At 39.2% G+C, this 72,089-nt stretch overlaps 1 protein-coding gene across 1 annotated transcript; it reads right to left on the reverse strand.

Annotated features, from left to right (window-relative positions):
- Positions 1–2,053: 2,053 nt before the first annotated feature.
- On the reverse strand, positions 2,054–38,126 carry LOC126161405 (group XIIA secretory phospholipase A2). The gene is made up of 4 exons (XM_049917183.1): positions 37,695–38,126; positions 25,986–26,053; positions 9,829–10,000; positions 2,054–2,420 (listed from the first exon to the last, which is right to left on the reverse strand). Exons 1-4 carry the CDS (start codon positions 37,924–37,926, stop codon positions 2,302–2,304), a joined length of 591 nt encoding a protein of 196 aa, XP_049773140.1. The 5' UTR covers positions 37,927–38,126; the 3' UTR covers positions 2,054–2,301.
- Between the last annotated feature and the right edge of the window lie 33,963 nt (positions 38,127–72,089).

Genomic DNA, 72,089 nt, shown 5'->3' on the forward strand with positions numbered 1-72,089 from the left:
AAATGGTTGAATTTGGAGGGTATCGCATACTTCGGTAAAGTAAAGCCTTTAATATGTTCCGTTACAAGGTGTAAACCTGGGATTGTGTACGCATGAAAGACGTACACAAATGTTTCCATATGTTATGGATTAGGAATAGGCATAAAAGGTCAAACAAGTGAGAAAGACACTATATTGATTTTATTGTTAACCACCACTTACACAGTTTGTTCAGTATGAGCACTGGAAACATTGACAAGATAATGCGTCCATAGAACATGATCAACAGTTACTTGCAGCAGTTCCAGAGGAATCTGAGCAACATGTTCCTGTATACTGGCATTAAGATCAGGTAGAGACTGAATATGTCCCCAATAAACACGTTTTTTGTTTTTAGAAATCCCCAAAGTCACAAGTCAGATGGATTCAGATCAGGTGATCTTACAGGCCACACATCTGGAAAACCTCAGGAGATAAAAACGATCGTGGGTGATTGTGTTAAGAAGATCTTTCACTGGGCAAGCGACAGGAGGTGTAGTCCCATCTTGCACGAAAACTGTAATTTCCACATAGTTGTGCTCTTCCAAAGCAGGAATCACATGCTGTACAAGGAGATACCAATAACATGCAGATGTCACAGTACATCTGACACGGCCCCTGGGTGTATTCTCTTCAAAGAAGAATGGGCCAAGAATAGTTGTGTTTGTGAATCTACATCACACAGTCACATATGACGAGTGCAATGGCTCTTTGTGGACAATATGTGGTTTTACAGTACCCTAAAGTCAGCAGTTCTGTCTATTCACTGCACCCTGTAGTGTAAAAATGTGCCTCATCGTTCCATAGAATACTGCCCGGTCACATATCATCAACTTCTATCCGTGCCAGAAACCGAAGAGCAAATACTTGCTGTGGATCATGAGGTTTCAGCTGCTGCCCCACCTGGATCTTGTATGGGTACCAGAGTAAACTAGACCATCAAACTTTCCAAACTATTGACCATGGGATGGAAAATTCTTGTGGCACTGCACGAGTACTAAACTACCCTCAGCACATGCTGCACAATTGGTTACAACAGCAACCTCAATAACTTCCACTGGGATAGGACACCTTCCTCTAGCAGGTGCCGTCCCAAGCTTACCAGCATTTTCAAATTCCATTACCAACTTTTTTAAACCATTTAATTACATTGGGCCTCTCCTCAGACCTTTCAGTCAGTGATATTCTCACCTTGCAGAACAGTAATTGCTGCTGTTCACATAATACATTTTCACTAACAGCACACGGTCTCTCTTCTTGGCAGCCATACTGTTTACTGACAGTATGGCTCAGCAAATGACAGCGTGGATGTTATTCCATCAGCCAGTGTACGGTGCCAGATTTTTACATGGTGGTCAAAACTAGAACTACTTTGTTTGCCAGTGTAAATTGGTTCTGCATTAACACATTAGCATATTTACCAAGTTTTGCTGCCATGTGATAATTACAGTCCAAGCATGACCTCTGTGACTAGCTGTACTTAAATTATGACCAGCCAGTATATCACATCTTGACTTTAAACATTATTTACAAAAGTATAATGCCTGATGCACCAATTCATGTTTATGATGAGGAACTCTGCCAGTGTTAAAATTTAAAAATCAGTTAAAAAGTTAATGAAAGGCTCAGAAACAACTGTTAGATGCTGGTATTTCCAACAAGTTATTTATTAAAATTTCCACCATCAATGAAATATGTTGAACACTTTGCCATTTATAGCCCCCCCCCCCTCTCTCTCTCTCTCTCTCTCTCTCTCTCTCTCTCTCTCTCTCTCTCTCTCTCTCTGTGTGTGTGTGTGTGTGTGTGTGTGTGTGTGTGTGTGTGTGAGAGAGAGAGAGAGAGAGAGAGAGAGAGAGAGGGGGGGGGGGGGGGGGAGATGATGACGGAAAGTGGAGGAGAGGGGTAAAGAAGGAGAGGAGGCTGGAGTGTAGCTGGGAGGAGCAAAGAAAACTATGCACGAAAGTTAAGACTGATATGACAAAAAAGCAATGTTATAATCATAAAATATGATTTTTATTATCAGTAAGAATACTGAAAGAATGACTACAAAGATTCATTCCAATGCTGGAAGAGCATGCAATGTACATAGATGTATTTTAAAATTAAATGAAAAGCTGTCAGTATTTCTTTAAAATGAAGGTGCTACACAGTTACTTATTCAAACTTTCCGATAAAAATAATACATAATTGGCAAGGAACATTCCACTTCACCCCTTCAATTGTAATGCACTTCCAGCAACCCAGCAAGAATATCACAGCTTAGTTTCGCATTTCCAGAGTACTTCAGAATTCAGTTCGCTTGGAAGATGGACAAAAGCATGCACGTTTTTGGCTGTCCAGAAAGGATTTGCACCCAAGTGTAAGTGTGCCTGTGAATAACATCTTTGCTGCTGCCTTACAAGCTGAAAGAAACAGAAATATGAACCATTATACAGTTTTTTTCTTTGTTGTCCAAGTTCTTTCTTTTGTATATAAATTTGATGGTTTCCATAAACAAAGGAAAAATACAAAATCAGTAACAAAAGTTGAGTGTGTTGTTATTCGATTAGTGTAAAACGCGAGACTTCAAAAGCAAAACAAAACAACTCCACCAGGCAACTTGATCCAGTGGCATCCAGGCATTATGGAGTGTAATTAGTCCAAACAATTCAACTTAAGACACAGATGGTTGTGTGATTAAATGTTCATTGTACTGTTGTTAATAATCTGAGCAACCATTTCTAACCAACCAACAATATTTGTGGGATGCTGTGCACAACCATTACTACTCAAATAGAATCACAACCTGATTACAAGTATACAGTGACCTGTGGTTTCAAATTTAATTCTAGAATTAAATACAAAATACAGTACAGCTACAAAAGACTAAAGGAAGCACAAGGATAATTTTTAACATAACAACTTTTTTTTGTTTTTTACAAACTGCTGGTCACCAGATACATAAAAGAAGAAATACACTGAAACTACAATTTAAGTAAAAATTAAGAAAGGAATGCCATTATTGACAAATAAATACTGTCAATTAGTCAGTTAGTTACATGTTTCACCGATTTTTTGAACCATTCTTTTATCAAAATACCGCAGAATGAGTCAGTTTACAGGAATGTGTACATGATTAATGTTAACGTAAGTAAAAATTGGTCAATGGAATAGTATGAATTGTGCAGGACAAATGATTTTAAATTAGATTTAAAACTTGTTTCGCAACCTGTCAGATATTTTCTATTACGGATATATATATATATATATATATATATATATATATATATATATACACACACACACACACACAGGGTGTTTCAAAAATGACCGGTATATTTGAAACGGCAATAAAAACTAAGCGAGCAGCGATAGGAATACACCGTTTGTTGCAATATGCTTGGGACAACAGTACATTTTCAGGCAGACAAACTTTCGAAATTACAGTAGTTACAATTTTCAACAACAGATGGCGCTGCGGTCTGGGAAACTCTATAGTACGATATTTTCCACATTGCATGGGGGCTTATTTAAATAACTATTATGCAAATATTTTTTACTGTCTGTCCGGTTACGCAGTTTCGTAAACGGCTGGCCCTGACTAGTTTTAGTACGCAATCTGACTGCTTAGAACAACAACAAAGAATGAAATGAAAATTTTCTGTTAACACAATTAATTAATTAAGTCCCCAGCAACTATAAAACCTACGAAATCAAAGCACAAGTGTAATTGTTCTGTGTGTGGGAGTGTGACTCAACGTACATCTGGCACGGTTCTTCTTCAACAAGACAAGAATTTTTAAATACCATTTATACTGATGTGATAAAAGAAAATTAGAAATACTATAACTACGCAAGAAAACCAGAATTACACTCTAATACAAGAACACAAGCCAGATGCTTTGTTGACTGAACCTGTAATGATGCATTATTTGAGATACAGAAATAATAAAAAGAAAATAGTGTTTTGTTACCTTCATATATATTGACGAAATGCACTCTGATCATTACAATCTCTCCATTAGAATAACATCTGCTATCTCTCCCATCAAATAGCTGCATAAAACATGGAACAAACACTCACTACTACCACATCTCAACAACTCTCCACTACATCTGAACAAGAACTGCCTACCACAACTTCTCAAGAATCACTGTCAGTGGAGGCGGCGGAACAATACTCTCTGACGCGATCTCTGGCGCTGTGGCTCAGTGTAGCCACCTTTCAACATATCCACCATGCGTTGCAATAATATGGCGTAGTCTCTGAATGAAATTACCCGAAACCTTTGACAACGTGTCTGGCGGAATGGCTTCACATGCAGATGGGATGTACTGCTTCAGCTGTTCAATTGTTTCTGGATTCTGGCGGTACACCTGGACTTTCAAGTGTCCCCACAGAAAGAAGTCACAGGGGTTCATGTCTGGCGAATAGGGAGGCCAATCCACGCCGCCTCCTGTATGTTTCGGATAGCCCAAAGCAATCACACGATCATCGAAATATTCATTCAGGAAATTAAAGACGTCGGCCGTGCGATGTGGCCGGGCACCATCTTGCATAAACCACGAGGTGTTCGCAGTGTCATCTAAGGCAGTTTGTACCGCCACAAATTCATGAAGAATGTCCAGGTAGCGTGATGCAGTAATCGTTTCGGATCTGAAAAATGGGCCAATGATTCCTTTGGAAGAAATGGCGGCCCAGACCAGTACTTTTTGAGGATGCAGGGACGATGGGACTACAACATGGGGCTTTTCGGTTCCCCATATGCGCCAGTTCTGTTTATTGATGAAGCCGTCCAGGTAAAAATAAGCTTCGTCAGTAAACCAAATGCTGCCCACATGCATATCGCCGTTATCAATCCTGTGCAATATATCGTTAGCGAATGTCTCTCGTGCAGCAATGGTAGCGGCGCTAAGGGGTTGCCGCGTTTGAATTTTGTATGGATAGAGGTGTAAACTCTGGCGCATGAGACGATACGTGGACGTTGGCGTCATTTGGACCGCAGCTGCAACACGACGAACGGAAACCCAAGGCCGCTGTTGGATCACCTGCTGCACTAGCTGCGCGTTGCCCTCTGTGGTTGCCGTACGCGGTCACCCTACCTTTCCAGCACGTTCATCCGTCACGTTCCCAGTCCGTTGAAATTTTTCAAAATTTGTATCGCTTTTCGGTCCTTTGGTTACATTAAACCTCTGTTGAAAACTTCGTCTTGTTGCAACAACACTGTGTTCTAGGCGGTGGAGTTCCAACACCAGAAAAATCCTCTGTTCTAAGGTATAAACCATGTTGTCTACAGCACACTTGCACTTTGTGAACAGCACACGCTTACAGCAGAAAGACGACGTACAGAATGGCGCACCCACAGACTGCGTTGTCTTCTATATCTTTCACATCACTTGCAGCGCCATCTGTTGTTGAAAATTGTAACTACTGTAATTTCGAAAGTTTGTCCGCCTGAAAATGTACTGTTGTCCCAAGCATACTGCAACAAACGGTGTATTTCTATCGCTGCTTGTTTAGTTTTTATTGCCGTTTCAAATATACCGGTCATTTTTGAAACACCCTGTATATATACTGCTGCATAATGAACTCCTCTCTGAGCCACTGACAGCTTTAAAGATGGGTAATAAAGGTCATCATTCCCTCTACTGTTGTATATATGCGCATTATTGTTCCCAAATTGTGATGGATTATTAATGATAAATGTCATTAGAGAAAATACATACTGTGGCGGCGCAGTTAAAATGCCTAGCTCCTTGAACACGTACCTACATGATGTCCATGGGTGAATGCCACATATTATTCTTACTGCTCACTTTTGTGCAATCAATACTTTCTTTCTAAGTGAAGGGTTACCCCAGAAAATTATTCCGTACAACATTACTGAGTGAAAATACGCAAAATATGTCAGGAGGTTGATACATTTGTCTCCAAGATGAGCAATTATATGAAGTGCAAAGGTCGCTAGACTTTGATTAAGAAGCTCAGTAACATGCTTCTTCCAGTTCAAGTTTTCATCAGTATGTACACTCAAAAATTTGGAGCATTCTACTCTACTCACTGACTCCTGCACTACATCAATTGTTGGTATGACTATATTTGTTGTATAGAATTGAATATAGGGTTTTTTTTTTTTTTTTTTCAAAATTTAGCAAGAGTCCAGTTTCAAAGAACCACTTAATAATCCTTTGGAAAATATCATTTACTAACTCTCTCCCTAAGAGAAAAAGTAGCAATTTTTCTCATTGAATGTTAAGAGGAAGATCATTTACACATATAAGGAATAGGACTGGGCCCAAAATTTAACCTTGTGGTATTCCCTTTGTGATTTTTGCCTATCACTAGAATTTCCAACCTTTCTGGCATTGTCTGAATTATTCATCATGACCTTTCACATTCTGTCAAGTACGACTCAAACCAGCTACATGTAAAGACATCAATTCCATTAAATTTGAGCTTTTTGAAGAGAGTACCAAGATCTACAAAACAGAAGGTCTTTTAGAGATCACTAAAAATATTAACTGACAATATATTATAATTTAAATCTTATACTATTTGATGAGTAAATATAAATAGCATTCTCAACTGTGCAGCATTTCTGGAATCCAAACTGTGGTATGTTAAGTAAATTGTTTCCATTTAAGTGTGTGACCACTTTTTCAAATATTTTGAAAAAAGAAGTCAGCAAGGAAACTGAATGACATTGGTTTAAGTCTGTCTTGCCACCTTTCTTATGAAGTGGTTTAATAATTGCACATTTTAAGCCACCTGGAAAAATTCCCTGTGCCAGTGGTGCATTGCATATATCACTAAGGACATTACTTATTAAGTGGGAATAAGTTTTCAGCACACTGTTTGAAATTCCATCAATCCCACAAGACCTACAGTTTTTCAGAATATTTATAATCGCTTTAATTTCAGTGAAGGATGTTGGTGCTACTTCCAGTTGCTAAAATTTTTGTCGAATGACATTTTTAATATATTCTCTTGCTTCTTCAACTGAAGCACTTACTCTTATATTTGCTGCTATGTTTAGAAAGTGATTGTTAAAAGTACTTGCAACTTGTGAATCATCATTCACAACATTGTCATTTAGTTTAATTGTCATGGAATCTTGCAGACTAACTGGCTGTCCTGTCTCCCTTTTGACAATGTCCCATGCAATTTTAATCTTATTGTCTGCATTATTCATTTTTGTCAGGACATGCATACTTCTGGACATTTTAATGACCTTCCTTAAAATATTACAGTATTTTTTGTAATATGCAAGTAATATGTGATCTTGACTTATTCTGGTCTTTACATAAATTTCCCTCTTCTCTTACACAAGATTTTAATTCCCTTATTTATCCACAGCTTACTTTTTTTAAGGGCTCTTTTGGGTAATTTTTTAGGAAAGCAACTATCAAATATTGACACAAATGTACTATGGAATAAATTGAATTCGACATTAGCGTCTCTTTCAGTATGTACCTCAACCAATAACACCCCTTTTTGCTTGCTCTTGAAACACTGTATCCCCTTCTCATTAATAAGCCTAACTGCTTTGTATGAACCTCCTCTGGGATGTAAGGTGCCATACTGTTGTTTCCTTTGAATGATGACAGAAATAATAAATGAAATGAAAAACTGAAACAAGTTCTATGAACAAAAAATACTTTGAGATACTATTGAGGTACTTGGAGGAACAAGGTGAGGACAAGTAATTTATATGCAGAAATCTCATACAGCAAGATTACACACCTTCATCCATTACAGGCCACTACACATGGTGGACTTCTTTCCCTACGAGTATCTGATAAGAGAAATTCCTGAAGCCCGACTGGAGTCAGACAGTGACTTAATTGACAAGGTAGTGAGCTTGTAAAATGATGGTGCACAGGCATCAGGCTTGTTAAAAGGAGCCACTTTTAACAATACTGTAACTTCATTTGTTAACTTTCTCAAAGAGTTTATGTGATAGCCCCTTCTCTCAAAACTTTTGTGTATGTCATAAACTCCAGCAGGCACTCTAATTCCTTTATCTACCATCTTTACTTGCCTTTACAGCTAATGCTGTCCTCCTCCTGTATGAACAACAAAGCGCATTACCAGGTACGGTCTGATCGAACCTGGCCATTCTCTGGCCTTTAAAATAACTTACCCAGCCACTTACAGCGTTTTACAGTTTAAGGTGGACTCTGAAACATGGTGCAACTAGGCAGCTTTCACATTTACAAATCACTGCCAAATGTGAAAGGAGCAATAAGGACAGACTGGGGAGTGTATCCCTAACCACCTTGTTTGTAGTCCCTCAACCACTTAGTTTTATCCTCCAAGGACCATTTTTATGATTGACTATAATGGTATGGAACAAATTATTTTACAGTTGTATTATACATTCACATGTAAATATGACAACATTCTGACCATTTACAAGGATTTTTTTTTAATTCCTACCCATCACTATTTAGATAATACACACACAATTTTTTTGAAAAAAGAAATGATGTATTGTCAAATGGAAGTATGTATCTTTACAAATGTTAATGTATAATAATTCATTATGTCAAGATTGCCTAATAACTACAATATTCACAGTACTGGTTTCGGCAGTTTATTGTTCTCTTCAAATGTGATTAATCCACTAACAGCAGCATTACACTTCACAGTGTTCAGGCTGCATAACTTGAGTTTTTATAGGTCATAACGAAGCTGTTGGTGGATTAATCAATCTGAAGATGACCACAAATTGTCAAAACCAGTCATGTGAATATTGTAGTTATTAGGAGATTTAAACACAATAAATTATTATATGAACATAGGCAGAAATTCCTCTACAGAATAGGAGTTGTCACAGAGAATCTTTTTCAATTTGTTTTCAAATTTAACCTAAGATAGGGTGCACAGTGCTTCCACCAAAATTGAGTTGATATAAAATGTGTGACAGAGTTAAAGACAAAGTTTAAGTGGAATAATGAACATAATTTTTTCTTCTGGTGTTGTAACTATGTTCATCGTTGTTCCTTTTGAACTGCAGTGGATTATTGGCAACAAACTTCATGAGGGAATAACTATAGCATGAAGCAGTAGTCAAAATGCTTAACTCATCAAACAGAGATCTACACGATGATTGTGAATGCAGACTAACTGGGCTATCCATTGGTTGGTTATACCATCAATTCCATAAAGCCTTAGTTTACCAGGGGGAGGGAGGGAGGGATATTGTGATTCACACACTCAAATGCCCTAGATATGTCACAGAAAATATCAACTGGTGTATTTTTTTATTTAACGTTTGTAAAATTTTGTTTGTGAATGTATAAATGGAATTCTCAGTTGAGCAACTCTTCTGAGATCAGAACTATGATTCACTAAGATGAAATGGTTGCTCAGATAGGATATTATTCTAGAATATACTGCTTTCTCAAAAATTTTAGGAAATGATGTAAGTAGTGAAACAGGTTGGTAACTATTGACATCTTCATCACTTTTCTTACAGAGTGGCCTAACAATGACATACTTTAATTTCTCTCAAAAAATGCTTTAATTTAGTGATGCATTACATAATTCAGAAAAGACAGTACTTATCAGCACCAAGCTACACTCCCATCCTTTTATATTAAAGAATAATTATTTACACCTATCTTATTAGATAATAGTCTTGTGTACTGGTGTCATTAAGTATTGAGCATTATTCCCCACATTTTATACTCTATACAACATTGGTAAGTGAGGTTTCCAAATACGAATTTTTAGCCCCAATTTGACAGGTGCCCTCTACACTTCTAAGATGTTTATTGATAGCATGTTGACACTCCTTGTATTCCATCTGACTGACCACTACTTACCTTTAACACCTTTGTCTGTTATCAGTTTCTGGTGTTTTTCACAAATCTTGTACAAGCATCTCTTGAATTCCAAGTCACACTTCTCTTTATCTGAGCCACATGTATCATAACAGATATCATGGTCATTGCAACAATTTGTCATATCTCCCACAGGCAGATATTCATTGTCAATCTGGAAAATGTATCAATTTTTTAAAAAGAATACATCAGTAAGGTGATCTTAACTAAGGAGCAGTTAGAAAAAACAAGTATATAACACTGCATTTCATTTGATGTGACTGGAAGAACAGAACTCTAACAACATTATTCACTGTCACTAAATTATGTATTGCAACACAATGTGTGTAAAGTGTTTACCAATGGTGGCTAAATGGGTAAAAATTTCATACGCAAATGACTGATCTTCTACAAGGGGTGTGACTACTGTTGATAGAAACAGTAACAACAGAATATAGCATCCCTAGTGTTAAGTTTTTTCTACTGGGAGGAAAATATAATTGGTTGAAGGAAATTACCGTATTTACTCGAATCTAAGCCACACTTTTTTATGGTTTTTGTAATCCAAAAAACCACCTGCGGCTTACAATCGAGTGCAAAGTACGCGGAAGTTCTGAAAAATGTTGGTAGGTGCTGCCACAACTAACTTCTGCCGTCGAATGTATGTAGCGCTACACAGGCATGCTTTGCAGGCACAAAGATAAATACTGGCGCCAAAACCTCTGCGTCAGTAAATAAATTAAAAAAAAAAAGGTGGAAGACGAGCTTTTCTTCCTCCGCCCCGAGTTTCGACCACTGCATTTTCATACATTATCCATCGAAGTAAGTACAAATTCCGTATTGTTCATCTTCGAATGTTGCAGCGTTTCAATGTACTATGAAAATCCGACTGGCAAGACTGTTAGGGATGTTTGTCAATATGGCCAACTCTACGTTCTGAATTTTTTCCTACCTGTGACAAGAGGTGGTTGCTAATAGGAACTTTTATGAATTGTGAATCACATGCAGTATTCTCTTCACCATAAGAATAATACGAATATAAACATTTTGCCACGTATTCTTTCGTGTTTGCTGCTATCTCATTTAAATTCTGTCTGCCTAATAAACTACGAAACTAGAGTGAGACAACAGCAAACGCGGAAGAATATAAATATCATGTCATGTTTATATTCGTATTATTCTTATGTGTAATAGTGATACAGTCAGAAATGAAGCACGGCAATTGACTAGATTTTTAAATCTAGGATGACTCTAATTTCTGTGCAGAATGTAATGTACTAAAGAGGCGTCTGCAAAGATTTTCAAACGGAGAAAAATTTTCGCTAAACTCTCGTTCAGAACATCTTCTATCATACGCAGTCTATTATTTGGTTCCTGTTGATCATTATCAAAGAAAGCAGCAGTGTAAGTAACAACAAATAGCAGTCTCTTGCCATTGTTTCGCTAATGAGACAATTCCGCCCTCTCTATTCTCTCTTTTTTTTAAAAAAAAGCGGCGGTAGCACGCACAAAAGCAAGCCATGCCACGAGCGGCGACAGGCCCTAAACACTCATTATCAGAATGCGACAAACAACGCATGACACAGTACAGTAATGTATCTTCAGCTTAGAGTGACGTAAACACCCATAACAAAGAGAACTACACTTTTCATATCAAAGAAAAATAAGCAATCAATTCAAACCAGACGAAGCACGTGAAAAAGGAAGGGTACCCGTATAAATACGGACGGAGCTCCTGACACATTGCAATGGCTACCTGGTAAAGATTAACTGCTAAGCTTATGTCTCGAACCAAACTACTGTATCGTCATTCGTTCAACCTAAATTGTGTCTCATATTACAATGGACAAACTTTGTTTCTATTTGGAGGTGCGGCCTAAAACTTTTCTCTCCCCTTGAATTTCGAGTCTCAAGTTTCAGGTGAGGCTTAGATTCGGGAAATTTTTTTTTTTCCTTGATTTAGAGTCTCATTTTTCAGGTGCGGCTTAGATTCGAGTGCAACTTAGATTCGAGTCAATATGGTAGATTACATTACACCCAGTTTTCGTTCCATCGACCCAAAAATGAGATGAGTCTTGTGAGTGTGGAACATGCCATACAGTATAGCATAGAAAACAGAACACTGCAAAATGATGGATGAAATGGGGGATGGTTATGGTGGGGGCAGGTCTCTTGGACTTTAAGCTATTAACTTGTAGTTTCAAAACAGAATTAATGTGTTATATTTCAAGTATTAGGTTGTCATATAAGTCCACAGCATTTTGGTTTTGCATATTGATATTCTATCTGCTATTGGTTTATTTATCGATTGTCATTTTTTATTTGTAGTTCACTACAGCTATCTGAGTTTAAATACTATCATTTTGTCATTTGGAAATAGTGATGGGAGCTGTAGGCTCTAGAACATGGAGTGTCTAGTGGAGAAATCAGAACATTTCGAACATGTTCTGTTTGAGTTCAATAGAGGGGTGGCAGCAGTGGAAGCAGCCAGAAACTTTTTACACTGTATGGGGGTCAAAGCCATTGGACGGAGCACAGCAAGAAAATGGTTTTCTTGTTTTAAGAATGATCATTTTGAGATTAGTGACTCTCCACATTCAGGAAAACTTTTGGGAATTGCTGATGATCATTTAAACACATTAATTAACAATTATCTACACCATTGCACTCAACAACTGGCAAATGTGATGAACTGTAATCATTCCACCACTGTGCAACATCTGCATACAATGGAGAAGGTTCGGAAACTGGGGGGATTGGTACTGCGTGCGCTAGGCATAAAATCTGTGGTTGCCCGTATGCGACCCTCTGCTTGCCAAATATTCCTCATGAAGAACAATGACCATCTCTGTCCTGTGTCATTACTGGTGATGAGAAATGGTATCTTTATGCTAACATAAAGAAAAGAAAGGAATGGCTGAGCACAAACAAAGCAGCAACTCTCTGTACAAAGACCTGCACATATCCACAAAAGATAATGTTATGCATCTGGTGGAACAGTGACGGTGTGGTGCACCACGAATTGCTTCACTGAGGTGCAACCATCAAAGCTGACATTTATTGTCAACAACTGAGACGCCTTGCAGACGCAATCTAAGAGGTATCATCCGTATCACTTCAGGTATGAGGGGTTACCTTTATAGTCTCGGATGTTATTGAATTCAGCATATGTTAAACTTCAGGAGTAAGTAAGAAACGTGTTTTTTTGTTTTCTCCAAAAACATTCCTACCCTGAGATTCAGGCCTCCAAAGATGACACTGCAACACCATTTTGAAGATGTGAACTTCAGAAAAAAATTTTAAATGCTGTTCTCTCTGTAACAGTTCTAGATATTTTGTTAGTGTTTTTTATTTGAAAGTTAGTTGATTTATGATTACAATGGTATCCTCCATTTGGACATACCTGTCAAAGTAATTTTACCATCGTATTTTGAATTTTTTTATAATTTAAAGAATTTTTTTTTTTTAGAATGCCAATACAGAAAAGTTAGATTTTTTTCTGTTGTTTAGTACCCTGTAGTACTATATTTTCCATAAAGGAGAGCTTCCACTTTTAAGTTGGACAGGTTTCATTCTAAAAATCATTCTTTTTAACTTTCAAGGGCAATGTATGTCTTCACTGAAGCTGTTTCTTACTATTTCTTTGTTACAATGTTTATTTCTATTGTCTTTGTTGCAGTTATTTCTTATCACTTTCTTTGTTGCAGTTGTTTCTTTTCACTTTCATTGTAGTTTCTCGTCAGTTTCTTTGTCGTGGCTGTTCACTGCAGGTTTCTGTATCATAGTTGTTCAGTGCTAATTAGTTTACTGAAGAGGCTTCTAAGAAATCTGAGACCAGCCAGAGAGGTCTGTGTTTTCATGAGGAATTTTCAAGTTGACACAGTTGCACTGTGTTTTGTGGAAAGGACTGTTTGAAATGTCTTCTGACTGGGGCCACAGGAGAGTGGAGTTTGCTGACTATTTGCATATCCATAAAAGAGTGATATATAAGACAAACAAAAAACAGACTTTGTTCAGGCTGGGAATAAGTGTTCTCATTTGAAGACTCTGTTTCAAAGCAAATATGTTTCCAGTGACGACTTTTTGTGTTCTAAATGTTTTTACAGAATAACAACAATGATAGTATCTGAACAAGGTGAAGCCTCCCATTGTGCAGATTTTGCATCAATAGATGAAGCATTAAATACCCTGAATCAGTCAACTACAGGGGTAGGTGACAGTCCTGTTAAGAAACCGTGGTCAGTGAAGTTGAGTCATAAGCTCTATGGATCAAGAAAGCACAAAGTAATTACTAAAGCTATGGATGAGTACACTACAGCAAAACTGACCACATTCTGCAAAGTAGAAATTACATCTTGAAAATAAACCAAAGCACTCTTGTACCTCTTGCCAGGAATTTTTAACAAATATCAACTCAGCTGTTGAATGTTGTATATCCTACAGTGTAAAATCCTGAACCACGTTCCATCAGTATCAAAGCACATGGTAGACAAATCAAGAAATGTGAGGTCTGTAAAAGGAGTTTTTGGAAAACCAGATCCCTATTATGGTCATCCTGTAGAAGCAGCTCAAGTTCAAATGATGCAGTCATTTTACCTGGAAGATAAATGGAACTGATCTTGCCAGTGTGTCAAAAAAAACTGTAACAGTTGAAGGTCAAAAAGTTGTGAAAGTGAAGACGTACATCATTCGCAGTATTAAAGAAACTTCTGCAATTTATTGGAGCAACTATACAACTTCACATTTTGGAAGATCAAACCTTTATGTACTACAACCTAAGTGGGTAGTTCACCACCCACCTAGTATGTCTGTTTATGCGTGTACTGCATGAATTTTGAACTTTGTGTGGTAACTTTGAAGAACTTACTGGAGCATGTGACATATGACACATTGGTTGGGCGTGTGAAGTCATTAGTAGTCTGTGGCGTACAGTGAGAGACTTGTTTGTTTCAATAATGTGGTGACTTCCCTGGAAAGGGAGGACTGTCTTTACAGACACTTGGCCTGGAAGACGTAGCAATAACACTGCAGAAAATACATATGCGACATGGGAGGAAAATAAACTAATTAAGAAAATTGTTGCCTTTGACAATTTCATTGATGAACTTGGTAAATGGTCAGTGAAAGCAATAACACACCAGCATCTGAAGAAATTGCAACAACAACACATTGCAGAAGTGAAAGTGTGTGTACAGGCTGAAGAACTATGTTTAGTGCTTCACTGTAATTTTTCTGAGAACTGGTCTGTGATTCACTCACAAGAAGTACAAGGGTCTAGCAATGCACAAAATTCTTCAACTGCAAACGGGAGCAGAGAAGATCATCATTATTGCTGATGGTGCTCCTAGTCATTTTAAAAATTGTTACCAGCTGTTCGAACTGAGTAAGTTGCTTGTGCCAACTGACTGTGTACACAGTACTACTGGTCACAGGAAGGGGCCTTGTGATGGTGTACGAAGCCTGCTGAAGCACTATGCTACAAAACATAATCTTTTCACACGAAATACAGCTGCAATTCAGAATGCTGAGGATTTTATGAGAGTTGTGAACTCTTACACATCCACAGCCCTCATACTTTTATCCAAAGAGGAAATCGAAGAATTCCATGAGGGGGAAAAAAAAAAGAAAAAAAAGTACACTCCACACAAACTACTCCTTTAAAGGAATTCAGATGACACATTTTTGGACTCAAAGTGATAGTCAAACTCATATTGCACCCACTTTAAAGAGCAAGAAAGAAGAAATTTCCTTCGTTCAGCCAACACCTCAGAAACAGCAGGATAATATTCAGATTCACAACCTGAGAAGGGAGATGATTTTGGGGTGTATGTGTATGATTGTGACTAGTGGATTGCAGAGATTATAGACACCAGTTATGAGTTACACAAAATTGTAGTGAACTTTATGTTACAACATGGACCAGCTGCTGGATATATGTTTCCAGCTGATGTACAGCAACAGTGCCGTAAGTGCTCACTTCCTGTTCACAAAGTTTTGGAGATTGTAAGTGCTCAGTTCCTATTGGTTCAACAGGAAGGCATCACTCTAAATCAAAGGAAAATACTGAAGCAGTGGAACATATTTTTAGTTTGTTGACTGGCTAATTTCAGTACAAAATAGAATGCACAGAAGTCGTATAAATTGAAATCTTTAAGTCTTTGGACCTTTCACATATATTTTTGAACTATTTAAAATGCTTAAAAATGAGTCTCTTACTCATTTTGCAAAACTAAAATTATGTTAAGGATAGGTTTTGATTTTTTTATTGAGCCTGTTACGTGCTAATGTGGTAATAAAACAGGTCTTATGTATGGCAAAAATTTCAATCGTTTATAAAACCTATTCAACCTAAAAGTGGAAGCCCTCGTTTTCAGGGAATGTAGAACTATATGGTACCAATCAACAGAAAAAAATCAAAATTTTATGGACTGGCATTTTTGGAAAAAAATTGTTTTCCATAAATTGTAAAAAAAGTTCAGAACACTATAGTAAAAGAACTTTGACAGATAAGTCCAAATGGAGAATTTCTTTGTAATCATAAAGCAATTATTTTTCAAATAAGAAAAACCCCAAAAAATATCTAGAACTGTTCCAGAGATAAAGCATTTTAAAATGTTTTCCAAAATTTCCATCTTCAATGGGTATGCATGTAGTAACCTTTGAAGGGCTCTATCTCGGAGCAGAATTTTTTTTGGAGATGACAAAAAAAATCGTGTTCCTTACTTAGACCTTCATTTTAAAATATGCTAAATTCAATAACATATGAGACTATGAAGGTAAGATTTTTTCCTAGCCTGCCAATTCAGGCAGGAAATTGGACTACGCCGAGATTGGACTACGCCGAGAATAGCAACCAGGAAGACTGCGTGAACTGATGCTATTCCAGGATAATGCCCACCCACATTCTGCCAGAAAACACTATATCGGAGACAGGTTGGGAAGTCATTCTGCACACACCTTATTCGCCTGATCTTAGTGCTCTCAGATTTTCACCTTTTTTGCTCTCTACCAAACAACCTTCAAGGAACATCCATTTTGGATGAAAATATGCTCCAAATATGGTTTGAAACGTTCTTTGCCTCAAAACCATGTGATTTCTACAGTTACAGAATCAAAAAGTTACCCCGCTAATAGCATACCATTTTAAATTGTGAAGGAGAATATATTATTGATGACTAATGTCTTTGTTACATGTATCTGTCGTGTTTATTAAACTTACAGAAAAATTCTATGAACTTACACACCCACCTAATATTTCTACTCCCTGAAGGTGAGTTCTGGCCACCTTTTCCTTTCTTTGTAATTTTACTTATTCTTTGGGTCAAATATTTATACAACTGATCTGCTGCAAGTCTTATTACTTCAAATCTGTTAAATTTCTTTCCCAGTGTCTACAAAATTAGTTATATGACTTTTTACAAGCTCACAAATATTAAAGCCATATGAAATTCCTGCAAAATTTAGATTCTCTAAGTGGCTTCAGCTTTCTCTCTCTCTCTCTCTCTCTCTCTCTCTCTCTCTCTCTCTCGCCCGCTCTCTCCCGCCTCCTCCGGCCGGCCGAAGTGGCCGTGCGGTTCTAGGCTCTGCAGTCTGGAACCGCGAGACCGCTACGGTCACAGGTTCGAATCCTGCCTCGGGCATGAATGTGTGTGATGTCCTTAGGTTAGTTAGGTTTAACTAGTTCTAAGTTCTAGGGGACTAATGACCTCAGAAGTTGAGTCCCATAGTGCTCAGAGCCATTTGAACCATTTTTTCTCCCGCCTCCCCATCTCTCCTTTCCATTTCCTGCATTTTCTCATAAACAAAATGGACAGAGAAAGTGAAATAAGCAGCACAGCCTTCTCACTGTCCTGAGTATATTTTATTCATTCCTATTACTCATATAATAACATTTCTGCTGTCAGTGCTTTCCATCTCAAACAAATAATTACAATATATCACTAACATCAACCAAGTACTTCCCTGCATGGCAGCACAATGAATATGAGAACAAAGCTGTAACTGGATGAATAGTGAAGCTCCTATAAACCAAATAAACAAGTTAAAAGTAATAACAAAATACAAGTAATTTGACAGCATATAGTGACATTCGAAAGTAACATGAAATGAGTTAGAACAACAAAAAACAGTCAGCAACTAAGCAAAAACAACACTGGCATACAATTCATTTCAATTGATACTATAAACAGTAATCATGAAATACAAACTAATTGAAAATGTTACTATTATAGCCAACTAAATCTATCAATATCCAATACGTATTTTTCATGCACTCAGAAACAAACAAATGAAACTACAGTCAGGAACCAGCAGCTGGCCATTTCTGGGTATGCTGGTCAAACAGAGAGCAGATGGACCATTTGGCCACAGTGTGTATCGCAAACCAACACCCACTGAGTTATACCTGCCAGATAGCAATTGCCATACACAGGTGCTGTACGGGCACACACCTTGTTATATCAAAGTAGTTTGACATCAAAAACAGAGAATCTATGCTCAGTCTTCTATAAAAATGGATATACAGTCACACAGATTCAGAAGGCAATTCAACCAGACACTCTGCCACATGATAGAGAAGAAGAGCAATATGCAGAAATCACTGTACCTTACCTACCCTATGCGGGGTCTACGAGTAGTTCTGCCAAGATCAACAAGCTTCTCAAGAAGCATAAAATCAAGTATGTGTTCTAACCACTACCAAAATAAGAGGATTATTGGGAAATGTGAAAGATGACATTGGTTTCTGAAAACCAGGAATTTATTATATATCTTTCCGATGTGGCATGTTGTACATTGGACAAACAACCACGATAGTTGACATCACAGAAGCTAAGAAAATCAGAGGCACTTCTGCCTAAGACAGGCAACTAAATAAGCCACTGCTGAGTACTCTCTAGAACTTAATCATACAATGATCAATGAAAAAGCAAGGGTTCTGGCAGAGTTCCCCAGATACTGGGACAGTGTTATAAGAGAATCAATAGAGTCAAAGGCGGCAGAAAATCTCATGAATCTGGAGTCCTGCACTGCAGTTGCTAAAAATGTTATGGTTGCAGCAGCAGCACTCAACAAAAAGAACTGAAAATGAGGATATGCAGAATGAACCCCAGACAGAGCACCAGCTGCCCTGAAAAGGGAACTGAACTCCAATCACTGTCAGATGCACCGAACTGTAAATGGAACATCGGATCACTGCCAGACACACTGGACCCAAAACAGAATACCTCAAGATGATTCTAGTATGAATGGAGCACAGCCAGAATGCCTAGAACAGACCATGGATGAGAAGACAGTAAGTATAATTACTGGATCCATTCCACTCAACTAGCAGTCTCAGGTAGCATGTGATGAAGACAAGTCATGACATCAAAATATTGTATCTACATCTACATCTACATCCATACTCCGCAAGCCACCTGATGGTGTGTGGCGGAGGGTACCCTGAGTACCTCTATTGGTTCTCCCTCCTATTCCAGTCTCGTATTGTTCGTGGAAAGAAGGATTGTAGGTATGCTTCTGTGTGGGCTCTAATCTCTCTGATTTTATCCTCATGGTCTCTTCGTGAGATATACATAGGAGGGAGCAATATACTGCTTGACTCTTCGGTGAAGGTATGTTCTCGAAACTTTAACAAAAGCCCGTACCGAGCTACTGAGCGTCTCTCCTGCAGAGTCTTCCACTGGAGTTTATCTATCATCTCCGTAACGCTTTCACGATTACTAAATGATCCTGTAACGAAGCGCGCTGCTCTCCATTGGATCTTCTCTCTCTCTTCTATCAACCCTATCTGGTATGGATCCCACACTGCTGAGCAGTATTCAAGCAGTGGGCGAACAAGCGTACTGTAACCTACTTCCTTTGTTTTCGGATTGCATTTCCTTAGGATTCTTCCAATGAATCTCAGTCTGGCATCTGCTTTACCGACGATCAACTTTATACGACCATTCCATTTTAAATCACTCCTAATGCGCACTCCCAGATATTTATGGAATTAACTGCTTCCAGTTGCTGACCTGCTATTTTATAGCTAAATGATAAGGGATCTATCTTTCTATGTATTCGCAGCACATTACACTTGTCTACATTGAGATTCAATTGCCATTCCCTGCACCATGCATCAATTCGCTGTCGATCCTCCTGCATTTCAGTACAATTTTCCATTGTTACAACCTCTCGAAACACCACAGCATCATCTGCAAAAAGCCTCAGTGAACTTCCGATGTCATCCACCAGGTCATTTATGTATATTGTGAATAGCAACGGTCCTATGACACTCCCCTGCGGCACACCTGAAATCACTCTTACTTCGGAAGACTTCTCTCCACTGAGAATGACATGCTGCGTTCTGTTATCTAGGAACTCTTCAATCCAATCACACAACTGGTCTGATAGTCCATATGCTCTTACTTTGTTCATTAAAAGACTGTGGGGAACTGTATCGAACGCCTTGCGGAAGTCAAGAAACACGGCATCTACCTGTGAACCCGTGTCTATGGCCCTCTGAGTCTCGTGGACGAATAGCGCGAGCTGGGTTTCACACGACCGTCTTTTTCGAAACCCATGCTGATTCCTACAGAGTAGATTTCTAGTCTCCAGAAAAGTCATTATACTCGAACATAATACGTGTTCCAAAATTCTACAACTGATCGACGTTAGAGATATAGGTCTATAGTTCTGCACATCTGTTCGATGTCCCTTCTTGAAAACGGGGATGACCTGTGCCCTTTTCCAATCCTTTGGAACGCTACACTCTTCTAGAGACCTATGGTACACCGCTGCAAGAAGGGGGGCAAGTTCCTTCGCGTACTCTGTGTAAAATCAAACTGGTATCCCATCAGGTCCAGCGGCCTTTCCTCTTTTGAGCGATTTTAATTGTTTCTCTATCCCTCTGTCGTCTATTTCGATATCTACCATTTTGTCATCTGTACGACAATCTAGAGAAGGAACTACAGTGCAGTCTTCCTCTGTGAAACAGCTTTGGAAAAAGACATTTAGTATTTCGGCCTTTAGTCTGTCATCCTCTGTTTCAGTACCATTTTGGTCACAGAGTGTCGGGACATTTTGCTTTGATCCACCTACTGTTTTGACATAAGACGAAAATTTCTTAGAATTTTCTGCCAAGTCAGTACATAGAACATGGACGATACTGATATGTGGTAGAACATGAGACATCTCCAGATGTCAACAGATCACCAGGAAAGCCTGAAGAATTGCTTTATTTAATAATGTTATCTGCAATGAGATTTTCACTCTGCAGCAGAGTGCGCTCTGATATGAAACTTTCTGGCAGATTAAAACTGTGTGCCAGACCAAGACTCGAACTCAGGATCTTTGCTTTTCGTGGGCAACTGCTCTACCAACTGAGCTACCCAAGCACGACTCACGCCCCGTCCTCACAACTTTACTTCTGCCAGTACCTTGTCTCCTACCTTCCAAACTCTACGGAAGCTCTCCTGCGAAACTTGCAGAACTAGGAGACGAGGTACAGGCAGAAGTAAAGTTGTGAGGACGGGGTGTGAGCCGTGCTTGGGTAGCTCAGTTGGTAGAGCACTTGCCCGCGAAAAGCAAAGGTCCCAAGTTCGAGTCTTGGTCCGGCACACAGTTTTAATCTGCCAGTAAGTTTCAATGTTATCCATCTCTATAAAGTTATTCTATCTGCCCATTCTCCTGACGTTGTGCTGCCTCAAAGTGCATAAAGCCACTGGAAGCCATGACACCCTCCATCTTGATCTTCACTCTTTGTAACATAAGTAAATTTTGCTACATTGGGAATGCCCTATTATGATAACAGGCTTTATTATTATTATTATTATTATTATTATTGATCATGAAAGCCAGCTTCTTACTTTTTCTTGATGGTGAGAAATTAAAATATTCGAGTACACAATGCAACAAAAAACTTGCCAGTCCAATAACACAGATCCCTGCAAATCGGAGTAAAGATGTTTTCAAATGTGCAACTAAAGTCGTGCTACATGTCTTGCCATACTGCAGTAGCACTGTGAGCTATCAACTATTCCCCCTTCCCTCTCTCTCTCTCTCTCTCTCTCTCTCTCTCTCTCTCACACACACACACACACACACACACACACAATGCAGGTGAGTGACTACCATGCAGGATAGATAAGCACTTCCAGTGCTTTAGTGTCCACCCATTACATTCAATCATCTCCTTGGCATGTAGATTCAGATCCTTGTGACATATGATATTCAACCATCATGGTTAATGGTCAAAGCATGCACAGAATTTATGTAAATAAGAAGGCAGGCCCAATCTAGGAACCACAGGTTCACCATAATTCAATCCAGCTACTGGTAACTGAACTGCTTGAGGTGATCACTATTTGGCATAACACAAGTTGTCTGAATGTCAATCTTACACTCACAAAAAGTGTACCAAACACACAGAGGACAAACACACTATAGCCAGCCAAACAAAATAAATTTCAAAAGTCAGTCAAAATGGTCACATCACAAAAGACATGGATGAATCAAAAGCAACAACGGAATCAATCATCAATATTCGCATTCAAGGATGTCTCAAAATAATTAGCTATTACCTCAAAGCAATGAACTTTCTACATATTACCGCCTATCAATAACACAAGATTAAAAAAGTTAAGTTTGGTCAAATAGGGAATGAATGTAAAACAGTAAACAGAAATAAAGTATAACTGAAAGGAAGTTGTTGATGAAAACTTTTCAGCTTATAAATCACGGGGCTGTATGATCTTTAAGCAATGTTTCATCTTCTGGCAAAGTGACAGGTATCTGTGGGATTTTTTCTCTTACAGCAACTTAACCACAGTCTTCTTTGATGAGGGAGTACTGTGTAGACCAATTGCATATTTCTGAGAGAGACTGTTCCAACGTGTTGTGTTGGTGGGGGGCTGTCCAGGTGTTCAGTCCTGCTGTTTGGTCAACTGCCTGCACTGTTCTCAGGTGAGAGCACTCTTGATGAATTCGCAATAACACAAATTCTTCCATCGGGGAGGAGTGTAGGTAGTGAGGACAGAATGCAGAGGCAGCATCAGGGCTGAATGCTCAGATCATTCCCCTTCACTTCCCCCAACCACCACAACTACAGGCCAAGACACACTGTAAACATGCCAGCCCGAAACTCTTGTGGCAGACTAGGCCACAATCCAGTAGTTCTAAACAATCACGTCCCAAAAAATGCTACATTTCAACTATAGATGAGAAGAAAACTCAAAATGATACTTCAATACATCACTGTTCTTGGGCTGATAACACAAAAGGAAGAAAGGAAGACTGGGTTTAACGTCCCGTCAACATCGAGGTCATTAAAGAGGGAGCAAAAGCTCAGATTGTGTCAAGGATGGGGAAGGAAATCAGCCATGCCCTTTCAAAGGAACCATCCTGGCATTTGCATGGAGCAATTTAGGGAAATAATGGAAAACCCAAACCTGGATGCTGATAACATGAGAAGATCTCATCAGCAAAATTAGCTGAGAAAGACTGCACTCCCGAAAGGGAAATAGAGTACAAAAAGGAAATACTTATACAATTTGAGGGTGAGATGTGGTGAGGGGGGCCAGATGGGCATAAAGAAAGAGGGAAGATGTGGGGAGAAATAAACACAAAACAGTAAAGAAGGAAAGAGACAATTTAGAATGGAAGTGTGACTGCAAATGAGTTTTGAGGAAAAAAATGGTTCAAATGGCTCTGAGCACTATGGGACTCAACTGCTGAGGTCATCAGTCCCCTAGAACTTAGAACTACTTAAACCTAACTAACCTAAGGACATCACACACACCCATGCCCGAGGCAGGATTCAAACCTGCGACCGTAGCAGCAGCGCGCCTCCGGACTGGAGCGCCTAGAACCGCACGGCCACTGCGGCCGGCGAGTTTTGAGAAAAATAGGGAAAAGTAATGTTAGGTATCAAATGTCCATTTTCAGCAGTCATAGTGGACAGGAAAATAGTGCCTGGTTATAACATAAAAGTGGGCACTTTTCTTGATCAGTTTTAAAGGATGATGCAGAGAATTGAGGAATAAAGCCCTACTCTGCAAACAGACTCTCACCATGATAGGAGCAGTGTGGTGTGAGCAAGGCTCCCTCTCAAACTGCAGCCGCTACAACTCTGCTTTATACTTCTATCACATTTATACACTGAAATTTCAATAATGATACTGCTACAAACTGCATATCAGCAAAATTAAACACAGAATTCAACAATGGCTACATAAGTACTACTGCACACAGTGTTGATACTAAGGTTCGCAGTAAGAGAAAAAAAAAGTCTGAAGTCATCTCATTTCTAGAAATTTAGAATTAGGGAGCCAACCACCGCTGAAAGTGCACAGAGAACCACATGTCAAATGATAACACAGACACACATACCCACACTATAATGTTATATGAGGGACGTTCAATAAGTAGTGCAACACTTTTTTTCTTCTTTTTTTCTGAAAGTAGGTCAGTTTTATTCATTATTCGAATACACCACATTTTTCTGCAATGTTTTGGCTATAAAACCCTATTTATCAACATAATCTCCATTCAGAGCATCAGCCTGATGCCACCTTATTCGGAGGGACTATGCCTGCATGGTGCCACTCTACTGGTCGACAATGGAGCTCACATCTTGCTGCATCAATAAACTCCTTATCATCCAGACACTGCTTCCTGTGGAGGGCATCTTTCATTGGGCCTAACAGATGGAGGTTGGAAAGTGCAAGATTCAGGCTGTCAGGTGGATGAGGAAGAGCAGTCCAATGAAGTTTTGTGAGTTCTTCTTGGGTGTGCAGACTTGCGTGAGGCCTTGCACTGACATGGAGAAGGAAAACTTCGTTTGCATTTTTGTGGTGACAAACATGCTGAAGTCACATCTTCAATTTCCTGTGGGTAGCACAATAAACACACTTCAGAGTTGATCTTTGCATCATGATGGAGGACTCAAACAGATTAACCCCTTCTGTGACCCAGAAGACCATTTTTTACCAGCTGAGTGTGCGGCTTTGAACTTTTTCTTTGGAGGAGATGTGGTGTGGTGCCTTTCTGTTGATTGCCGATTTGTTTCCAGTTTGAAATGATGAACTCACGCTTCATTGCATGTGACGATGTTTGACAAAGAAGTGTCACGATCAGCCTTGTAATTAACCACAAGCAGTTCTGTACAGATGGTCCTTCATTACTCTTTCTGGTCTTCTGGCACACACCTTCGAGTATCCCAACCGGTGAAAGTGTGTCAGCACTACCAACAGAGATCTCCAGTTGTGCAGTGATCACCTCGAATGAGTGTGTCCGCATTTTTCAACACTGCAAGAATCACAGCCGTGTGCAGCCAGCCAGCACACAGGAGATCAGACAGGTCTGCATGACCTTTTCGCAAAGATGACAGACGCCTCACCCAGTGACTCACGATGCTTTTGCTCATGCCAGGTCTCCATAGACATATTGCAAGTGCCTATGAATATCTGCAGGGCTCTGGTTTTCCACCAAAATAAACTCAATGGCTTGGAATGCACCTCCGTTACAGACTCCATTTTGTAGGCTATACTGCTGTCAGCTATCATAACTTCATGACACTACAGGAGCTGAAGCAGGAATATTCCATGACTCCCCACAACAATTACACATTTTTCTTCTCCAGCCAAAATTGGCCCAGGGAAAAAATGTGTTGTATTACCTATTGAACACCAGTCTTAGATATTGCAAATGCATTCTGCCTGAGAACTTGATTAAGATTGTGTGAGTGCAAAATGTATTTAGATGACATATGCATGTTGTTAGTGGCAAGTCCTGAATTTTTTGAACTAGAATAGTGGAGAAATTGCAAAGTTATGATGGGTACAGGTTTTGTGGCCTCCTAGTTCCTAGTGGATGTACATACTAGATGAATTTTAGAATAAAAGCATTTGTGAATCTATGTGCTTCGTTTCATGCTAGACTGGTGAAATTCAACAGAGATAGTGTGAGGAATCAAATGATAACAGTGAATAGATCAAATGTGACTGCCAATTAATCATAACCTCCTACAAGAATTTCATTTTCCTGAAATGTCAGCCACATTATGAGACTTTTGCATCAACTCAACCATTCATACATTTTCATAACAAAATATTGTGATTAATTAATAATTATTAAAGAAAAAGACAATAAGAAATTAAAATAAAAAATTCATTGGTACTTACTTTCAGTCCTTGTGAACCACATCCATCACTTGATGGTGTATGATATTTATTTTTCTTAGGCTTCTCCCCTGGAACACAAATTAAAAAATTAATTTATTTGCCAAGGATATAAAATAAGTATTACATCTGGCACTCATTTCAACTTGTGACATTGTTCGTCCAAGACTCAAGCCTCAGTAGTGTGTTTACATTTTGCAGCGTGCAGTTGGTGCTGTAGCAGTTGTAAAGCTAAGTACTGACAAAGTTATTTGTGCACTGTTACACAGCTATTAAACTTAATAGCTTTCCAGAGGTGCAACGTGCTGTTTGTGGTGAAATAAGGATTTAATAAACTTTTGGAAACATTCACTCGCTGTGTTGTTTAGAGTTTTCTGTGCGTTGAACTCGTTTAATAAATTTCGTGCTTTAGGTTTCAGCTAACGTTTCTTATTTTTTCTAGTGAAATATTTCAGTAAAATTTTCATTCAATGTTTTAACTTTGTTGACTGTTCCAGTGGCCACTTGAATTTTTGGTTTTAGCTAATAATTTTGTGAAGGTTTGCGGTATTGGTATTAGCTGTGGTGTAGTAGTATTAATACAAGCAGTTGCTTTCTCAGTAGACAGATAATTTCGAGACCACTACTGTTAGTTCTGCTGGTGTAACTGAACTTAGGTAATGTAGGTGTATAGTTTTTTTAAGTAACTGTAAAATTTTACCATGAGTGAGAAGTGTGCGCTCTGTCCTAGTTTTGTGAGTAGTGGGTTACGGTGTGGGATTTGTTCAAAATATTTTCAGTGTGGGGAATGCAGTGGGGATGCCAGTGGGTATTCTAGTGACATCCTCTCCTGGGAATTAAGAACCTGTAGTAGAAATAAGTTGATAGAGGAGCAGGAGTGTAAGGTCTGTGCCCTTCAGGTGCAGTTACAACATACAAAGGAGGAACTAGATAGGTTGAGGAGGGTGAGGGTGGTGGGGAATGGGGACTGGCAGTTGGCAAGAAGGCAGCTAGGAGGAGGAGGTATTCAGACAGTTATACTTTGTGTATATGCAGTAGATTTGACCAACTGTCAGAGCTGAGTGGAGTGGAGTCTCTTGTAGCCATAGGTGTAGGGAACATGCAGCAGTCCTGTCAGAGCTGAGTGGAGTGGAGTCTCTTGTAGCCGTAGGTCTAGGGAACATGCAGCAGTCCTCAGCAGTTAGGAGGCCTAGGTCAGTTGCAAAGTCAAACAGAAAGAAGAAGGTTCTGCTGCTAGGTAGTTCACACAGTAGAAATGTGGGCTAGCCATTGCAGGAATTGTTGGGGAGTGAGCACCAGGTCACCAGCATCATGAAGCATAGTGCAGGGTTTGCTCAGGTGACTGACAGCATGGGGGCGTTATGTAGGAATTTTACGAAGGAAGATCAGGTAGTGATAGTGGGTGGAGCAGGGAAAAAGTCTTGATAGGGACAGAGTATATGATGTAGGTGGTGACCTGGTAAAGATAGCTACTCAAACTGATGTGTATTTCGTGCAGCTGTTCCAGTGTCATGATCAAACTTGTCTTAATGTGGCTGTTAGGCATGTTAACATGGGGCTGGAGAGGACACTGATGGCAGAGGGCATGGGTCACATTTCAGTGGTGCCAGTTGGGTCTATCAGCAGATCGGGTTTCACTAGGCATGGCCTGCACCTCAACAGGTATGGGAAGGAGAGGCTGGCAAAGCTTATTGGCGACGGTGTATTGGGTGGTGGTGGGATCACTCATGGAAAAATTCCTGTAGTAGCTGGTGTTAGAGCTGCACCTTTTTTTAGATTGGAGTCAGCTGATACGCATACCTACTTAAAGGAAGTCCCTCAAACTAAGGGCTCACCTTCAGAGGATGTCAATGTTTCCAAGTAGAGAAGGAATTAGCATATTTCATCAAAATATAATAGCTATTAGAGATAAAGTTAGTGAACTGCTTGTAGATGTTGACTCTGAAATTATTGGTATATCAGAGTAGCACCTAAATAATTTGACAATTCAGAGGAGTCCTTTACCAGGATACAGATTAGCTGGCTGTTTTTCAAGGAGTTCCCTGCAAGGTTGGGAAGTGGCTATGTACTTAAAAAAAAAAAAAAAAAAAAAAAAAAAACCTGTATTCATTTGAGTCCACAGACATATCACAACACTGCATTGAGCAGATATTTGAATGTTGTGCAGGGGCAGTTGACTTTAGTGAAACTAAACTTCGAATTGTTCTTGTTTACAGGTCCCCTAACTCTGACTTCAGAGCATTTCTGCTCAAGATACAGAGAGTTCGTGATTCACTTTGTAGGAAGTACCAGAAATTAGTTATATGTGGTGACTTCAATATAAATTTTGTATATGATGATGCAAGAAAAAGGATGTTGGTAGATCTCCTAAATTCATATGATCTGATGTAGACAACTAGAGTGCAGGGGAACAGTAGCACAGACATAGACAATATTCTTATTCATTCTTCATTACTAGATAGGCATTCTGTTAGTAAAAGGGTGAATGGTCTTTCAGACCATGATGCTCAAATTTTAACATTACAAGGCTTTTGTACTCAAACAAATGTCACATATAATTACAAACTATGTAGGAAAGTTAATCCTACAGCAATACAGAGTCGTCAAGGAACAAGAGTGACACGATGATTAAAGTGCCGATAACATAGATGATACATATAACGCTTTCCTTAACACTTTTCTCATGCTCTTTGAGAGTTGCTTTCCATTAGAACGTTCTAAATGGGGTACTAGCAGTAACAGGCAGCCCAGGTGGCTGACTAGTGGGGTAAGGATATCATGTAGGACAAAGTGCGGACTACATCAAAATTTTAGAAGTAGTCACAATCAAGCTACAGTAGCCCATTACAAACAGAATGTAAGGTGCTTAAAATTTTTATTAGGGAAGCAAAGAGTATATGGTATGCAAATAGAATAGCTAATTCACATGATAAAATTAAAACCATATGGTTTGCTGTGAAGGAAGTGTCTGGTCAGCAGAACAAGGTCGACGATATAGTCAGTTCGTAGTAAAAATATTTCTGTTACTGATAAATCAGATATATGTACAGTATTTAACAATAATTTTCTGAGCATTGCTGGTGAATTACATAAAAGTTTAGTTTTTACAGGGAATCATATAACTTTCTTGGCAAATGCCTTTCCGAGATTAATGTCTGAAATATTCCTCTGTGATACAGACAAGGGGGAGATTGAGTCAATAATCAAATCACTGAAGACTAAGGACTCTCGTGGATATGATAGAGTGCCTAGCAGAAAATTATTATACTGTGCGGCACATGTTAGCACTGTATATAGCCATATTTGTAATTTTTCCTTTAGGAATGGTCAGTTTCCTGCACGATTAAAGTACTCAGCAATAAAGCAGCTTTATAAAAAGGGAGAAAGAGATAATGTAGACAATTTTAGACCTATTTCTATGCTGTCAGTGTTTGATAAAGTTATGGAAAAGGCTGTGTATGTAAAGATAATTGATCATTTTATATCACATGATTTGCTATCAAATGTATGGCTCAGCTTTAGAAGTTGTTTAACAACTGAAAATGTTGTATTCTCTTTTCTCTGTGAGGTACTGGATGGGTTAAACAAAAGGTTTCAATCACTAGGCATTTTTTTTTATTTAACTAAGGCATTTGATTGTGTGGATCACAAAATATTGCTCCAGAAGTTGGACCATATTGGAATATGGACAGTAGTTCACAAGTGGTTCACCTCTTACAAACAGCAAAAGATCGTTATTCACAATGTTGAGAATGGCTGTGATGTGGGGTGTCAACGGGGTACAGTCAAGTGGGGGGATGCCCCAGGGATCAGTGTTGGGGGTCACTCCTGTTCTTTATCTGTATAAATGATATGCCCTCTAGTATTATGGGTAACTCTAAAATATTTCTGTTTGCTCATGACACTAGCTTGGTAGTAAGGGCTGTTGAGTGCAACATTGGCTCAGTTTCAAATAGTGCAGTACATGACCTAACTTCATGGGTTGTAGAAAATAAAGTAACGCTAAATCACAGTAAGACTCAGTTTTTACTTTTTCTAACATACAATTCAACAAAACATGGTGTTTTAATTTCACAGAATGGGTATATGATTAGTGAAACTGAACAGTTCATATTTCTAGGTGTTCAGATAGTAAACTGTTGTGGAAACCCCACATTCAGGATGTTGTTCAAAGACTTAATGCTGCCATTTTTACTATTCGAACGGTATCTGAAGTGAGTGAATGCAACAGGAAAATTAGTCTACTTTGCTTATTTTCATTTGCTTATGTCATATGGTATTATACTTTGGGGTAATTCTTTCCATTCTAAAAGGATATTTTTGGCTCAGAAACGGGTGGCTCGGGCAATAAGTGGTGTAAGTTCACGAACCTCTTGTGGACCCCTGTTCATGAGGCTGGATATTTTGACATTGGCATCTCAATATATATATTCCTTACTAACATTTCTTGTTAACAATATTAGCTTAATATGAGCTTTCACTCAGTTAATACTCATCAGAAATCAAACCTGCAGTTGGATCGGACTTCTTTAACTCTTGTGCAGAAAAGTGTGCAGTATACTGCTGCATCCATTTTCAATAAGCTACCACTAGAATTTTAAAAAAATCTCAGCAGTAATACAAGCACTTTCAAATCGAAACTGAAGTATTTCCTCATGGGTTACTCCTTCTATTCTGTCGAGGAGTTCCTTGAAAAAATTAAGCTGATTCTTGTTGTAATGTTGATTGCGTTTACTTAAACTTATGGATTGACTTTATTTGGGTTCATAAATATTTTATTTTTATCTGTTATTACTTTTATGTTTTAATTTAATGTACTGACACATTCCATGAGCTCGAAAATTTGCTCCTCAATTTGGTCCTACAGAACTTGACGTGTAAATTAATAATTAAACCTAACTCAGAGCAGCAAACTGATTTTTAGTTTAGTTGAGGTCACTGAAATTGTTGGCTTTAAATGCCAATCATAAGAGTCATAAGAGACAATCAATCTCATTCCATATAGTGTAATTTGCTGTGCATATTCAAGTGCAGTTGGTTGGTTGCCTCAAAGAAGGAGCAAGTTGATTCGTTAGATCACTGTCTCAATAAGTGTAATAAGTTGTACGCCAGCTAAGTTTCCACTCTGCAGCTTATATGAAAATGTTTCGCCCTTATTAGTCTAGAGAATTACAAATAGTAAGGACAAGGAAAAAATATGTTTGAATCAATCTCTACACTTGTGAAAGTGTAGTGCTTTTTTGACATACGAATGGCATAGCACGGAAACCTATAGGACTTGTGATCAGGTATGCTGGAAAATATTTCAATTTGTCTGACAGTTTCCTCATAGGTTTTAGTCCACAAACAGGATAGGAATGCACAGTTTCCAACAAAGCCATTTCAACAAAATGTATTTTGTTCCCTATGTCATTAGCACATCTGAAGCATACTGAATGTCTTAGTGACTGATGTTTCAGACAATGAAACAAGAGCTTGTTGTCTCTGCAATACCTTGGAAAAAACATAAAATGTTTGTAGGGGAGTGCCACTCTTACTTGTGGAAACATGTTTCTGTAGTTAATACCAAATCTTCCCCTTTTTCTTCAGTGTACTTCTGCTTATAAGTGGAAAAACACTATAGAATGGCTTTATTAACAAATTGTTGTGTTGACCAGAATCCTATTTGCAAACTTAGGCAGACTGCCTTCCTCTTTCGGCATCTGACAATTACAAATGTTCATCTTTACTGACTTTTTCAGAAGAAACTGTCATCTCCTGGCATACTTCCTATCAAAGATTGGAAAAATACAGCTACTTCCCAAATTTTCACATAAAATGGTAATATTCTAGGTTCTCTACTCACCATCTGTCATTTGGCTCATGATATATTCCATTTTTTCTCACAAACCTATTCTCTTACCTCATCAGAGGAATAAAATAAGAGAGATTCAAAACATAAGATCTGCAACTCGATAGGACATGCCAGAAAATTACGTATATTTCACAAACGAAAATCATTATTTTCCACTGATCTGTACATGGTCCAAGAGCTAGCAACTACTATCAACTAGATTAGCGATCTATCTCGTATTCTCCCAGGTTTCAAGATAGGTGGACAATGAGCTACATCAGAAACTCTGAACCAGAACTCTCCTCATTCTCAGCTACACAATTCATGTCACATACTGGTACTGAATCTTTTATGGAGTGCACTAAGTATCATTAACAGCTGAGTGGTAGTACTGCAACTGCACAAACGTTTGAGAACAGTAAAGTTAATACACGCATTGACCACCTATACTTTTGCCACTGTCAACTGAAACATTCTCTCCATCTGAATGGCTTGGCTATTAACTTTCATGTCTTTTTCTCCTTGTCATATTAAAAAATAAAGCTGTCACCAACTGAAAGATTGGTTGAACATGTTAGAGCTTTACTAAGCATTGTCCTATTGATGCTATGCCACTGCCTTCTGAACTTCAAACTGATTTACCCAGTCAGTTATACGGGAACCTACAGTTTAACATGGATTCCGAACCACGATGCAACATGGCATTTTTCACATTGACAAGCATTGTTAGAGGTGAAAGGGTGATAAGTGACAAATAAAAATCCTCGGACTGACTTGGGATTAAACCCAAGACTTTTTGATCCTCTAAGCTAGCACTTTACTATTGACAAGGGAACTGTACGAAATTCCCCTCACAGATTTGATTCATATTGGTATGTTGTGTCGGGCACGATTAGGACTTCGACATGTGTAAGGAAGACGCAATTCTCAACTGTTTTTGAGGTGATATAGTTTGAAATACTTTGTAGGGTCAGTAGTATTCAAGGACTCTGTGGCTGAGCGAGTAAGCGCTTAGCTTCATAAGCACAATGTCGCTTGATCAAATCCCACTGCTGCTTCTCTTTTCTTTTTATTATTATTATTATTATTATTATTATTATTATTATTATTATTATTAGCTGTTTGCACCAGTATTTGGTGAATGGCACAGAACTGTGCGAGGACTGAGAGATATTTATGGATCTAAACCATGTTTGTTTTGCAACACACACACTGCAAAACCACGCACATGGGAAACTCCAGCATTCACTACATGTACAATATATAACAATAATTACTGTTTTCCATGTTTCTATGATTAGTATCATCCTGATTCATGTATCACTTCACAGGTTATATATCATACTTCTCACGAATGCAGATACAACAATATATATAAAATGACTCTACCAATTTGAAACTTCTCACATATCCCTTTATTTTTTCCAATATGCCTATGAAAAAAAATTATCTTCCTTTTTTTCTGGACAAAGGCTAGGAAAATAATACTTGAATCATTAAATATTAATAATTTGCACTGCCATAATAAATTTCTTATTAGAATTATGCCAAAATTTTAAAAAAAGGTATCAGTAGCAAGAGTCTATCCAGACACCTCGCAGTTATGAAACTAGAAGTTTACTAACTCGGCTGTGGGCTCCCTGAACACAGGTGACCATACAAAGCACAGTTGCAGCTTCATAAAGTCTTAGTTGTGCCCTACACACCATGCCAATATGAATCAAATTAGTGAAGATAAGCTCATATGGCCTCCTTGTGAGCCACCAAGCTACACTTTTACTGTATTAGGAATGGGTAATAAGTTTTAATATATTATGTCACAACTATGATTATTTGCATAGCAGAGTTATGACATACAGACAAGAAGTGGCTCGAATTTAGCGTTAAATAAAGGACAGCAAATTAATCAACAAAAATGAGAATTGTCAACTATACACCTATAACCACCTGATGCAAGACTTCACAAACAACCCACAGTCATGAGTGGGTGCATTTGTGTGTGAATGGGCACTAGAGCAGAAGAAGAAAGGAAGCTTTCAAGATAATGAAATTCCCTGTACTATTATGTACGTCTGTGCACCGCATGTAAATCGGTTCTGAATGAGTGGATACGTCTCCTCGTTTTTGTTTGTTTCCATCCTGTAATATCCGTTATCAGAATACTATATTAAACTGTGTCACTGTCTGTTTACTCTTACTATCGGAATCCTCATCAGTGGACTCTTGGTTCTTTTATATATTTGTCTGATAGTGAATGCCAAAAATACATCTTCGTCAATCGTGAACTTCGTTTCTTTCAATGGAATGCCAAATACATTTATGTTCTACTGGAAATGGAAGACGTAAATTATGATATTAAAACTGACACATTACAATATCAAAAATTTAATGTGTAGTGTGGCTTCAGTTGACAGAGACCGCGGTCATTGTACGAGTTGCATTTGCGCGTGTGTGTACGTGTGTGTGTGAGGGGGTGGAGGGGGGGGGGGGGGGGAGGTGTCTGCCACTAATTTTTGCCTATCTGCAACTCAGCACCTCCACTATATGCAATAATTTTAAGCAAATGTGTCTAGTAGGCATGGCTCTAAAATGCATAGGCCTACCTTAAAGAGTTATGAGCACTCCTTCAGAAGGAGATGTGTGTTTCACAGTAGCAGAGGTGAACAAGAACATTTGTTAAGGTATGCACTTTAGAGCCCATGTTTACTTGACATTTTTTCCTTGTTTGTCCATACTACCACCTCTCAAAATGTGGAACACAAAGAGTATGCAGTAGAAAAAATTTATTTCACATGAACAAGCACTCATAGCTCTAAAGGCATGCATTTTAGAGCACATGTTTACTGGACTTTTTTGCTTTTAATGATTGTTCCTGTCATATCCCCAAATATTGATGATTCCTCCTGGGAAAAACTGTATATCGTGTCATCTACTTTTGAGGAAAGTCCCTTTGGTGGAAATGCTTTAAAACAAATGCAGATAAAGTTGCCAGTGCCAGGACAACACTGGTATGTCATGGTTACAGTCAAGGCACAAATTTTTCTCATATTACCACATCTGAAATGAATGAAGTCATAAAAACTACTGCCACTGCACCTAAAAATTGTCTCAGCAATGCACATGGCTGCTACTGATAAGCTTTGCAATGAAGTATGTACTTATTTTTTATTTACGAAACCTTACCTGAATATACAGTGAGTTTCAGAGATGCAATGATTGATATAGAACCAGGACTGAAAGAAAATGATGTTGAACAACAAAAGCAATAATCAATCTTAGTCAGTTACTTTTTCTTCTTGTAGATGTGTTGGGTACAGTACACTAGGTGACAGCAGTAATGTAAAGTTTATTTTATTTTCGTTATGAATCATAAATTTTCATTCTTATTCAAGTCACTAATGCAAATTACAGTACCCCTGTCAAAAATGAAAATGTAGTGAATCTTGCGTACTTTATTTGTCAAGTGTATTTCCCTTATATTCCAGATGAAAGTGGAACATAAATACACCACTTTCCATTCATAACGTAGTAGTGCTTTGGTGTGTTATGATCTGATATTAATTTGAAGGGGGAAAAAAACAGACATAAGAACAGTGTTAATACTAGTGTTGTACTGAATTATAGACAAGTTGGTTTCATGTTCCCTGCATCACTTGTATGATTAATCACAATTATGATGAATCGGTCACTTTATATTTGCATTACACATTCATGTGACTAAATGCTGACAATTTGCAAGGGGTTAGAAATTTCTACCCAGTACCTTTTATACATTCACAAATATAGAAATGTGTCTACAGAACAGAAGAAATTGTCAAGGACAAACTTTATCAGTTTGCTTTCAAATTTATCTTTACTATCTGTCAGGCATTTTCTATCACTCGGTAAGCCATCACAAATTTTGTAAAACATATCTGCTATCTGTGAATGATCAATAACAGCCGGATCATTGAAATCAGTAGTGATGTTATACTGTTTTGTGGTTTGTTGTCCTCTCATTTCACAACATTGCACACAGACTTAAGCCTTTTGTTGAAATTACCGATTTCTGACATAATGTGGATGTACTATCATTTTTATGAGTTTTATTAATAGTTTTGAGTAGTTATTGGAATGTGCAACTGCTGCAGGATCTTTACTTGTTCTTGCCAACAGATACACTTTCCTTTTATGAGATATTTCAATCCATCTAGTGATCCATAGTTTTTGACATGACTTTTAATGTCCTTTATCATTAGCTATTTTCAAACAACAATATGAATTTAACATAGAATACATTAAATTTTACATTAGCACTTTGTTCCTTACAAACTTCATCATAGGATACTTCTAGCAACTTTTGTCCTGAAGTCAGTTATACTGAGGAGTATCTGTACTGTAAAGCACTATCTTATTTACCCTAACTGCGCACCATGATCACAGATGACATTCATTGCTTGGTGTACAGTTATTTTCTTGCTTTAAGCTTCATCAAAGAGAACATTCTCAGTGAGAGTTCCAATGTCATTACCCACCCATGTTTAAAATTTAATTACCTAGATCTAATAAGGTTTCCAGATCAGAAACATCACATTATGTAAAGTAACTTTCATTGAACATATACTGACTTTTGCAGCAAATACGGAACTAATTTCACGCTCATAGAAAATTTGAAAATTCTAGTTAGCATTGTCAGAAATTTCTCTTTCTATATAAGATAAGCATAGAAACTCGGGCAACCATAAGATTAATCTGTTCTGCATCAACTAACCATAGTAGACTGATGCAGCAAGATAAAACACACTCACACAAACCATGATCTGGACCTTCGGAACACACTATTCTTACCATTTAGCACTACTGCAAACCATTTTCACTTGTACAACATGCAGAATGTTTTCTGTCTTCAGCTGGTTGAAGTGGGAAAATACAGTACACACTTGGGTACTAACAACTCGAACAGTGCAAAACAAATTGCTTAAAATTTTGGTACAGCATTTTTTCTTAACTGGTAGCAATACACTTAATACTATGACTGTATTTCTACTGCAGAAAAGGAGGATTTGAATGTAATGTACAGTCAAGGGCAAGGCCATTAGAGGCAGAGCACAGATTCAGATTGTGGGAGGTAAGAAATCAGGCATGTCCTTTCCAAATGCAGTCATCCTGGCATTTGTGTTTAGTAATTTAAGAAAACCATGTGAAATCTAAATTGTGTGACCAGGATGCATTTCAAAGCTGGTCCTTCTAAATATGAGTCCAGTACCTTTACAGATTGCATCACACTGCTTAGTGAAACACACGACGGAAATCAAAACAGTGTTCTAAGCTGCCCCATGAAAGGATATACAGAACAATGAGGTAGCATGAAGACTTGCCGGTACAACTGGAAAAGACGAGATAAGAGTCACTGTTTTCGTCAGTGAAAGTCACATTTTTTGCAAACTTGCAAAAGACACTTGAAGGAATAATGCTTGTGTTCATGCCAATAAAAAGTCGATTACAAACAACCCTCCTTCAGTTGCACAGTCCGCCAGTTAACTTCCCTTCAAAATGTTTTTAACGTGAACTTTACCAAATACAATAACATTTGTACAACTGATGTAATTAAGCATTGGTGATCAATACTGGAATCTAATAATACATCTAGTCGGGTTCGTGAAGATAAAACCAGTTGTCAAGAAAGACAGACTTTAATAGAAGAGCCCTTAGGAAATCTATTTCATTTATGGAGGAGGCAGCTTATGTGAGAAAGCGGTGACACCATCTTTTAGTAAATACTCGCTCTTATTGTGGGATTTCCAATTTGCTATACAATCGATTCAAAATTGAGTGTAACCATTTAACATAGAAAAGGCTCACTTTGTATTATATTCTATACTACACAAATTGTAACACACCCCTTGGACATGAGAAGACACACGTTTCTTCGATCGCGGCATCGAAGACGTCGTGCAGGTTCTTCACTTGTTTCACCCATGTTATTGCATTCTTCAGAAAGCTTCCGAAAACACTTTCTGCTGCTATTACTGCATCTCTCAAGTTTGTAATTATTTCTGCTCCATACCCACTAAAGGCATAGCCCAGAAATGTTAATGCATAAATGAACACCCTTGTTTTATTAATCTCCATTACAATAACAGCAACCACATATCATCAATCAACTGACTCATTCATATTCATATTTGGGTTCTCAGCTGATTACAATACAACACTTCAGGACATAACACTGCCGCTACTGAGTCACAGGTGTACAGCCAACATTCCGCAACAATAACAACTGCGTTAAAAGTGTGTATCACTCAAATCTTGCGCAGAAGTATGACGTATGAATCGAAGCGACGACACAAGTCGATAACAGTCGACCCAATCAGCCACGACTAACACCATAGTCTAACACTAACACCACAGTCTATTAGACAGTGACTAACACTAACTTCTCTCGTCTGTAACGGACCCTAGGAAATCATGATAAAAAAGCAGTTCATTATTTTTGACAAGCAAAAATGCAATTGTCATTACTGGTCGTTTCACTCCCGGAAATGTGAGGCTGATTCTCGCCAAACGTTAACAGAACGGGATCTCACGTAATGTCAAGTTCTCTTCTTCAGTCTTCAGCTGCCAGACTGGTTAGTAGCTCGTCACGCTTTTCTGCCCTCGACCTTCATCTTGAGAGCGGCACTGGTGGTGCATCTGGTACCCTCCATGACAGGTTGATATATTCTAGCCTCGATTTACCTCTTTCATTCTACCTTTCTACTGTTCTTTCAATGATTATTTTGATGACATGTCCATGTCTCAGCAGATGACTGACCCATTGTGTCCCTTCTGTGTTCGATGAGCTTCGGGAGACAATGCTTCACTACTTCTTCTCTTTGGAGCACCTCTTTGTTTGATATCTCCTCTATCCATGAAACCTCGAACATTCTGCGGTAGCACAACATCCCGAAGGTTGTTATTTTATGTGTTTTCCGTATCTCTGAGTGACTCTCTCTCAATTCTGTACAACATCACATCAATACAAATGTCTATATGAGATCATTCCTCAAATTTTTGTAGTATGCTGCTGGATGTGAAAAGGGTTTCTTCTCTTGTTAAAAGCAGCTTTTGCCTTGTGCATTCGGCTTGCAATATCATCCCTTGATCTTTCATCTGATATTATTTCGGTTAGCCCAGTACCGAACTGTGAAAGAGGTTGTGAGATAAAATCTGTGACATAAAAGACAGAGTATAATATAGGAATTCGAAGAACTAACATGGAGGTAAAAATAAAGGGAGTTGTCATTATACCAAAAACTTGAAGCCAATTTCCATCATCTTAGCTGCCCAAATCCATTACATTCAAGTGTCTTGATTGTTTGGATCACGAAAGTTGTTTGATCAAAAATGCCAGCTTGCGTCGTTTGTGGATATATTACCCGTTGTGATTGTAATCTAAAGGGTAAATGAATTATATTTCATTCTTGAGTGGACTGTTTCAAGTGATATTTCGTCTGGACATTTCTTGTAAAGTGTTTCATCACATCTATGAAATACAGATTTCCTAGAAGAAAGCAAATGAATAGTGGCTGAATACAGGTCAAGCGAAATATTAGATCCCAATTTAATATTTTCTCTATATTTTTGATCCGTTTATTCTAGAGGAAGTTTTGTACATGACTTCTTGATTCTTCGGTTGTTTTGGAATGATCATAGCTTCACTGATTTATTTATTTATTTATTTATTTATTTTTTAGTTTGACCCCACCCAAATTATTCTCATTGCTGAGGTTGTCCCATTAATTCATTTAATTTGTTGACTGAAATAGTTCGTGTGTTTTACGTTTGTCTTCTGTTGTAATGCTCTAACTTGTGGTCACCATCTTGAAGAATGTGATAGGCCTGTTATTAAATGTTATATATATGAAACCATTTCGAACAAAGGACCTGATGAAATTTGCTTGGACAATTCCACTAACAAATGAAATGTAATACCTTTACACTTTGGACTACCATCAGAATGAGTACTACCCCCTTAAACGATGCAAGCTGGCATTTTTGATTGCACAACTTTAACAACTTGAAACAATCAAAACTCCTGAAGTCAATATTTTGGGGCAACTGAGATTATGGACATCTGCTTGAAATTCTTGATGGTATAACAGCTGTCCTTATTTTTATGTCAACAACAATGAGTTTGAATTTCATAGAGTGGCTACACATCAGCCTTTTTTTAAGCAAATTATATACCCATTCATCATTTATCTATGGTCAAGGATGTTGTCTGCTTGAAGTTGACTAACTAACTTCAGAAAGTTCATGTTAGCATTATTTTTTCACGACAAACAGTAAACAGCAGAGATTTCTCTGTACACTGGCAGCAACAAGGAAATTTTTAGCAGAAATATGGATAAACTTTTCGATGTAGATGAAGCTGAAAGACTCAAAATATTTTCGTCCTCCCACAATGACTTCTTATTGCTCACTAACTGAAAAATGAGAAGGTACCACCTGAATATTATGGAGTAAAACTCGAAATGTGTTGTGGTTAGATAATAGAAATGGTACTTTTATTTGTATGAAAATATGTAAAAGCAGCAAAATTGCTAAATTACAGACTTACTGTGTGCTACTGATGACTCATTAAGAATATAATTTAACAGTTCAAGACCTGATATTTCAGGTTTTCTTTCCCTAGCAATATCTTCTGGGAAATGAATGGGCACAAACGTGATATTGAAAAATTGTCTTTGGGCTTCTGTCCCGGGTTCTTCGACTGACACTTGTTTGATAATTTATCTGACTTTTCACCAGCATGAGTGGCAGACGTTGTCAAAGCTTCACCCACCACTGCTGATGGTGGACTAGAGACACATTCACAGTTGCAGATTATATGTACCTGGTGCTCCAACATCCAATGGTGTTTCTGGAGTCATTTACACTGTGGTTTTCCCCTTGCTACCTGCAATAATCATTCTCTGCAGCACGGTGATTGAGGATCTATTCACCTTGAGACACTTATGAAGACACACTTGCACCATAGCTTTTTATTTTCCTTCACATGTGACTGCCTAGTGTGAAGTCTGTAAGATATACTATTTTCAGTGTGTCTTCCGCAGCCAGTGTTCAGTTAGACACAGTACTGAAACATCTTTAACATTGTTTTCTAGCAGTATTTGAAATTCATTAATTTTCTTTGTGAGTCACTGCACGTTTTGGTGAAACACTACAAGGTCAGTACTTAGCTCTGAAATTTGGGGCTTACTTGCTTTTTCTGCTACTTCTTCCGATTCTTGGTTGGGTATGGTACTGAGTTGACTTTCTTCTCCTTCAGGTGCACAGGAAAGTCTTCATACTTCATACACACTACCTTGGTATTCCATTGAGTTGTCAAACAATGGAAGATTCTTCTGTACAGATGTTGGTGTCTCTTTCTTCTTTTCCAAGAACAAAAATCTGCATGATTTTGTGGTTTCTCCCTCCTGAAGTTTGATGTTTTTAGCTCAGTGTTTTTCCATAAAAAATACACACATTTTTGTTTAGGAGTTCCCCTGTGTCTTTCTCCAGCAGTTGATGTTGATGTTGAGGCTGTTTTCATAGCTTCTCCAGTGGTTGATGCTGATGTTGGGTCTGATTTCGTTACTTAAGTAGTTAAATCTCATGTTAGTGCTGCTTTCATATGTTGTTTGGGTTTTGAATATGCAAATTACACTTCATTTATTTCACATGGCTGTTGAAGTAAATGTCTCTCGGAAACCCCTTTTTAAAGCTCTCCACTTACTATCAAGTTCCATGCCTGTTCATTCTTGAGATAATTACTTAAATCCAGAATATTTTAGAGGCTATAAAACACTTTGTTTGTACAGATCAAGTTGTGCACACATATCAGCCCAGAAGAAAATTAAACTTCGCAGTGAGTATGCAAGCATGAATCTCAGACAATATGGACCACTGCAAACTGGAAAAAGCTATACACTCTAAAAGTACATTTGCAAGGCAGGTGCTAATACATTGTATATTGGACATAAATTTAAATTATTTCTTTTATAGTAATGGAAGTGTCTGTTCTTTTGGACATGACTGAAACAAAGACTCCATGCATTCATATAACTGAGTCACCTCAATGGGTCATGAATCCATTACCTTCAGTGCCAATGCATAATCACATTCAACGTCCTACAGGAATCTCAATATAGCAAGCATGGAGGACATGCGTGGGGACTTTAGATAGGTGACGTTACGTGGGAATGTGGGTTGGCCAAGGGGCATATTGAGATAGTCCATGCAAATGCGATAAACACTGTGTCTGACTGGCACAGTGGTTAACACAACTGCCTCCTGGGTTCGAATCCCAGCACCGCATTCATATTCACTCACTGTCTCCTCATAAAGTCACTATGCTGCTTTCTCACCCCATCCACCTCCAGTTTACATTAAATTATTTTCCTTTGTGTGATGTTTAACTGAAATTTCTTTCGTTAACTGTTGCACTATATATTAGATTATGCTGTTATTCTAATGTATTATACAGGGTGTTTGGGGAGGAAAGATCAATATTGTAAAAAGTGATAGTATAAGTAATTCTGAACAGAAAATGTTATATGAACATAGGTCTGCAAATGCTTCATTAGGGAGGTATGAGTATTGAAAGGAACATGAATTCGGCAAAATTGATGTGCAGAACGTATACACAATACAACTCGACCGTAACATTGCCATGTTTACGCTATGCAACCTACCATGTACCGTGGTCGTGTGATGTATGTAGTATGTAGTACAATCACCAGTTGTTTACGCAGTTGTGCTGTGTAATCCTCATTGTGCAGTGTGCCGACGACGGATCGGTTAGCTGTGTAGTGGATTGTGTTAACTGTGTTTGTACAAGCGCTTCTAATAATGCCACACGTCTACAATAACGAGGAATACGCAGATATGATGTATATTTGTCGCTTTTGCGATGGTAGTGCTACCAATACAAGAGAAGAATACCACAGGCACTTTCCAACTCGACGATTACCTGATCGCCGGGTGTTTACCAAAGTGTTTATCATTTTTCGTGCAACAGGGTCTCTTCCAAGTAGACATTTTTCGTCCGAAAGTGCACGTCTACAAGCTTTGCAAGAACAGAAAGAAATTATCGCAGGTGTTGAGCGAAGTTCCAGTACAAGCATACGAAGAATGTCCCTGTGTATGAACGTAGCACAGAAACGTGTATGGGAAACATTAGATGCGGAAAACCTGTATCCATTTCACATACACCGTGGCCAAAATCGCCTCATTGGTGACAATGCCCAACGACTTCAATTCTGTCACTGGGTAATTGAGAAAAGTCATTTCTTTCCATACATACTATTCACTGACGAAGCCCAGTTTTCACGACATTGAATAAAAAACACACGCAATAATCATCGATTGTCATGGGAAAATACACAAACTTCAGTGGATAGCAATTTCCAAGTTCGTTTTGCTATAAATGTTTGGTGCAGCATGATCGGCAACCTTTTGATAGGTCCATTTGTTATCAATCAGTGATTGACAGGAGAGAGGTACCTGTATTTTTTGGAAAGTCCATTTGTGGAGCTATTGGAAGCCAAGCGAACTGGAGTGTACTTTCAACATGTCAGTGCCCCTCCACATGTTATCTTAGGAGTGAGGGACTATCTCAACCGCACCTACCCTAATCACTGGATTTGCCATAGTAGTGCTATACTGGCCTCCAAGATCACCAGACCATACACCTTTAGATTTCTGTTTATGGAGTTGGATGAAATCAGAGGTGCACGAAGTGAAGGTAAATACACGAGATGAACTGCTTAGTCACATCATGGATGTTGCTAAATTGAGTAGGAACCAACCACAGGCAATTGAACAAGCAACACAACATATCACTAGAGCGCAAAAGTGCATTGACGTTCATGGTGGGATATTGGAACCTATTCTGTGAACTGTACAACATCTGTACAATAAGTGTTAAAGCCGTACACGTAATATGCATGTTGCAATGCATTATGTACAAAATGCAAAGCAAATAAACATTGTGTAAAAATGTGTAACATAACTGTACTTTGCTGTAACATTGTTTTCAAGAAAATTACGTTACGGTCCAGTTGTATTGCATATATGTTCTCGTTGAGCACATCAATTTTGCAAAATTAAACTTCCTTTCAGTACCCATACATCTCTAATGAAGCATTTGCAGACCTATGTTCATATAAAATTTTTTGTTCTGAATTACTTATACTATTACTGTGTAAAATATTGACTTTCCCCCCCCCCCCCCCAACCCTCCACTCCAAACACACCGCTGTATTTCAGTGACACTCTGTACTGTATTATGCATTTAAATTATTTGTTATTGAATCTATGCAATTAATCTCCAGTGCTCCATTGCCTTGAAACGGCATACTGTTATAAGGCCACTTTACACTGGCTGTCACGTCCTGTCATATAAAAACATTTCATAATCCGTTTCAAACGGCAGCATTCACACAATGGACCATCAGGTCACGTCACATCAAGTCACATCAAGGTTTCTCAGTACAACAATTTTGTCAGTGACATTTTCTGCTGTAGCTGGAGTCACAATCAGTAGAGGTCGAGATTAAGCCTGTTCTGCACACCTACAACAAGCATTCTCCAACAGCCAGTGAGTGTTTGGTAATATCCTGAGTGCTCTGATGAATGTCATAACCAATGCAAGCATTAAACATAATCGTAGAAAGTTATTTAGTCAATTTTTATTTCATTTGTGTTGAGCTGTCATGGCTGATAGTGGTGGTAAAACAAATTCTACGTAAACAAGTGAGAGAAATAATTTGCAAGATATATACTCTCTTCAAATGCAAAACCTCTCTATGTGCATACCACAACTGTCACTTGGAGCTAGCAACAGTGCAATACCTGTCATGTCTCTATCTGGGTGGACTGCCATTGTTCGTGTATCAGATGATAACATTAGGAGTTAACCAATTTTCGCTGTGTTCACGGTACTAGATTTTGTGTATTTTTAATCTTTATTTTATCATTATGCTTTGTTGTCATCGCAAATCACACATGTTTCATGATGACTTTGATATTTTTTACATTGTGTGAGGTCAGATATCTGACTTACGTTTTTCAGTAAAGAAACAGAGCTGATACCCACACTGTATTTAAAAGAGAATATAAGTTGCTGAAATTTTAATTAAATAAAGTTTTAAGTGACAATGTCAGGTCTAATATAGGGAAAAATATAGACATTTATGATGTTGATTACACAATAAAAAAGCATAATAATTGAAATAAACAGGCTATGTTTATTCCCTTGTACGTCTAATTTTCGCTAGGAACTAAATGTTGGTGTTTTAAAATGTTGTTCCACTTCTCAGAACTTTACCGTAAGATTCTGATCAAGAATATACATTATGAAGATTGCTTTGGCCATTAACAAATGTTATCATTGTAAGTTCCTCCGTTTCAGTACTATACTCTAAGTTTTTGTGTAGAGCATCACAGCTTGTAACCTCACTTTCATATTTGGTACTGAGCTAAGCGAATTGACATGGTGTCATGTGATGTGACAGACAGTGTGAATAGACCCCAATGTGATGTGACGTGACAGCCAGTGTGAACTGGCTATAACACATAATTTATAATACGAAAATGACAACAAATCCATATGGTATCTCCAAAGCTGTTCATCTGTTGACTGCTGTCTTATTCGAACTATACTAGCTTCTCCCCATTGAAAGCATCTTTGCTCAAAATAGAATGTATTCATTCGCTGAAAATATGCTTGTAGTATCTACTATTATATAATGTTTTGCTCAGAAATGGGTAATCTGAAGAGAAGCAGAGTAAAGTGTCGAGGTAGCTCCTCAAAACCGAATTCGCTACAATTATAGCTACGTCATTGTTGCATTGATTTTATGAATTTAGACTGCAGTGTGACTACAAAATCACCAACAGTAAAATAGGTAATAAATGAACACAATTTGAAAATGTACTAAGCTTTGTTTCAACTTCATTGTTTTATGAATATGAGAAATTCTCCAGTCAACTGGGATTGGACAGATCTATGTTTAGAAATATTTACTCTATGTTGAAAATGTTGAAAATCAGAGGGATTTGACAGACAGTGGTCTAGTTACAGTTCATGCTCCTGGTGATTAGTTGTTCATGTAATCTCTTACCAGTACATGCAAATGTATACAATGATGTGTGTGGTTCGACCTTGTGAGGGTGATGTACCAATCACATACACTTGCAATTGCCCCAACCTGCTAAGCAAATTCTGGTCTGAAGTTACAGATTTGACAGAACAGTTGATCCAGTACATTTTGTTCTACCAAAGAATCAAACAGTCGTCACATTATTGTGAGAAGCATTCCTGGCGATGTGACCTTAGTCATCCTCAGCTGCATAGTTGAGGATGAGATTCAATGATGTATTAATAACGTCCTTTACAAGTTTTTCCATTGTTATACCTCATGACTTGTATTACAGTATGAAAGCACTGTGGTCTTTTATGCCAAATGACAGACACCTTTTTAGAGCATACCTATTCTAGAGTTTTACTGGAGCTCCTTGACATTTCATATGATCTAGCTCCCCTCATACAATATGCAACAAGATTTATGAGAACCAACAACACTGCACTTGACAATGTTTCTACAGATGCATCGAGATTGAAATGTCACAGAGTAATTCCAATAGTTAACAGTACCTCTACTACACATGCTACAATCTACTCAGACAAGGGACACAGCTGCCTGTTTTTGGCTGCGCGTGGTCTGGTGTAACATCATCCCTTCCGGTACTACAAGTGTTCCGTTGCTCAGAGCACCAGATCAACACGTTGCTTTGAAATTGCTTGTAGCATACTACACAGGCGTAGAATTTGAGGAATTTTTGGGGAACAACTGTCTTATAGGTGCTGTGGACGAGTCATTTCATTGTAAGCCGGTCATTTTTGTTACTGTTTCTTGTGTAATTAAAAAAAAGTGGTATAGTTATTGCACTGATAATTTGTGGACCACAATTTGATTCACGCTGTTACTATTTTTTTTTCATTTTATTTCATTCCTTGCAATGTTCAAATTTCAATTACAAAATTTAAATATATTTAAACATTTCAATTTATATACGTAAAATTAGTAGATCCAACTTAGTTACGATTACTACCCATGTAAGTGAAAAGGCTGTAGGCTAGATGGCGATAAAAAAACTAATATACAAGAAACTTTAGCATGATAGTGTTTTCTGTAGATGATCTGCTGAAGATGCCCTTTCCTTCTCCAGTTGTTTTTGAAGGAGAAAGTGAGATTTAAAGAACTAGGCGGATCTACCTCAAATGTAAATCTAACAATAGAGGCTCATGGGACGATGTATTATTAGTTTTTTTATCGCCATCTAGCCTTTTCACTTACATGGGTAGTAATCGCAACTAAATTGGATCTACTAATTTTATAGATATAAACTGAAATGTTTAAATATATTTAGCTTACGTAATACTGAAAATTTCTAAATATTTCCAAAATATTTTGATCACCTTCTTAATTGTGCAGAACCAACCCATAACCACGAACACTCCAACACTGTATGGTATGGTCTCTATCAAAAATAAAATACGCTACAATTGATCTTTGGGAGATCGGAGAGAACAGAAAAACTCCCAGGGGAGCACACGATGGTCTTGATACATCTACTGCATAAGCAAAGCAATAAACAAGAAATTAACAACTACAGAAACTAAAGAGTAATTTCTTTGCAACCAACTGCATGCAGTGGCGCCCTCCCCCCCTCTTGCGGACCCACCGCATTGCCATCCGCGCTGCCCCCGCCAGTTAGCCCGCGCGCTATTCGTCTATTCGTTCGTTTATAACCTCAGTCTAGTCGACTGAATCTGGTTATCGAGTAGTAGTACTTTCCTATCACGCGCGTTCGCGTCAACGTGTTTTATACGTTTCTGTGTGGCACATAGATAGCTACGTGAAAAGTCGCTGCCATTCTAGTGATCTCGATACGTTATTCAGTCTGGCATTTGTACAGAGAACCTTCGATACTTTACGTTATAAATACGGACTATTCGCCGAATAGAAAGCTAGTTTACAATCAGAAGCAGAAATATTAAGACTGAAGAATGAATAAATAAAAAGTCCTAGTTGTAGCAAGTGCAAATGTAAAGATTAGTGAAGAGTGAGAGTGATCAGTTGATTGTGAAATATTAATAATGGTAATTCACAGTAACTTCACAGTAAAAATTTTGTTATGAAACTCGTAACAATATTTTTACTAATAACGTAACAATGGTTTCCCATACGCAACTCGTAATAGGAGATAGGTATCGGAAACTATCGATGCGTATATCTCCAGTAATAGCGACTTTCGAGAAGATTCCTAAAAACGCATTGTTACTATATACGCCCTCTATCGAATGCACTAGAAAGGAACAGAATCGACAATAAAAGGTCCACACACAAAAATTTCCGGATGATGTCATCATTGGAAACTTCGTCCTTATACTGTATAATACTTCGTAAGGTAGTAGGTAATTGTTCACACTCCATAAAAGTCTGGAAGTGAACATGTTCTTGAAACAACCGAGCCACATATATAAGGGAAGCAGTCACTGCAAGGTTCTGTGCTTGATCCCTCCTATACCTGTTTACCTGTTATATACAAATGACATGCTTCCTGAGCCAGGGTGCGAAATAGCCCTTTATGCAGATGACACCGCGCTGTACTACAGTGGCAGAAATGGCAACTACTTAGTCTGCGGACTACAGCGTCACATGAACCACGTCGTCAAATGATGCTACTTATGGAAAACAAAAATAAATGCAGAAAAGTGTGTAGCCATCATATTCACCACTAAACTAAAGCAACCATTGCGAAACATCGAAATTAACAACTAACATCTGCCCTGGAAAGGCTCAATCACATACCTTAACCTGAAGATAGACAAATGGCGAACATTCAGCCAGCACATAGCACAAGCTTGCAACGTGACAATGTAAGGCTTGTTCAATTATATCCCCTCTTGAAAGGTAGAGGACTTTCAACAGCAGCCAAAATTAGAATTTGTAAAGCGGCCATACTGCCAGCAATACTCTATAGCGCGAAGTATGGAGCATGGCGGCAGACAAAACTCTAAACAAACTAGAAAGGGTACAGAACAAAGTCCTTCGGATAATAGCCAACGCACCATGGTACAGCAGCAATGGGGAAATCAGGCTCATGCTTGGTCATCCAACCATCTACATCTACATAAATACTCCGCAATCCACCATACGGTGCGTGGCGGAGGGTACCTCGTACCACAACTAGCATCATCCCTCCCTGATCCACTCCCAAACAGAACGTGGGTTAAATGACTGCCTATATGCCTCCGTACGAGCTCTAATCTCTCTTATATTATCTTTGTGGTCTTTCTGCGAAATATATGTTGGCGGCAGTAAAATTGTACTGCAGTCAGCCTCAAATGCTGGTTCTCTAAATTTCCTCAGTAGCGATTCACGAAAAGAACGCCTCCTTTCCTCCAGAGACTCCCACCAGAGTTCCTGAAGCATTTCCGTAACACTCGCGTGATGATCAGACCTACCAGTAACAAATCTAGCAGCCGGCCTCTGAATTGCTTCTATGTCCTCTCTCAATCCGACCTGGTAGGGATCCCAAACGCGCGAGCCGTACTCAAGAATAGGTCGTATTAGTGTTTTATAAGCGGTCTCCTTTACAGATAAACCACATCTCCCCAGAATTCTACCAATGAACCGAAGACGACTATCCGCCTTCCCCACAACTACCATTACATGCTTGTCCCACTTCATATCGCTCTGCAATGTTACGCCCAAATATTTAATCGACGTGACTGTGTCAAGTGCTACACTACTAATGGAGTATTCAAACATTACGGGATTATTTTTCCTATTCATCTGCATTAATTTATATTTATCTATATTTAGAGTTAGCTGCCATTCTTTACACCAATCACAAATCCTGTCCAAGTCATCTTGTATCCTCCTACAGACAGTCAACGACGACACCTTCCCGTACACCACAGCATCATCAGCAAACAGCCGCACATTGGTATCCACCCTATCCAAAAGATAATTAATGTAGATAGAAAACAACAGCGGACCTACCACACTTCCCTGGGGCACTCCAGATGATACCCTCACCTCCGATGAACACTCACCATCGAGAACAACGAACTGGGTTCTATTACTTAAGAATTCTTCGAGCCACTCACATATTTGGGAACCAATCCCATATGCTCGTACCTTAGTTAGGAGTCTGCAGTGGGGCACCGAGTCAAAACGCCCTCCGGAAGTCAAGGAATATGGCATCTGATACCCTTCATCGATGGTTCGCAAGATATCATGTGAAAAAAGGGCGAGTTGCGTTTCGCAGGGGCGATGCTTTCTAAAGCCGTGCTCATGCTTGGACAGCAACTTCTCTGTCTCAAGGAAATTCATTATATTCGAACTGAGAATATGTTCGAGAATCCTGCAACAAACCGATGTTAAGGATATTGGTCTGCAATTTTGAGGATCCGTTCTTCTACCCTTCTTATATACAGGCGTCACCGGCACTTTTTTCCAGTCGCTCGGGACTTTACGTCACTTTTTTCCAGTCGCTCGGGACTTTACGTTGGGCAAGAGATTCGCGATAAATGCAAGCTAAGTAAGGAGCCAATGCAGTAGAGTACTCTCTGTAAAACCGAATTGTAATCCCATCAGGACCTGGTGATTTATTTGTTTTCAACCCATTCAGCTGCTTGACAACCTCAGGGATGTCTATCACTATGTCCTCCATACGGGAATCTGTACGAGACTCAAACGGCTGTATGTTTGTACGATCCTCCTGCGTGAAACATTTCTCAAATGCTAAATTTAAAATTTCAGCTTTCGTTTTGCTGTCTTCCGTTGCCAGGCCAGACTGATCAGTGAGTGACTGGGTGGAAGCCTTCGACCCGCTTATCGATTTTACGTAAGACCAAAATTTCCTTGGATTTTCAGCAAGATCTTTTGCTAAGGTATGACGGTGGTAGTGGTTGTATGCTTCGCGCACAGCTCTTTTTACGGCAGCACGAATCTCTACTAACTTTTGCCTGTCCTCATTCTCCCGATCATTCTTGTACCGCGAGTGCAACTGTCTTTGCTTCCTGAGCATTCTCCGAATTGTGCTGTTAAACCACGGTAGATCCTTTCCGTCCGTAACCCACTTTTTCGGCACGTACTTGTCCAATGCGTGATTTACAATGTGTTTAAAATTTGCCCATAACTCTTCCACGTCCATCGTACCGGAAGTAAATGAAGTCGATTCATTTACTAAGTGGGATGCTAACAACTGCTTACCTGCTCTTTCTAGTAAGAATACTCTCCTAGCCTTCTTGACCGACTTTTTAACTTTCGTAACCATAGTCGAAATGACAACATCATGATCACTAATCCCTGTCTCAACACTGACACCGTCGATGAGGTTTGGTCTGTTCGTTGCTACCAGATCTAAAATATTTCCGTTACGCGTTGGCTGTCGATTTAGCTGCTCAAGACAGTTTTCGGATAATGTGTTCAAAAGTTATTTACACGACGGCTTGTCTGTACCACGTGTAATGAATTAATAGACATCCCAGTCTATACCAGGTAGGTTGAAGTCGCCTCCGACTAATATAGCATGATCCGGGTACTTCTGCGATACAGAGTGTAGACTCCCTTTGAATGATTCTAGAACTGTCACTGCCATCTCATCAAACAAAAATCAACAGCCTTCTATGAATCATGCCACCAATCACCATTTCATCTCATCAACTCACTTGGCAGGGAGAAACAAGCCCGTCACAAAGCACCCATTCACCGCCAGTTCAGAAATTAATCTGCGTGAGCTAAAACTCACTGCACCAACCACCATCAGGTAAATGAAAACCACCACTCCCAGCAAGCATCAGGGAATGAAACGCCTCCCACTTGCCCCCCCACCCCCCACCCCCGTCACCCCAAAAAATTAGCCATTTTCGAAACACCAGGGTAGTTTAAGCAGAAGACAGAGCGCCACAGGGCGCTGAATCTTCTTGGAAGAAACAGGGTGTAAACCCAGCCAATTCGACCCCTCAGGGTAGCCAGTTTGAAAGCTACAATCGTCGCGGTAACTTGGAAGTGATAAAAAGTGACCAACTGCGATTATTGGCTATTACCACGGATACAGTCAGTGTTGTGCGTAGTGGTATTAGAAATATGCGGAGTGTGACCGTGTGTGTTTTAGTGCTAAGTATATTAGTGATACATTTTTCGGTGCGAATAAAGTGTTTATTCGAGAATAAGTGGCATCTAATTTACCTACGTCGTAACAATATAATTAAATGGTTCGTTATGTAATAAGAAAAAGAAAAGTAGAAACATCTAAAGATTCCGGTCACTACTCAGCCGCAAAAACACCACCAGATGTATAGACAGAGCCCAGCACCTCATCGAAACTTCCACAACAAAGTTCATCGACTGATCCCTTTAATCCCACAGATAGTGGCAATTATTTGGATATATTAGCGTCAGGAAATATTAGTGATGATATAAAACACAAGCCTCTCACAGCTCCAAGGAAACCTGAAAAAGGTTATATCTTTCCTACTTCCGAGCACAAGAGGGGACGGGTAGAACGCAGACAAGTGTACGATAATCACTTTCAAAAGTACCCGTGGTTGGTGTTCTCCCAAGTTAAAAAGGAAATTCTTTGCATTAACTGTTCAATGCTTGTGAATAATAAAATGGTTCGAGGCAAAAATCCATTATTACCAATAAACGTTTGACTGAACCACTAACAAAGTTTGCCAAACTTATCGCTAAAGATGGTGACCTTGAGACCCACTTTCAGCTCAAGTACCACGTTGAAGGGTCAGCAGATGCAAAATTATTTTTGACGGCACGAGACAACCGCGAACTTGAGGTCAGAAATCGTCAAGACAGAGAATGGAAATTATTGGCGAAAACAGAGGCCGTCTTGTACCTATAATAAAAACAATCATGTTTCATGGAAAGCAAAATATTCCTCTGCAGGGGTATAGAGATGATAGGAGTCTATTAGAAAACGAAAATGATCTTGAAAGTATAGTGAGTAACGAGGGAAACTTTAGAGCTAGTCTTAGGTTTAGAATTGGTGTTGGAGACTTGCAAATAAGACATCTCCTTGAAACCACTAAAGCGAACGCATTTACATAAGTAAAACAACGTGTAACGAACTTATGCTATGAAACAGTGATGTTATCGAGAATACTGGAGGAAATCAAAGATTCTCGTTATTACAGCATAATCTTCGATGAGACTACGGACGTAGCGCACATCGCCCAACTGCAAGATATGTTGATGGTGATTGCAAATTACGCGACAGATTTTTGGGTTTCGTTGACACCCATAAAGAGAATGGTTGCAGCGGAAATATCGACGATGAACATCAAGAGAATCAAGATGAAGAGTGTAGCGTTACTGGTGAAGCTCGATCCCAAGGAGACATGAAAGCCTTTCTCTGTCACTGGAGAACTGTGGTTACAATAAAAAAGAAAGCTAACAACGCCCGAGCAACACCGTGTCGAAGTCATCAGCTTAACGTCGCTGTCTCTCGCAGTTGCAAAGTTACACCTGTGAGAAACTCACTTGGTCTATTGAAGTAGTATCGTTCTTTACAGCGTCTATCCAGCGGTTCGCAACATTGAAGAGACAGCAAAATCTTACAGGACCCTACCTTGGACGTCGCGATGGCAAAAGCAAAATTAGATTCGACGCTCAAGGTGTACGACGGCATGAGAGCTAATGCTGATAGCCATTTTTCTCGTATTGTTGAAGAGGTGAAGGCAGTTATGGAAGAGTTACACATGGAGATGAGTGTTCCATGTCTTACAGGCAGACAAAGACACAGGGAACTGCGATCATAATGATGCTATGACATATTGGAAAATAACTGTTTTCATTCCAACACTGGACCATGTGACGACTGACATGAGAGAACGTTTTGCTGAAGAAAATATTTATCATTTAAAATTCAACATACTTTTGTTCTCACAACTACTGGAACATGACGGTAATGACGTGGCACATAAATTGAATCAGTGCTTAACTGAACTACCGTTCTTTGAAGAAGAATCACTCTTTGTGATTCAAAAGAGACTAATGGAGAGATTGTTCAATACAAGCAAACGAGCATAAACGCCCTTAATGATCGTGATTCTGTTACGCAAGCGTTGTCTGTTTGTCCTAGATTTGACTATCCTACTTTGCACACCATGTACAAAATATTTGCTTGTCTAGTTGCATCAGTTGCTACAGTAGAAAGAAGTTTTTCAACATTGCAGCGTACAAAGACATGGCTGAGGTCAACAATGAAGGAGGATCGACTTAATGGCTCGGCTCTGTTGAACACTCACCCTGACATTGATTGTCCTATTGACGATGTAATTAACCAATTTTCAAGGAAGAATAGGGGCATAGAATTCATAATTTAAGGAAGAGAACTACAATTGTAACATTTTTATATCATAAGATGGCATTGTCTTGTATATCGATATAATCAGTTTAAATAAAACTTTCTTCATCTGACTTTATTATTTTTTATTACGGTAAAAGCGTAGGTTGCTCAAGATATCTTTAGCTCCCCCGCCCCCCTTGAGGTTTTTCTGTATCCGCCTCTGACTGCATGTAATATATTTTCCAAGATTATACTAAAAATAACAGAAACAACACTGGAGAGTATAGTAGGTGAATGTCGAGGAGGTTTTAGGAAGGGCAGTTCGTGCTTTGGACATATATTTAATCAGAGGTCAACTGTTTGCCACAGGTTACAGAATTCAAAAGCTGTTTGTTGGTTTCCAAAAGACCATTGACTGACAGAAATTTTATGTAAAATAAAACAATGTGAGTAGAAGCAGGTTGACGTTCCTTCCAAGTCTCTAGATTATTTCACCTGAGTGAGCTGTAAGGAAAGGTATAAACGATCTCTAAATATTTACGCATATTAGGAACTTTAGTGCAGTAGCTCAAATGACAGCGGGATGTTCCAGTGGCTATATATCTTATTTAAATGTTGTAATTAAGGACAATGTAAAAGTTGTGTGACGTCTGTTGCTGAATAAATTCTTTACAAAAAAAAGTGATTAAGAGCACTGATTGGTAATTTGTCGGCCCGGATTTGATTCCCGATGCCCCATAATATTTATTTTATTTTATTCCGAGTAGTGCTAAACGATTAATTATAAAATTTAAATATATTTACAAAGTTCAATTTTCGTACGTAAAATTAAAAATCCAATTAAGTTACGATTACTACCCTTGTAAGTCAAAAGGCTTTAGGCCACCACATTGTAGCACAGTGCTGAAATTTTGCACTAGCCGCCACTGTCAAGCGTGTCTTCAATTGTGTTGGTCAGCTTCGCTAAACTGGCTTTAAATGAAACCAAAAAGTCCACAATAGTGTAAGTATGTTCCCGTCGCCGCACCGCCGAGGCTGCGATCGTGTGCGTATCGAAGGTACGCGTCCGTTTAGCGCGATCTTGACGTATGCTTATTGCACAGCATAACAGCAAGCAAAATCTGATAAAGCCCCCCCCCCCCCAAAAAAAAACGAAATGCGCCATTAAACAATAATTTTCGCAACCAAGACTGTTTTCCTCCAAAATAATCTTGATACGGTTGCTTTGCCAGCCAACCTGATGGAGAGGGAAAGTTTTACGTACTGAAGAGTACAAATAGCTAGGAGTAAAAATCACACAAGGTGGTAAACAGGGTACGTAAATTAATTCCAGAATAAATGCTGGAAAGTTCGCTATTGGGACATAAAATGGTATTTTATGCGATCAACCAATTCCAAACACACCAAAAATCTTCAAAACTATCATTGGAAGCATTACTGCATGTGGATCAGAAATATGGACTGTTGAATTCCAATTAATGAAAAGATTTGTGGCAACTGAGATGGACTTTTGAGTAAGGTCTGCGGGAATATCGAGGCAGGAGTGTGTTAGAAATAACGTCATCTGGAAGAAAATCGATGTACTACGTTTCACCATTGATTCTGTGGAAGAAAAGCAACTTGTATGGTGCGGACATAACGAAAATGATGTCAGAGAAGAGATTGACGTGACCCATCATAGAACGGAAACCACCACCAAGGAAGAAAAGAGGAAAACCATCGCCAGCATGGATTCAACGAATTCAGACTTTAATTAGAAGAAGAAACACTGCAGAAAATTTATGGACTGATAGGTGAAAATGCAGAATGAAAATTAAATTTGATGTATTATCTTGTGTTATCAGAAGATGTAAATACATTGTTGACTATAGAAATGAGTATCACAGATATAGCTGTTGAAACCCTTAACAACTGAGTTTCAGTTTACTAAGTATTAGCTAGCCGCTAACTTCGAATTACAGATTGTTTGCGGAAGGTATGTCATGATAATGGCTTCGATTTATCGAGTACATCAAAACACATAATTCCTTCGACTTACAGAGGATTTTTTTTTCCTCAAGGAACCGGACAACGATTTAGATTTATCGAGAAATTCGATTAATCGAGGTTCAAATTAACAAAAGCCGACTATATATCCATTGTAAACAACCCATAGGATCTATGACTTAGAGATGTACAATACGGGTATTTAGATTGCCCCAACAATCGGGCTACCATACTTCTCTTGGTCAACTCGAGAACATTATACCGAAAAAGGCAGTAACAGAAGTCTACATGGAAGAAAACGGCCAATTTTTCCCATTCTTCTTTTGCTGTGCGGTGCAGCACCGGGCTCAGGATCGTGACACGCAGAATGACATAAAGAAACGAAGCCTACACTCCATAATCGAGTGGCGTGTTTTGCCCTTTACGATCACTCTCCAACACAAAAGAAGGTATTCTTCGCGCTAATAAATGCCTAGTGTTCGGCCCACTTGCAGCATTCCGAGACTCGAGGGTAGAACTTCCGTTGCAGTCGCACGCTCTCTCCTTCTCTCTCTCTCTCTCTCTCCCTCTCTCACACACACACACACTCGCCCCTAATCCCTGCCAGCTGTCTGTTGTTGGTTTCTTTATGCACATTTGCCACTTACAACACTATACAGTTTAAATTCTGCTCTAAGTTTCCGTCGGATTGCAATTAACAAGGAAGGAGTGCAGTGAGTCATATATAAAAAATGGCAGTTTTAGTCTACCCCCTCGCCGCCCAATCCTTACCCCTTCCCACCCTCCACCACCTCCATCCCCCCTACCCCTCCTTCACATCCCCCCCCCCTCCACCTCGTGCACTTGGGTGAATTTCTGCGGATGTCCAGGACAATATACGTTCAATATCACGAAATGACAACGAAGCTATTGGCCTAAGATGACAGTAGAACTTAACTTATGCTGCCTCTCTGAACATAAGTGCTTTCAATTCAGTGACTTAATAAATCGGATATAGACAAGAGGCACTGAAACTCTACAGCAACGCCGTAGGAACAAGTTTATACCCAGAAGTAGCACATAGTAGGCCCCAAAACCCCTTTAGTAATAATGCGTTTGTGAGTACAGAAGTGAACACATTTAAGTATCTAGGTGTGGACATCACTTCGAGAAATGAGATTGAATCCGAACTGAAGAAGAGATTACGGGCGGGAAATGCGTGCTACTTCTCATTGAATAGATTACTTTAATCACGGATATTGTCTAGGAATTTAAAGATTAGAATATACAAAACTATTATCCTACCAGTTATGCTGTATGGGTGTGAGACTTGGTCTCTCACTGTGCAAAATGAAAAGCCGTTTCGAGTATTTGAAAACAAGATTTTGAGGAAAATTTTCGGAGCAAAAAGGGATGACACTAGCGGAGAGTGGCGAAAATTGCATAACGAAGAGGTTCACGAACTCTATTCAAGCCCTGACATAATCAGTATTATTAAATCACGTAGGCTGCGATGGGCGGGTCACGTAGCTCGAATGGATGAGGGCAGGGCAGCGCGCAGTGTACTGGTAGGGCACTTAGAGGGAAAACGTCCTGCGGGGAGACCGAGGCGTAGATGGGAGGACAATGTGAAGGCTGATTTGAGAAGCCTAGGTATTGAAGGTGAATGGAAGGAAATAGCCCAAGACAGCGACAGATGGCGAAAATACGTTGCTGCGGTAATGGACTCTCGAGTCCGGTATGACCAGTAAGTAAGTAAGTGAGTACAGAAGACTTTGAATTCACTAATAACTGAAGAAAAACTCACCGTCGGGACACACGAAGCTGCAGCTGCTATCGTCTCCCTTGAACATCGTGTAAAGGGTCTCGACGGCTTTTCCGTCGAATATCTTCTCCATAATACCACCGATCCCGTCTTTATACCCCATATGTTGTTTCAAGAAATTGTTTACATACTCGGAAAGATCTATAGTATCGGAATTAACTGCAGTCACGACACACAACAACAAAGCGACGCGCAGTACACACATGATGCCAACGTTACGTGCTACTGGAAGAGACGCTGTGCGCCAGCGTCACGGACAGAGAAATTTCGCTTACCGCGCGGTTTCTTATTAACAGTGAGCTTTATCGGAGCGCTCTCCTCAGCACTTCTGCATAAGATAACTTCCACACACGTTGCTGCTTAGAGTGAGGTTTCGACAGCTTTAGTCGCAGCTTCTCTGCATTTAATACTCGGACCTTTCGCTTCGCCTCTCTTCCAGTGCGGTGTCGAACACAGAATATAAAAGCGCTTAGGTGCAACAAAACAAATTCTTTATTACGGTAGCGTATCTGCTATAGTAAAAATTGTAGTGAGAAGTTTCTCTCGATAGAACATCCACAATTGTTGTAAATATTATTCAAGATCGATAACATCCGCTACAGTAGTAAAATTTTATTTTTCCAAAATTGGGAAATAAAATGGATACAATGTTCTCTTTCTGAATAAATTAAAGAAATCACTGGGTCGCGCCTTATCCAGTTGAAAGCCGCCATCTCGATTAATAAGATATTGGGCTAAACGTATTTCCGCCGATTCGTTAATAACCCAGTCACAGAAGGCAACTGTAGCAGATGTTATCAATTCTGAGTAAGTGTCAAGAAGGCTGCAATGCTTCGCAATTGCTAAACATGTATGTGAATTGGATGTACGTGCTAATCTCCTTCTCCCCCCACACTCCGTCCATCTCCTCTTCCCCCCTCTGTCTCACCTTGAGCCCAACGAAATCTTGATTAGGAACTGAAGTCGCTTAAAGAGACTAAGCAAATCGGTTGCGTTCATTGGTGTAAAGGGGGGGGGGGGGGGGTAAGAGACCCCTCCCGCTGCTGCATCTGTGAGGACAGAAGCTTAAATGCTAGTGTTTCGCATGGTTTTAATCTGCAAACGGATAGGATTACAAATTTTCGAACGATTCAGATTCTATTGTAGTATTCTGATCATCACTCGATAAGCCATAAATAGAACTTTCCTATTTTTTGTTAAAACTGTCTGCGAGGAGGAAAACTAAACAACACATAGTTGCATATACAAGTTATACACAGTATATGGGAAACAATTTGTGTCATGATGAAAATGCTTGCTATTCTAGTCAAAACCCACTGTCGGAAAAAACTAAACCACATATTTTCAAAGTGCAGCAATTTCTTTCCCGCTGTCGGTTTTAACGGAAAACCTGCACATTATTGTTAAAAACAATAAAGTCCACATCCTTCTGAATGTTTATTAGTATATAGTGTAAAAATTTGAAGTAAATCGTTTTCGAGATTTTTGTTGACAACTTCTCTCTATTATATGTTACATTAATGTATTACATATATTAAAAATATATGGTCTATGTCCGTCCAACCGACTATTAGAATATTGAATAATAACCGATTCGCTTCTCTTGTAAGTAATTTACTTAACGACCGGTTTCATCGCATAAAAGCTACATCATCGTGTTAAATATGGTGAATCATGACATTAAAGTTGCAAGATGGATGGGATCGAACATTCCTTGTCTGTGAATAAATGACGCAATTAGCGGATCGTCAGGCAAGCGGGAAATATGGATCCATGGTTCCTAAAGCGTGCTTAATTTTTTTTTTAAAAGACATGAATCCAAACCGTCGACAGAGGTCGAACACAATCGGCTAACAATTAGATATTTATATGGGCGCAATCTCTCCAGAATGCATAAAAATTAATGAAAGTGTGTGAGTCATCAACAAGAACCCAGTTAGTAATAAAAACAGTGGGGAATTCGTGTGAAATGGGGTCATTTTCAAATATCTCCAGCTAGAGAGGCTATCTCGACTATGGATTTTAGCAGTGGTGTTTGTACTGAACTTTTCTTTCACTTACGTAGTTATTCGATTGTTAGTTATAAAGGATTAACGGCGAGATGTCTGTCTTAACAGGAACTTGTCTACCTTGATCTTTCACTGGGATATCAGGATGAAAATAATTCAGATGATGAAGTATCTGTAGAGTCAGATAACAGCTGAATAAATACGAGCAACTTTATCAGCTCTTCGACTCGTGTGTATGTGCGAGTGTGTCTGTGTGTGTGTGTGTGTGTTATGAGAAGTACTCCAATACTATTGTGAACATAAGACGAGTTCGAACGTGGAATGATACATGGAGAGAGAAACTTTACCCATTTAATTTAGTACATTGTTCTGAAGTTCTGAATTACTCTCTCGAAGATGTCACGACCCACCACAAACTCGTGGCTAAAGGAAGATTAGGGTTTACTGTCCCTTCCACATTGAGTAATGAGGTCATTAGAGAAGGAAACACAATTAGGTGGAGATGGTGGTCAGGGTGGGAAGGGAATTGACAATGTGCGTGCGCAGAAGAGAATTGTTTCTTCCTTCTGCGCATTACGTGACAGCCGAAAAGTTCCTCTCAGTTCGCACGTGTTGTAACGTAGTGATCCCAAAGGAAACATGTGATCAGTAGGTTCAGCTCTGTTGACGCAGTGATGGCATCAACATTAGAAATGCTACAGTTTGTAGCATAATTGTAAAACAGACGAATATTTACGAGATCTCCAGGCCGAATTATTGGAACTTCCACGAATGAATAAAGCAGACTACAGAGCCTACATAGCGCTTTATTAAAGCCACTTCTGCAACTGCTCCATCGTCTGGCCAACAGGTATGACAAAGAAAGGATGGAAGGAAAGCTCGTGAAACTCGTAAACGTGTACTTAACACACTAGCATCACCGTCAACGAAGGAGAAAAAAATGGAGCAAAGCACAGAAACAGAACAAAGCCGTATCGAAGATGAAATTAAAAGACTTGAAAAAGAACGAACACTGCTGACAGAAAAATATCAGTTTTTAATTGTAGAAAAAATACCCTGAGAACCAAAAACAAATTACTGACTCATGCCTTAAGCGGACAGACGAAGGAATGCCATGACCTTGAGTTTCGATTCAGTGCTAAAGTAATTACTAAAGTAGATCGGTCCTAATAAGTCTTTAAAGACGTAAAACTTAAATACCTCTCCAAATGCAAGCAAGATACTCATTGGAGCGGACATAAGCAAAACCTTGAGTTCATGCTTTTTATCCAGGAAAACTTTTATTTATGTAAGTAGCACGATGAATATACCATCGCCAGGGTTTCCAACTTTAAAAAGACTGATATCGAATTCTTTTTAGTGCATTTTGAATAACTCGTGTAGTTTACCTTCAGGCTTCTGTATGACTGCACGTATGTCACGTAACTGGAATCACCGCGTTATTTTGTTACATCATATATGACTGCAAAAGATGCTAAACGCTATTGCCGATTGTGAAGCGCAAAAACTTCGTGAATGTTGCGTATGCAGTTCTATTCAAAATGAAGGGCGGCAAATTAGAAGATGTCTAATGGAAAACATTGAGTTCTAGTATGTACACTACTGGCCATTAAAATTGCTACACCAAGAAGATGTGCTACAGACGCGAAATTTAACTGACCGGAAGAAGATGCTGTGATATACAAATGATTAGCTTTTCAGAGCATTCACACAAGGTTGGCGCCGGTGGCGACACCTACAACGTGCTGACATGAAGAAAGTTTTCAACCGATTTCACATACACAAACAGCAGTTGACCGGCGTTGCCTGGTGAAACATTGTTGTGATGCCTCGTGTAAGGAGGAGAAATGCGTACCATCACGTTTCCGCCTTTGATAAAGGTCGGATTGTAGCCTATCGCGGTTGCGGTTTATCGTATCGCGACATTGCTGCTCGCGTTGGTCGAGATCCAGCAGAATATGGAATCGGTGGGTTCAGGAGGGTAATACGGAACGCCGTGCTGGATCCCATCGGCCTCGTATCACTAGCAGTCGAGATGACAGGCACCTTATCCGCATGGCTATAACGGATCGTGCAGCCACGTCTCGATCCCTGAGTAAACAGATGGGGACGTTTGCAAGAAAACAACCATCTGCACGAACAGTTCGACGACGTTTGCAGCAGCATGGACTATCACCTCGGAGACCATGGCTGCAATTACCCTTGACGCTCCATCTCAGACAGGAGCGCCTGCGATGGTGTACTCAAGCGACGAACCTGGGTGCACGAATGGCAAAACGTCATTTTTTCGGATGAATCCAGGTTCTGTTTACAGCATCATGATGGTCGCATCCGTGTTTGGCGACATCGCGGTGAACGTACATTGGAAGCGTGTATTCGTCATCGTCATACTGGCGTATCACCCGGCGTGGTGTTACGGGGTGCCATTGGTTACACGTCTCGGTCACCGCTTGTTCTCATTAACGGCACTCTGAACAGAGGACGTTACATTTCAGATGTGTTACGACACGTTGCTCTACCCTTCATTCTATCCTTGCGAAACCCTACATTACAGCAGGATAATGCACGACCACATGTTGCAGGTCCTGTTCGTGCCTTTCTAGATACAGGTAATATTCGACTGCTGCCCTGGCCAGCACATTCTCCAGATCTATCACCAATTGAAAACGTCTGGTCAATGGTGGCCGAGCAACTGGCTCGTCACAATACGCCAGTCACTACTCTTTATGAACTGTGGTATCGTGTTGAAGCATGGGCAGCTGTACCTGTACACGCCATCCAAGCTCTGTTTGACGCAATGCCCAGGCGTATCAAGGCCGTTATTACGGCCAGAGGTGGTTGTTCTACGTACTGATTTCTCAGGATCTATGCACCCAAATTGCGTGAAAATGTAATTACATGTCAGTTCTAGTATAATATATTTGTCTAATGAATACCCGTTTATGATCTGCATTTCTTGTTGGCGTAGAAATTTTAATGGCCAGTAGTGTATATGTCACGAGCAGTCGTAATCTTCATTTCACTCTCGACATTGCATGGAATGCAACGTATAAATTTCGCGGCCGTAGGAAGTTAGCAACATTCGGTTCTTGTGTATGTACTTTTCTATCGTACCATTAATTCATAACATTGTCCTTCAGTTTTTCGCAAATGAATGTTAGTTTAAGCGGAAGAGTTTCACAACAGAACGTGAGATGATGTCTGGCGCTGCTACCGCTTCATGACAGTAATGTCGCGCGGAAATGCCTGATCGCTGCCGAACGAATTGGTCAAGCCTTTTATGTTGTAATCTTGGGAACAAAAGAGGAATAAGGACCAAGGAAATCGACCGTGATCTTTCAACGGATCAGTCGCGGCATTCGCCTTAAACGAGCTAGGGAAACCGTGGAAAACCTAAATCTAGAAAGGCCAGACAGTGATTTGAACTACCATCCTTATCAGTGCAGCACCCTGCTCGAGTGTTGTGCTCATGTACGTTCGCTTAATGCGACAAACAAAACACACATTAAACGAGGAATATGCGAATGATATTTCGCTGAAAATGGAACATGTATGGCTCCCACAGTACTGGAAATGTGCATTGATACACAATTTGTAGAAGAAAGGTGATAAGGTAGACCAGAAAAATTGGGAAAAGTTCTCATAAAGCGTTTGGAAGAACAAACTAAGCACGAATTGGCAAATACCAAGCACGATTCACTATCTCGAGCAGAACATACGAGGAACTTGAAGACGATATTACGGATCCGCACATGTACCACCACAATCCTCACCTTTGTTGACTTCAAGAATATGTATGACTGTCGACAGACAGTTTTCGGTCCGTTCATGAAAAAAAATTCTTGACGAAATCTCCGAGACTTCTGAGATACGTACATGAGTGTCAAGGAGATGAGCCATAGTTAGGAGATGTCCAAGGGTACAGAATATGTCAAAAAACCAAATACACGATACATATATATAAAGAAAAAGAGATTTTATAATGTAAATGGTCGTCTCGGATGTAGAATAAGTCAAAAAACCTTAAACATATTTTTGTTTTAAAAGTAATCACAAACTTTGCACAATACATGTACGTAAACGTACATTATACTGAGGTGTATATGATAATTATTAGCTTATTGTAGCCACATATCATCACAGACAGAAATCAGTCTACAACACGTACTTACGTGAACACATTATTGCACTGAAAGTGTACGAAATCAGATTTTACATAATACACTATATGGTATTATTAGTAACATATGCAGATCGATTGGTTCTACTCAGAAATTCTTCAATGGGGTAGGAGTTGGCCATCAATAGGTCGTTTAGACTACTCACAAACTGAACTTTGCTAGTTAAACTTTTATGGGTGCTGGCAAATTATTGAAAATGTGTATTCCTGAATAATGGATACCTTTCTGGATCAAAGTAAGTAGCTTTAAAACTTTGTGTATTCTTATTCTAGCTAAATATGCTGTCTAATAACGGCAAAAGAATTTTTTAACCAATTTTAACAAAATATCTGAATCGCCAGGCAGAAACCTAATTCTGTAAATGCCTTTATGATGTGATCAAAAAATTCTTTTCATGCCAAAATTACACTACTTGCCGCAAATGGGGAATTGTTGGCGTCTATAGAGGTAAACAGCGGCAGATGCTTTCAGGGAACGTCTGCTGACTGATAGAGACCACGCCACCTACAGGCCGTGGACAAAAATATGGAAGCAACAAAAACTCAACACATTACCACGCCCAATACGATGTAGGAAAACCGTTGCCATTCGAAGTAGCTTCCAGTCGTCTCGGTATGGACAAATACAGGTCCTATATGGTTTTCAAGGGAATCTTTACCATTCTTCCTGCATTTATGCATGTATGGTTCCTCCTCTAGGTACAGAGTTTATGAATTGGATGCCCTGCCGATCTCAAAATACTGCGGCTATAGCTTTTATGATGCTCACAATTTGTTTGGCTTTTCTTGGTTTATCGGGGCAGTGTGAATGAAGCCATTCCAATGATTGGCTCTTTCGTACTGGATTTTTATGCGAAACCCAAGTCTCGTCACCGATAACAACGTGATTCAAAAATTCCTCGCCATCTATGTCGAACTGAGTGAAAGGAGTCAGTGGATCTCTCATTCGTTGTTTATCGAGTTCATCTGTCAAGAATCGAAGGCCTCGCCTGGCATATACTTTTCTGTACTTCAATAACTGTTTCGTAAAGAACTGATTGTGGAATTTTAGGAAATCGTAAACTCAATCTATCAACTGCGAAGCGTCCCTTTTGTTGAACTTTTTTCAGTCCTGGATCTGAGGTCGCCAATCGCAACTGAAATAACTATTTCATAAAGAATTGATTGTGGAATTTCAGGAAATCGCAAACTCAGTCTATCAACAGTGATGCGTCCCTTTTGTTGAACTTGTTTTCAGTCCTGGATCTGAGGTCGCCAATCGCAACTGATAGTCAGCTTGGCGGTTCTTGTTCATACGGCCAGGCGTAGTTAAATAGTTTCTTTTCATTTGATAGACTGAGAAAAAGGGACCAGTGACGTGGCCACCACGGTCGCCAAACCAAACTCTTTTTAACTGTTTGTTTGTGATAACGGATCAAAGGCATAGTGAATCAACAACGTCCCACAACAAGAGACGAAAGGAACCGAATTTGGTAAACATTCTGGTTTCTTACTTGTCGTATTCAAACCTCCTGCAGACAAACGTAAATGTGGCTGAACAATGCAGTCAGGGTTTTGAATACCTCCAAAAGTGAACGGAAAAAGGCAAATGTGTTCCTTTGTAATATTTTTTAAACGAAAACCTTATTTCAAATTCCCAAAATAACGAACTATTTTGCTGCTTATAGGCGAGGAACTGACTTAAGTTTGTCAAAAATAGGGACTCAGGAAGAGTTTCTTCCCAAGCGTCTAGATTTTTAAGTGTTGTTGAGCATGTCTGTTGCTCTACAAGATCTCTTTTTCTCTCCTTAAGCAGGATTTAATTATTCGATTTCATTAAGATTTTTTATGTCACTGGAACTGTGCAATGCACTAAAATTTTTTAGACAGCAAATATTCGTTTTCTAAAAACTCTAATCAACAGTACTAACTTTTTATTACTCTGTGCCTGAAATCCGAAGTTTGACTTCGTTTATTCCAGTTTTAGCAAACTCCAGACGTAATGTTTACTGTGCAACCCGCCTTTAAAACCGGACCAAATACGTACTTCAGAATCCGGCCGTTGTGAACGAGCGGTTCTACACGCTTCAATAGGGAACCGCGCTGCTGCTACGGTCGCAGGTTCGAATCCTGCCTCGGGCATGGATGTGTGTGATGTCCTAAGGTTAGTTAGGTTTAAGTAGTTCTAAGTCTTAGGGGACTGAAGACCTCAGATGTTAAGTCCCATAGTCCTTAGAGCCATTTGAACCATTTTGAACGTACTTCAGACGAAAAATCTCAGACTCACAGTTTTTGAGACTGTGGGTGTCAGATACTTTCTGTAATAGCTGGCACCTGTAATTTTTCTGCTGGAAAAAAAAAACAAAAATAGAATGAAAGTATGTGTAGGCTTACAAACACCCATACAGTAGTGCAGGAAGCAAATTTCTAACGCTCTGAGGACGACATAATACAGTACCGCAAGCAAACTGGCTGTTGGAGGAGTTGTTCGTTACAGTAATGCCTCCAAGAGCGGATTCAAGATACTGACTCACTTTTTCAGTTTCCAGAGTAACGTTGAATACAAATTAAGGGTCTTTATAATAGCAAGGAAGTCCACTTTTTAGCTACTTGCCTGATGGATAGACCATACTATTGGCCTTGTCGACTGATTGGCTACAGAAAAGCTTCCAGTCAGCCAAAGGCGCCTTTGCCAGGTCCACCGTCATGCTGCCCAACGGATACACCCCAAATTCACAACAGGAGGCAAATGTGACGTCATTGTAACTTCACATGCTGCATCGAAGACAGTAGAAGTTGTCTATGACTTTCGTATCTTCGAAATTGGATTTAGTCGTTTTTAGTATTTGGTAGATTTTGTGTAATAATTTATATGCTATGAATAAACACTGTTTCAAAACACCACCACCCGCTGCGTTTGCTGGAATGGCTACCCATCCTTTGTACATCCCCTTTGCCCCCAACAGAGACGCCAAAGATGAACCATTTCGAAAATGTACATAAATCACGAAGAAACTGTGACCAGGACAAGAACAGAATCCTGAACCCACACCTGTATTTATTTACTTATTCATCCATCCTTTAATTGCTGTTTAGAGCGATACCGGGCATGTCAATGTATAGTAAATTACTATTTCAGCACTTATAATATTTTACATTACACATACTCATATATGTAGAAACAATAAATAAAAACATAGAGAAAACACCATTTTGTTATTAACTGAATTTGCTAGATATAGGCACCTAAATTAACTTTGTACTGCAATGCTTGTTTATCAATCATAAAAAATGCCATGTGTGCTTCTCACCACCACAGTACGTGTAGCACATTTCTCAGGCTACTGCTATAATACTGCAGTCTTTCTTTAAAGTTATTATAGACTAGTTTCAAAATATTCCTTAGCTCTGTAAAAACATGCTGTGTTGAAGTACTGTATTGGATTTTTTTAATATAGTGCTTTTGCACTTCTGGATACCTCAGACATTAATATTTACGACAGTCTGCCTTACTTTAAAATTTTTACACCTCCTTCCATACTGTCGTTGAGCATGATGTGGTACTCTGAATACTTATACGTGTTTCTACTTAGAAGTAGACTTTTCAAAGAAATGGTTCTGAGCACTATGGGACTTAACTTCTGAAGTCATCAGTCCCCTAGAACTTAGAACTACTTAAATCTAACTAACCTAAGGACATCACACACATCCATGCCCGAGGTAGGATTCGAATCTGCGACCGTAGCGGTCGTGCGGTTCCAGACTGTAGCGCCTAGACTTTTCAGTAAGATATATCAGTGATCATGTTCTTGCCTTCCTAAGACGTGCGCAAATGAAACCAATTAAAACATTCTTTGCTGCTTGCTGGATTCTTCAAAGAACAGCAACGCGCAACTTGAAAAAGGCATTTTCCCGCGCTTATATTCAGTGACGGAGGAGATAAGACGTATCTTGACGACCAGACAACACACGTGAGTGAGAAACGGGCAATGGGCAAAGGCAGTGCTTCCCTCTGACGGGAAATCAATGACCTACTTGAAATATATCGCTCTCCTGCTTATCAGCTTTGTACGATGTCCCGTGATCTGTTTGCTCGTGGCCTACACGAGTCCGGGAGATTGCATAACTCCAAGGTGCACTTATGAAGGCGCCAGCAAACTTTAGATCCGAAGCGCTTAACATCATAGAAACCTCAGATCATTCAAAATTCAAATGGTTATATTCAATACCAAGCTTTCTAATCGATATCTAAATCAATAGAGGCGGAGTGCTGGCTGAGAGGGAAAAGTATTAACAAAAGGACCAGGCCGCTTTTAAGTAATGGTCTTGCCATTCTGCTGATGTGGTTTGGAAAAACCACGAAAACCCGTTAGGAAGATTATCGGGGATTTGAATCCTTCTTCTCTCACATGTGGAGGAACACTCGAAAAGAAAGTTGCTGAACAATAAGGAATGCTTTCGTTTATCACACTTATCACGTGAGATACAATTTATATGCTATTAAGTTTCTTTCTAACGATATAAACAGTTTGTCTGTGTATCTTTTAAGCATCCCGTGAGCTACTGTCGTCCAAGCCATGTAATACTAAGCTTTTCCGTGTGGAATTATACTTTTGACCCGGCAGACGAATAAAGAGACGAAATCCGTCTCTAATGACCTCGTTGTCGACGGGACGTTAAACTCTACTTCTCCTCCCTTTTTTTAAGAAAAAGAAAAGAAAGCACTGTGTAGACTCCAGTACCTGACTTTGCGTTACTGTTGTTGACGTATTAATATTTCACTGTATACAATTTAGTGACGTCGTTAATAACAAAAGTTTAATTAATGTAGTTGTACAAAAAATTTTTCGTCAATGTACCAGTGTAGCAGCATGATCTTCAACACCCCCAAGCCTCAAATTACTGCACTGGCTATTTCTAATCTGTTTGTTCACGCTAAATTACATGCCATGTAATACCACTCCATTACTATATTTAAAAACACTCTACGCACTTGGCACCGTGTACTATAAATATTTTAGTGTTATGCTTTGGTTTTGGAAAACACTAAATTCTGCCTGTGGTGTGACTGATGTTTTGTATATTTATTATTTATCCTGTGAACAATAAAAGAATACGATTACAAGTGTTACTGTTTTCGGCCACACATTGGTCGTCTTCAAAATCCATACATCATCGATAGCATATGAGGAGCAAAGCGTTAAGACATGGATTTGACGTAACATATTTTGGACACTGTTTTCGCTATAGTCCGCACTTGACATATGGACTCTGAAGATGGCCACTTTACTACTGAAAAAAGTGTTGTTTTGTAACAGTTTCTATGCCATACAAAATACTAACGCAATTTAGTATCCCCAAAAACAGCTATAAACGTTCATAATGACCCAGCGTATGGTCTACGACTTTACATAGCGTTCTATGGTCAACAATGCTATCAAATTGAAGAAAAGTTATTTTATGAACAGCTATAAAGGTCCAGTAAAGCAAGTAAGCCTATTACATGGAAAATGGTAGCCCGTTCTTCTAGGGTCCACTAGTTAAATGCTTCTGCTCTGACATGGAAATTGTATTCTATGATAACCATCCGGTCTGGATAAAAAGGGGTTTCTGTGCAAATCAGACCATTGACGACACGTATTTTCTTTTTATTTTCGTCAAAATACCACCTTCACATCCACTTTCATATGCAGGAAGACAGGCAGAATATCGACGCTTGGTTAATGAATTGGTAGTTGACCCTTAATGTAATGCCCGCATCTCGTGGTCGTGCGGTAGCGTTCTCGCTTCCCACGCCCGGGTTCCCGGGTTCGATTCCGCCGGGGTCAGGGATTTTCTCTGCCTCGTGATGGCTGGGTGTTGTGTGCTGTCCTTGGGTTAGTTAGGTTTAAGTAGTTCTAAGTTCTAGGGGACTGATGACCATAGATGTTAAGTCCCATAGTGCTCAGAGCCATTTGAACCATTTTTTTGAACTCTTAATGTAAACAAATGTAAAGTACTGCGCATTAAGTAGGTGGAAATACCCGTTGTTTCGTCATTACACAATCACTGGACGTATTTACTGCCACTAAATAATCGCAGGCAACACAGATGACAATCTGAGATTCATTAAAAGAATCGTCAGGAATTGTAGTCCATCCACGAAGGAAGTAAGAACGCTGCTTTCGACCGATGCCTTAAATATTGCTTGTCATTCTGGGAACCGTACCAGACAGAAACGATAGGGAAAATAGAGAAGGTCCAAAGAAGAGCAACGTTTTTCGTCTCATGTTAGCTCAGGAAGCACAAAATCCTCACGAATATGCTATTCCGAACCCAGTCGAATACGCTGTAAGTGGAGAGGTTCGAAAGCGTATGTTTCGAGAAGAGTCAGCGAATATATCACTGCTCCTATGCCTATCTCGCGAAAGGACCACGTAGGTTGAAACGGTACAGTAGTTTCCGCTCTATAAGCAGCAGGTTTCGCTGCTCGCTCGCACCGGGAAATAGAAACAGACGCGGCTCTGCAGCCAATTCTATTACACGACGCGGCCGGCCGCGGGTGCAACAGAACCCATGTGGACGGGTGGAAAGAAATGTGTCAGGCTTCATAATACGTATTTATATGTGTAGTGTATTATGCATTTCTTGTACGTGAATGTGCATCTGCACGTGAACTTTCCTAATGCTCCTCACACCTTTCCGTAAAGCGTGGCCAAAACTTCGTTGGGAAGTAGTTCTGTAGTATGGTAGTGCCAACCTTACTCCTGGGTAGGGGATCAGAGAGACAGCACATGCAGGTAAAAGTCAAAGACTTTCCAGTGTCACAAGATCTGGGGTGGAGAGGTTGGTCACGGCCAAGTGGTTCGACCACCCCCTCCACCGGGACCCAGGAAGACCTCCGGGTGCCCGCCATATTCTAGGAGAGTTACAGAAGACGGGTAAGTGAGCAGACGTGCCCTCAGTGCGTCTGTCTCAATGATCACGCATGGAAGAGAGGTATTTGAATATTTCTACTAATTCTTTTATTTCCAGCTTCGGATTGTGTAAGGAAATGAATGATCTCGTTAATTTAGGAAATTTGACCCCTGTGTTAATGTATCTGGTTCCCAGTTTGCTCGTTATCCTCCTCACATAGTGAATGTCCTATGTAAAATATTGGGAGACTTTGGTGGTATACATTTGGCCAACGCAATTCCGTCTTACCCGTAGAAATGTGCATGCAGATTAGTATATAATATATCCGAGCTATAAGTTGTAAAATTGTAATATCTGTAAACCGAAACAATTGCTGCAATCGCTGTTAAGTCGAGTGATAATGTTTAAAATAAATAGGTAATCAACTGTCATCTATCTTTAACATACCTTAAAAATCACAAAGAAGTCAAGTTAAAGGAATTTATTTAAAATAAAAGCTATAGAATGCAGGGACCCACACATCAGCGTGTGAGCCCTCCAGCCCCTTGCCTAGTATCGTACGGAAAGGGCACGCTCTCTAGGTAGCGCTCTCAAGCTCCCCTCCCAAGTTATCCGTTGCGCAATTTTGATTCAGGGCTTGACGACATCAACTTTCATCTGGCGTCCCTAGGCAAGGAGGTTAGACGGTAAACTTTCACCTGGCGAATCCTGCCACGATAGATTATTTAATCGCAGAATCCTAGGCACTTCTGTAAAACAGCCAGATAAAATAATTATCCTTCTTGTTTCAGGAATTCGTGTAGATTAGCATAATTAATCATTTTATTTGCAGGAACTGTTCTATGTTGCTTTGTTGAAGATTGATCAGCGTTGTTTTGCTTGTACTCAGCGTTGTCCGAAACGAGTGTGTAGAGATTTTCAATACTGTTGATTTTTATTTGTCATTTATTTTGTGAAAGTTGTAGGGGAGATATTGGAGAGGTAGAGCAAGTTTTGGTTGCTAATTTTGTAGTTGCTATAAGGTAATGAG

Source organism: Schistocerca cancellata, chromosome 2, assembly GCF_023864275.1.
Source record: "Schistocerca cancellata isolate TAMUIC-IGC-003103 chromosome 2, iqSchCanc2.1, whole genome shotgun sequence".
Taxonomy (NCBI): Eukaryota; Metazoa; Arthropoda; class Insecta; order Orthoptera; family Acrididae; genus Schistocerca; species Schistocerca cancellata.

Bases quoted from the DNA above. Each gene is read 5' to 3' on its own strand.
- LOC126161405 (XM_049917183.1), bottom strand. From the start codon at position 37,926: ATGGAGATTAATAAAACAAGGGTGTTCATTTATGCATTAACATTTCTG. The intron at 26,054-37,694 runs GTGTGTTACAAT...TTTGTGTTCCAG, and splicing joins TGTCTTCTCATGTCCAAGGG to GGGAGAAGCCTAAGAAAAAT. The intron at 2,421-9,828 runs GTAAGTAGTGGT...TGTTTCTTTCAG, and splicing joins AACAGACAAAGGTGTTAAAG to CTTGTAAGGCAGCAGCAAAG.